The 72,089-nt window shown below is 46.7% G+C and overlaps 3 protein-coding genes across 3 annotated transcripts in view; 1 reads left to right on the forward strand and 2 right to left on the reverse strand.

The window, feature by feature from the left end:
- Positions 1-6,875: 6,875 nt before the first annotated feature.
- On the reverse strand, positions 6,876-9,146 carry LOC109744308 (ALA-interacting subunit 1). Its single transcript, XM_020303414.4, has 8 exons — positions 8,950-9,146; positions 8,754-8,802; positions 8,584-8,642; positions 8,381-8,455; positions 8,179-8,286; positions 7,708-8,088; positions 7,340-7,629; positions 6,876-7,253 (listed from the first exon to the last, which is right to left on the reverse strand). Exons 2-8 carry the CDS (start codon positions 8,800-8,802, stop codon positions 7,193-7,195), a joined length of 1,023 nt encoding a protein of 340 aa, XP_020159003.1. The 5' UTR covers positions 8,950-9,146; the 3' UTR covers positions 6,876-7,192.
- Positions 9,147-22,913: 13,767 nt separating this feature from the next.
- On the forward strand, positions 22,914-25,849 carry LOC109744309 (uncharacterized). The gene is made up of 2 exons (XM_020303415.4): positions 22,914-25,472; positions 25,580-25,849. Exons 1-2 carry the CDS (start codon positions 24,599-24,601, stop codon positions 25,624-25,626), a joined length of 921 nt encoding a protein of 306 aa, XP_020159004.3. The 5' UTR covers positions 22,914-24,598; the 3' UTR covers positions 25,627-25,849.
- Positions 25,850-67,646: 41,797 nt separating this feature from the next.
- The window catches only part of LOC109744306 (uncharacterized), a 5,911-nt gene continuing 1,468 nt past the window's right edge, over positions 67,647-72,089 (reverse strand). Inside the window, exons 2-7 of the mRNA XM_020303412.4 lie at positions 71,129-71,371; positions 70,213-70,302; positions 69,442-69,591; positions 69,086-69,210; positions 68,345-68,474; positions 67,647-68,238 (exon numbers count right to left, since the gene is read on the reverse strand). Coding sequence (XP_020159001.1) covers positions 68,113-68,238; positions 68,345-68,474; positions 69,086-69,210; positions 69,442-69,591; positions 70,213-70,302; positions 71,129-71,371 — 864 coding nt within the window. The 3' untranslated portion in view covers positions 67,647-68,112. The remainder of the gene's footprint in view (positions 68,239-68,344; positions 68,475-69,085; positions 69,211-69,441; positions 69,592-70,212; positions 70,303-71,128; positions 71,372-72,089) is intronic.

Consider the following 72,089-nt stretch of genomic DNA (forward strand, 5'->3'; position numbering starts at 1 on the left):
AGATATCGCCTATTCTTCTCTATACTTCTTGCATTAGAGTAGTGTAGCATGTTACTGCTTTCCGTTAATCCTATCCTGATGCATAGCCTATCCTTGCTACTACTGTTGTTACCTTTACCTGCAATCCTACATGCTTAGTATAGGATGCTAGTTTTCCATCAGTGGCCCTACATTCTTGTCCGTCTGCTGTGCTATACTATCGGGCCGTGATCACTTGGGCGGTGATCACGGGTATATACTTATATACTCTATACATGACACCTGTGGTGACTAAAGTCGGGTCGGCTCGTAGGAGTACCCGCGAGTGGATCTTTGTGGCGGAGCGACAGGGCAGGTTGAGACCGCCTAGGTGAGAGGTGGGCCTGGCCCTAGACGGCGTCCGCGGTTACTTCAAAATAACACGCTTAACGAGTTCTTGGTATTTGATCTGAGTTTGGCCATTTGGTCTATATGCACTAACCAACTACGCGGGAACAGTTATGGGCACTCGACGTCGTGGTATCAGCCGAAGCCTTCGTGACGTCAGCGACTGAGTGGCGTGCGCCGGATTGGACTGGAACGCCTACTAGGCTAGGTCTGCTTTCGGCCGCGTTCGCAACGTGCAGGTGTGCAATGGGCGATGGGCCCAGACCCCTGCGCCATAGGATTTAGACCGGCGTGCTGACCTCTCTGTTGTGCCTAGGTGGGGCTGCGACGTGTTGGTCTTCCGAGGCCGGGCATGACCCAGAAAAGTGTGTCCGGCCAAATGGGATCGAGCGTGTTGGGTTATGTGGTGCACCCCTGCAGGCAAGTTTATCTATTCGAATAGCCATGTCCCTCGGTAAAAGGATGACCCGGAGTTGTACCTTGACCTTATGACAACTAGAACCAGATACTTAATAAAACACACCCTTCCAAGTGCCAGATACAACCCGGTGATCGCTCTCTAACAGGGTGACAAGGAGGGGATCGCCGGGTAGGATTATGCTATGAGATGCTATTTGGAGGACTTCAATCTACTCTCTTCTACATGCTGCAAGATGGAGGCTGCCAGAAGCGTAGTCTTCGACGGGACTAGCTATCCCCCCTTACTCTGGCATTCTGCAGTTCAGTCCACTGATATGGCCCTTTACACATATAACCATGCATATGTAGTGTAGCTCCTTGCTTGCGAGTACTTTGGATGAGTACTCACGGTTGCTTTCCTTCCTCTTTTCCCCCTTTCCTTTCTACCTGGTTGTCGCAACCAGATGCTGGAGCCCAGGAGCCAGACGCCACCATCGACGACGACTCCTACTACACCGGAGGAGCCTACTACTACGTGCAGCCCGCTGACAACGACCAGGAGTAGTTAGGAGGATCCCAGGCAGGAGGCCTCCGCCTCTTTCGATCTGTATCCCTGTTTGTGCTAGCCTTCTTAAGGCAAACTTGTTTAACTTATGTCTGTACTCAGATATTGTTGGTTCCGCTGACTCGTCTATGATCGAGCACTTGTATTCGAGCCCTCGAGGCCCCTGGCTTGTATTATGATGCTTGTATGACTTATTTATGTTTTAGAGTTGTGTTGTGATATCTTCCCGTGAGTCCCTGATCTTGATCGTACACGTTTGCGTGCATGATTAGTGTACGATTGAATCGGGGGCGTCACAAGTACCCAGACAATCTGAGCACATGCTCACTGCTTGAGCTATTCTCCTCCATCTTTTAGCTATAGAACTTGTTGGAGACTTCATATCTCTCAACTCGGGTATTTGCTTGAAATACTAACTTCAACTCCTGGAACATCTCATATGGTCCATGACGTTCAAAACAACTTTGAAGTCCCGATTCTAAGCCATTAAGTATGGTGCACTAAGCTATCAAGTAGTCATCATATTGAGCTAGCCAAACGTTCATAACGTCTGCATCTGCTCCTACAATAGGTCTGTCACCTAGCGGTGCATCAAGGACATAATTCTTTTGTGCAACAATGAGGATAAACCTCAAATCACGGACCAAGTGCGCATCATTGCTACTAACATCTTTCAACATAGTTTTTCTCTAGGAACATATCAAAATAAACGGGGAGCAATATCGCGAGCTATTGTTCTACAACATAGATATGCTACTACTACCAGGACTAAGTTCATGATAAATTAAAGTTCAATTAATCATATTACTTAAGAACTCCCACTTAGATAGACATCCCTCTAATCATCTAAGTGACCACGTGATCCATATCAACTAAACCATGTCCGATCATCACGTGAGATGGAGTAGTTTTCAATGGTGAACATCACTATGTTGATCATATCTTCTATATGATTCACGCTCGACCTTTCGGTCTCAGTGTTCCGAGGCCATATCTGCATATGCTAGGCTCGTCAAGTTTAACCTGAGTATTCCGCGTGTGCAAAACTGTCTTGCACCCGTTGTATTTGAACGTAGAGCTTATCACACCCGATCATCACGTGGTGTCTCAGCACGAAGAACTTTCGCAACGGTGCATACTCAGGGAGAACACTTATACCTTGAATTTAGTGAGAGATCATCTTATAATGCTACCGTCGATCTAAGCAAAATAAGATGCATAAAAGATAAACATCACATGAAATCAATATAAGTGATATGATATGGCCATCATCATCTTGTGCTTGTAATCTCCATCTCCGAAGCACCGTCATGATCACCATCGTCACCGGCGCGACACCTTGATCTCCATCGTAGCAACGTTATCGTCTCGCCAACTATTGCTTCTACGACTATCGCTACCGCTTAGTGATAAAGTAAAGCAATTACAGGGTGATTGCATTGCATACAATAAAGCGACAACCATATGGCTCCTGCCAGTTGCCGATAACTCGGTTACAAAACATGATCATCTCATACAATAAATATAGCATCATACCTTGACCATATCACATCACAACATGCCCTGCAAAAACAAGTTAGACGTCCTCTACTTTGTTGTTGCAAGTTTTACGTGGCTGCTACGGCCTGAGCAAGAACCGTTCTTACCTACGCATCAAAACCACAACTATAGTTCGTCAAGTTAGTGCTGTTTTAACCTTCTCAAGGACCGGGCGTAGCCACACTCGGTTCAACTAAAGTTGGAGAAACTGACACCAGCCAGCCACCTGTGTGCAAAGCACGTCGGTAGAACCAGTCTCGCGTATGTGTACGCGTAATGTCGGTCCGGGCCGCTTCATCCAACAATACCGCCGAACCAAAGTGTGACATGCTGGTAAGCAGTATGACTTGTATCGCCCACAACTCACTTGTGTTCTACTCGTGCATATAACATCTACGCATAAAACCAGGCTCGGATTCCACTATTGGGGAACGTAGTAATTTCAAAATTTTCCTACGCACACACAGGATCATGGTGATGCATAGCAACGAGAGGGGAGAGTGTGTCCACGTACCCTCGTAGACCGAAAGCGGAAGCGTTAGCACAACGCGGTTGATGTAGTCGTACGTCTTCACGATCCGACCGATCCAAGTACCGAACGTACGGCACCTCCGAGTTCAGCACATGTTCAGCTCGATGACGTCCCGCGAACTCCGATCCAGCAGAGCTTCAGGGAGATTTCCGTCAGCACGACGGCGTGATGACGGTGATGATGTTGCTACCGACGCAAAGCTTCGGCTAAGCACCGCTACGATATGATCGAGGTGGAATATGGTGGAGGGGGGCACCGCACACGGCTAAGAGATCAAGAGATCAATTATTCTGTCTAGAGGTGCCCCCTGCCCCCGTATATAAAGGACCAGGGGAAGGAGGCGGCCAGCGAGGAGGAGGGCGCGCCAGGGAGGAGTCCTACTCCCACCGGGAGTAGGACTCCCTCTTTTCCTAGTTGGAGTAGGAGGGGGAAAGGAAGGGAAGGAGAGAGGAGGAAGGAAAGGGGGGCTCCGGTATATGTCCGAAACTCCCCGGGGGGTTCCGGTAACCCCCCCCCCCCGGTACTCCGGTATATGTCCGAAACTCCCCGAAACTATTCCGGTGTCCGAACATAGTCGTCCAATATATCGATCTTTACGTCTCGACCATTTCGAGACTCCTCGTCATGTCTGTGATCACATCTGGGACTCCCAACTACCTTCGGTACATCAAAAAACTCATAATACAATCGTCACCGAACTTTAAGCGTGCGGACCCTACGGGTTTGAGAACTATGTAGACATGACCGAGACATGTCTCCGATCAATAACCAATAGCGGAACCTGGATGCTCATATTGGCTCCTACATATTCTACGAAGATCTTTATCGGTCAAACCGCATAACAACATACGTTGTTCCCTTTGTCATCGGTATGTTACTTGCCCGAGATTCGATCGTCGGTATCTCAATACCTAGTTCAATCTCGTTACCGGCAAGTCTCTTTACTCGTTCCATAATACATCATCCTGCAACTAACTCATTAGTTACAATGCTTGCAAGGCTTATAGTGATGTGCATTACTGAGTGGGCCCAGAGATACCTCTCCGACAATCAGAGTGATAAATCCTAATCTCGAAATATGCCAACTCAACAAGTACCTTCGGAGACACCTGTAGAGCACCTTTATAATCACCCATTTACGTTGTGACGTTTGGTAGCACACAAAGTGTTCCTCCGGTAAACGGGAGTTGCATAATCTCATAGTCATAGGAACATGTATAAGTCATAAAGAAAGCAATAGCAACATACTAAACGATCAAGTGCTAAACTAACGGAATGGGTCATGTCAATCACATCATTCTCCTAATGATGTGATCCCGTTAATCAAATGACAACCCATGTCCATGGCTAGGAAACTCAACCATCTTTGATTAATGAGCTAGTCAAGTAGAGGCATACTAGTGACACTATGTTTGTCTATGTATTCACACATGTATTATGTTTCCGGTTAATACAATTCTAGCATGAATAATAAACATTTATCATGAAATAAGGAAATAATAATAACTTTATTATTGCCTCTAGGGCATATTTCCTTCAGTTGCCTCCTTCCCTCAATCATACCTTGGCTTACCTTTATCAACTCAGAAGCTTAATCTTTCAAACTTCTTTTTCATCATTGACACGATTGGCCACCATCTGGCAGGTTGGCGAGGGGTACTTTTGTCTCTTGCAGGTCGGGCTATTCTGGACTTCTGGTTCGTTCAGTTCTTGGACTCTTGCCTATCTATGCCATGACTTCTCTATTGCTGCCTATGAGCGTTGTCCTCGAGATCGATAAGCATTGTAGGGCCTTTTTTTAGGCGGGTCAGGACCTAAATTCTTGCCTGTTGCTCTCACACCTAACCAAATTACATTCGAATTTCTCCTCTCAAGGCGGCTCTCAACTATCAAATATGGATGGTCCAACAATCGGGACCTTTATGTATACCCTAGTCTCAAAGCAGACTGGAATCACTTATCGAAGAAACAAGTTGCCCCCACGTCGCCCCCGTCTCAGGCGACTCGGGCGGCTCTTCAAACCCTAGCCGCCAAGGTCACCACCACCTCCCTCCCTTCCCTCCGCTGCCGCTGGGCTAAGCCCGGGGGCCGACGGCGGTGGCGGAGGCTCTCGTCCCTGGATCGCGTCAGAGGGGGTGGGGCTGGACCTCCACGCGCATGACGGCGCAGCGGCGATCTGATCCATGGTGGCGCGACGGCGTGCTCCGGGCGGAGGCCTTGGGCGGCGGCGCGGTTGCCTGGTGGCGAGCCAGCGGCGGCGGCGTGAAGAGGGCATCGTGGAGGACCGGGTTGGCCAGATCAGGATCCTGGGGCGGCGGCCCTGGACGGCGGCGGCGGGTGAAGCTCGGGCTTCCCGCGGCGGCATGGTGTGGTGCAGTCCATATCCAAGGCGGATTTGCGTCGGCGATCTCGTGGTTTTGCCACGGTTTGGTTCCGATCAGAGACGGTGATGAGCGTGCGGGATCCATCTCGGCGGCTCTCGCGGTTTGGCGAGGTGGGGTGGGAGTCCTCCTCCCAGGCTCCAGTGTAGAGCATTCAGGCAGTGGCCGGTGTGCCAGGGCTCCTACGGTGGCACTGCTGTTGTGGTTGGTCGCCGGATCTAGGCGGCTAGATCTGGGGCTTTGAAGGCGGTCGAGACAGTGCACAGGTTGTCGGGTGGATTTCTTGGGACGGATCCGAGTGAAAACTTGGTCTTCGGTCGTTGGCCGGAGCCGGTGACGACGATGCCCTTATCATCGTTTCCTTCATGAAGGCATCATCGAGGTACAAATCCCAAACCCACCCAATACCTCCGGGGGAAACCCTAGATCAGTTGATCGGATGACGGCGGCATTCATGTGTCGTTACCCCCTAGGGGGTGGCATTCTTGGAGATGCACTCGGGCTCGAGGGACCAGCGGATGGCTTCTTCAGTGGAGCGGTGTTTCTTTCTACATATTCATGGCGGCGGCTCTTGGCGGCATGGAGCAGCGGAGGCTTCACGTCAGATGTGTGGAGATGGACACACGCAGGAGGTCGACGTTGTCTGGCATCGTGGTCGCGTCGGCAGCAGCTAGACCGGGCAAGGTAGATGCAGCAGTACAACTCTGAAGATGGATTGGTGGCAGGTGGCTGCGGCGGCCTCATACCCGGCAGGCGTCCTGGTTAAGGAGCATGCCGGACTGGTGGGTGCCCATACCCGGCAGGCGTCCTGGTTGGGACCTCAGGTCTTAGATGTGAGGTTTGGCTGCGAGGTCTGTTTGGTATTAGGCCTAGACTATTAGCGCCCCTTCATCAACTGGATAGGAGTAGCGACCGATGTTGCTTAGATGGTGGCTTTGGTCTTACTTTGTATGACTTTGTAAGGTCTTGTGTTAATAATTAATAAAATGGTTGTATGCATATGCAGAGGCGGGGGTATTCCTCCTTTTCTAAAAAAAATGTATTTCGCTTTCTTTCCCTACCCCCAATCTACTCTACTGTAAATGTACTCCGGTTTATTAATGCAAAGTTTCAGGCCGGCGTAAGGTCGCCGTAGCACCGTTAAAAAAACAAAAAGAGCTCTCTCTCCGATTTCATTTATCAGAAACCACAATGTGTTTCACAGCTACTGAACAGGAAACAAAAGAGCCGCACCTAGATATATCCTAGATCATCTCGCGTAGGCTGATCACGATCCGGAAGAGCCACAAACCGGAGCCTCAGACCATGCATCATCATCATCAGATGCTCAGGAAGGCATAGAAAGCAACGTTTGAGACCAGCCCTGCCGCATCCACCTACAAAACGGGCCTTGTGATTTCAGCGTCGCATTCAGTGCGAGTACTCGGCGGCCTCCTTGTTCCACGACAGGTACGCGGGGTCTCCGAGGGCCCTGAACAAAATCCATCCACACATTCATTTGCTGCTTTACAATGAATGAATGATCTGCACATAACCATGTCAGATGCTGGTATTTACCTTGGCTTGACGACGTAGAGGACGACGAAGCCCATGGCGAGGAGCAGGCAGATGCCGCCGACGGCCACGTAGGCGACGCCGATGAAGTTGTTCTTCCCCCCGATCCACGACGCCGTCGACAGCACCACCGCCTTGGTGCCCCCGAAGCTGTACGTGTTGTAGTTGTTCTGGATCACCACCGTGATCTCGTCGCTCGCCATGATGTCCGTCTCGATCCGCCCGTACAGCTTCCTGAACGTCGGCAGCGCCGCCGTCCGCATCCACACGATCAGGTCCTCCTGCTCGCTCAGCTGCTCAAGTTCAGAAGGAAATGCTGCATCAGAGATCCTTCAGAAGTTAATTCTTTGTGCACTTAATTAGTCACAGACAGGTAGCTTGTCGTTGAGGTTGCCGCCGCCGATGAGGCCGCCCTTCTGGAAGTTGACGGGGAAGACGTTGCTGCCGAACTTGCTGTTCTTGTCGCTGGCCCAGGCGATGTCCTTCTTGTTCACCGTCACCGACTTCTTGTTGACGGAGAAGGCGTAGGTGTCGTTGAAGAGGCTCCAGGCGATGAGGCCGCAGGGCACGATGAGGGAGCCGTCGCCGGTGGTGGCCTCCGGGTCGCAGGCCTTGGCCACCGCCTTGGGGTCCTTGTAGTCCTTGTCGCGCAGCTGCTGGTCGCTCCGGCTCTGCACGTACCGCCGGTGGTTCTGGTAGAAGTTCTCCAGCTGGTAGTAGACGTGTATGGGGCCCTTCATCGGCTTCGGCACCTGAACACAAAGATGCCATGTTCTTCAGGACTGCATACCAGCAGAGTAGAGACGCATTTCTGAATGGGAAGATGTGTCTCTGAATCTCACCGTGATCTTTCTGGTGCACGCCTTGTTGGCCTTGGAGTCCTGGATGAACCCGATCTTGTCGCTGGCGGTAACACACTCCTCGTCGTATCGATCTATCAATTCAACAATCTGCATTTTGCAGTAGCGGCAAATTAGGGAACAGCAAAGATGAAATGCATTTTGTTCATGTAGCACTGCAACTGCACTTGTCTGAATTTTTCACCTCCTGTGACGCCGACAGCGACGCGAGCCCTATCGGGACGAAGATGATGCCGATGAGCGAGAAGGCGCCGATGACCTATCAATCAACCGAAGGATTCATGTTAGTACATTCAGGTTGACAAAGATGTAGCCCTGGGTCGATGTTTACATTTGCAACGATCATCACAAGAGAAGAAACAAAACGGAGTAATAATTAAATCGTACGATTCCGGGAGTTAACAGCGGCTTGCATGCCGGGAGCTCCTGCTGCGTGAATTTAGAATCTGCCAAAACGGAACGGGAATTCAATCAGTCACAAGAACATGCCGCCTGCATTTTTTTCTCTCAGCAAAATAGGGAAATCAAATCAAAGAAGGCGGCACAATCAGACGTACACTTGGGCTTGTTGGCCGAGGCCGCGCTCTCCGACCCTGACACACTCATCTGCCACGCACGCACGGAAGAAAATCAACCAGATCCATCGGTCGGCGGCCACGATGAGTAAGTAGTATCCAATGGAATCACACGTTCATGCCGTCCCTGATCGGGGGCCGGACAAGAAGGGGATCATATACCAAACCAATTAATTACCTGATCGACGGCGGGCGGAGCGACGCGCGCGCGGGCGAGGGGGCTGCGATCGTGTTCGGGGTCGTGATCGTGATCGCTTCCCGGGCGCCGGCCGGAGGAGGAGGGGGTTCCGGGTTCCGATCGATCGCCGTCGTCGTCTCCGCGTGGTTTGGCTGGTTGCGCGCGAGGGGTGGGTGGGTGGTTACCTCGTACGCATCCGTCCGTCCCAGTCGTGCGAGCTGGCTGGAATGGCGGAACGGAACTTGGCCACCCGCTGCCACGTCGCGCGGGCCTCCGCCGTCTGCGTCTACGTACAGGGCCGCGAGTGGCTGCCGCTGGCTGCGCGGTTGCTATTTTTGCCTCGTGCTGCTGGCGACGGACGGGGAAAGAGACGAAGCTGTGTGGCGCTTTCGAGTTTAGGTCTGCATGATGCATGACAGCACCGCGACGGCGACGCTCTGAATAACAACTGACGTTCCAACACGCGCACGGCGGCGCGGGCGCGCTGCGAGCAGGCGTGACGGCGACGGACCGGACGGGGATCGATGGCCTGGCCGTGTCTGTGTCGTATATCGACGCCCCACTGCCGTTCGACTCCGGCGTCTCAGGAGAGCCGTTCGCCGCAAACCGACAGTGGTGCAGATGGTGCATACGACAAGGTTCAGAATCAAACAAACAAAGATTTTTCACGCCCTGATTTGCAACATGTTTTTTTGAGGAGCGTGCTAAGGTTGGCCCGTCGGCCGTCGCGAACCGCTCGACCGTATGATGTTCGTGTTCCTCTTCCCTATTTCTCTCACTGCAACAAGACTCTTGTTGCTTTTGCAAGATCCTTGTTGCCAAAGCATCTTCGACTCGCGGTTCTGTCCGCCGCCATTGCAACAAGATCCTTGCAATAGGACCCTCGTTGCAAAAGCATCTCCGGAGTCTCCGCAACTATGCCGCTCGGTCGGCTTGATCTCGCCTCTTGCGACCACAACATGTGCCATGTTGCAATTCCCAAAGGCATGAAGAAAGCGCTGGAGGTCGAAGGAGAGATGTCACTTGTGGATCCAGCAGAGCAGCAAAGTTGCCTAGAGGAGATCGAGGTCGAGGAGGACAGGGGAGGCAGCATCACCATCGAATACTTCCGCAGCGGAGTGCCACTGCTTGTTGAGAGAGAGCACCGTGAAGAATAATAGGAGCGGAGTGGTGGGCTAAGAGCATCTCCAGCCGTTCGCCCCCCACGGGCTAGAAAAAGCACCGCTTGGGGACGAAACGGCGATATTTTCGCCGTGGGGGCGATCGGGTTCCCAGTCGCCACCCCCAGGTCACCCCAGACGCCCTTTTTATAAACATTTAAAAAAACATTCAGCCAAAATTCGGCAAACACGACATAGATTCAGCATAGATTCGGCAAACACGACATAGATTAGGCGTTCCATAGTTCTTTTACATATAGAAAACATAAAATCTACTAAAAACAAAGGGCCGCGCCTACAGGCCCAAGAAATGGTTGAACGCGGCGTAGTCGCTGTCGTCCTCCTCCTTCTCCTTCTTCACATGGCCATCCCTGCTGGACCCCTGCCCGGGGTCGCCCTGGCAGACAAGTTTGGCCGGCGGCGGCGCGTCGTCCTCGTCGCTGTCCTCGAGCACAATCACGCCTCCCTCCTCGCGTCCACGGCGGCGTGCGGCGATCTCCTCCAGGGCGCGGCGTTGGCGCTCCCCATCTCCAGCCGGGCCCAATCCTCCCGCGCCCACTTCATGGCGGCCTCGTCGTCGAGCGTGTCATCGGGCTCGCTCTTCATGGCGGCGAGCCCCGGCTTCGTCTTCGGCTTGACGAGGCGGGCGGGGGGAGCCGAGAAGGAGGCACGGCCGCCCTCATTGATGACGATGCCGGCGCTGCGGGTGCGCCGGCCGAGCGGCGTTTCCACGACTCGGCCTTGATGCTGACGAGCACTGGCGACCCGGAGGAGTGGGAGGAGGATCGGGAGGAGGAGGAGGACCCGCCCAACATTCTCCTCGGCAGCCACGCGCCGCCACTCCGGCAGGGGGCCGGGGCAGTCGAGTACTCGAGCGGCGGATCGTTGCCGCCCTCGAGGTACTCGAGGACGGCGTGGAGCGTGCTGCCGGGGGCGCCCCACCACAGGCGGTGGCCGTCACTGTTGTTGCGCCCCCTGAACCACCGGCACATTGTTGATGGAGGCGAGCCGCTCCGCCTGCCGGCATTCGAAGTACGCGGCCCACGCCTCGTGGTTGCCGGCATCGTACTCCGGGAGGGCCCGGTCCTCCTCCGACAGGGAGGCCCGCACACGCTCGATCTCGGCGTAAAAGTAGGCGGGGTGTTCGACGTCGGGTAGAGGGGGACGGGGACGCCTCCGGCGCTGAGCCTCCACCGCCCCGACGCGCGCATGTCGAGGGGCGTCGGGTAGTTCGCCTCGTGGAGGAGGTGGGCTTCCCACTCGTGCAGCGAGCGGTGGCCGAAGCCGTTGGCCGCCGCCGCGTCGCCGGGGAACCGTTCACCCATCTGTTGTGTGTGCACGCGGTGGCTAGACGGGGAGGGAGGGAAAGAGAGGGCGTCGGCGGCGAGAGAGGGGGGGCTGCGGGCGGGTGCTTCCACTGGCGAGGGAGGGGCGGCTTTTATTGCGGTCAGGGGGCGGCAACATGTGTACGCGTTGCGGGAGGGGGCCACATGATAACCCACAAGTATAGGGGATCAATTGTAGCCTCTTTCGATAAGAGTGTCGAACCCAACGAGGAGCTAAAGGTAGAATAAATATTCCCTCAATTTCTATCGACCACCGATACAACTCTACGCACGCTTGACGTTCGCTTTACCTAGAACAAGTATAAAACTAGAAGTACTTTGTAGGTGTTTTTGGATAGGCTTACAAGAAAGTAAAGAGCACGTAAATAAAGCTAGGGGCTGCTTAGATAAAGACACAACTAAATTAGTTTTAGTAAAGAGCTTTTTGTTACGAGAAAGTTATTTGTCCCTAGGCAATCGATAACTAGACCGGTAATCATTATTGCAATTTTATTTGAGGGAGAGGCATAAGCTAACATACTTTCTCTACTTGGATCATATGCACTTATGATTGGAACTCTAGCAAGCATCCGCAACTACTAAAGATCATTAAGGTAAAACCCAACCATAGCATTAAAGTATCAAGTCCTCTTTATCCCATACGCAAACAACCTACTTACTCGGGTCTGTGCTTCTGTTCACTCACGCTACCCACCATACGCAAATCATGGGCATATTCCAAACCCTACAGCGGGGATCCCTCACGCTTGCGCGACACGGAGAGCACCATAGGACAACACCAATAATAAAACATGCAACTCAAACCAATCTTGATCATGAAATAACCCATAGGACAAAACGGATCTACTCAAACATCATAGGATAGCCATACATCATTGGGAAATAATATATAAAGTTGAGCACCATGTTTAAGTAGAGATTACATCGGTAAGAGAGAGGTTACACCGCTGCATAGAGGGGGGAAGAGTTGGTGATGATGGCGGTGAAGTTGTTGGTGAAGATTGCGGTGATGATGATGGCCACGGCAGCGTTCCGGCGCCACCGGAAGAGAAGGGGAGAGGGGGGCCCCTTCGTCTTCTTCTTCCTTGACCTCCTGCCTAGATGGGAGAAGGGTTTCCCCTCTGGTCCTTGGCCTCCATGGCGTGGGAGGGGCGAGCCCCTCCGAGATTGGATCTGTCTCTCTGTCTCTCTCTATTTCTGCGTTCTCGTCTGCTGCCCATTCACCGTTTCTTTTATATCCGGAGATCCGTAACTCGGATTGGGTTGAAACCTTCGCCCAGATCTTTTTCCAAAAATTAGCTTTCTTGCGGCCAAAGTAGAGCATCAACCGCCTTACGAGGGGCCCACGAGGGTGGGGGGCGCGCCTGCCTGTAGTGGCCGTGGGCCCCACCCTCGTGGCCACCTCGGGCACCGTCTCGCGTTGATTTTCTTCCCAAAAATCACAAATATTCCAAAATAATTCTCCGTCCGTTTTTATCCCGTTTGGATTCCGTTTGATATGGATATTCTGCGAAACCAAAAACATGCAACAGACAGGAACTGGCACCGGGCACTGGATCAATATGTTAGTCCCAAAAATAGTATAAAAAGTTGCCAAAAAGTATATGGAAGTTGTAGAATATTGGCATGGAACAATCAAAATTTATAGATATGACGGAGACGTATCAGCATCCCCAAGCTTAATTCCTGCTCGTCCTCGAGTAGGTAAATGATAAAAAAGATAATTTTTGATGTGGAATGCTACCTAGCATAATCTTGATCATGTATCTAATCATGGCATGAATATTAAGACACGAGTGATTCAAAGCAATAGTCTATCATTTGACATAAAAACAATAATACTTCAAGCCTACTAATAAAGAAATCATGTCTTTTCAAAATAACAAGGCCAAAGAAAGTTATCCCTACAAAATCATACGGTCTGGCTATGCTCCATCTTCACCACACAAAATATTCATATCATGCACAACCCCGATGACAAGCCAAGCAATTGTTTCATACTTTTGATGTTCTGAAACCTTTTCAACTTTCACGCAATACATGAGCGTGAGCCATGGACATAACACTATAGGTGGAATAGAATATGATGGTGGAGGTTATGTGGAGAAGACAAAAAAAAGTCTCACATCGACGTGGCTAATCAACAGGTTATGAAGATGTCCATCAATTGATGTCAATGTGAGGAGTAGGGATTGCCATGCAACGGATGCACTAGAGCTATAAGTATATGAAAGCTCAAACTGAAACTAAGTGAGTGTGCATCCAACTTGCTTGCTCATGAAGACCTAGGGCATTTGAGGAAGCCCATCGTTGGAATATACAAGCCAAGTTCTATAATGAAAATTCCCACTAGTATATGAAAGTGAAAGCATAGGATACTCTCTCTATGAAGAACATGGTGCTACTCTGAAGCACAAGTGTGGTAAAAGGATAGTAACATTGCCCCTTCTCTCTTTTTCTCTCATTTTTTTCTTTTTTTTTCTTTTTTGGGCCTTCTCTTTTTTTGGCCTTTCTCTTTTCTTTTCGTCCGGAGTCTCATCCCGACTTGTGGGGTAATCATAGTCTCCATCATCCTTTCCTCACCGGGGCAATGCTCTAATAATGATGATCATCACACTTTTATTTACTTACAACTCAATATTACAACTCGATATCTAGAACAAAGATATGACTCTATATGAATGCCTCCGGCGGTGTACCGGGATGTGCAATGATCTAGCGTAGCAATGACATCAAAAAACGGACAAGCCATGAAAACATCATGCTAGCTATCTTACGATCATGCAAAGCAATATGACAATGATGCTCAAGTCATGTATATGATGATGATGGAAGTTGCATGGCAATATATCTCGGAATGGCTATGGAAATGCCATGATAGGTAGGTATGGTGGCTGTTTTGAGGAAGATATAATGAGGCTTATGTGTGACAGAGCGTATCATATCACGGGGTTTGGATGCACCGACGAAGTTTGCACCAACTCTCGAGGTGAGAAAGGGCAATGCACGGTACCGAAGAGGCTAGCAATGATGGAAAGGTGAGAGTGCGTATAATTCATGGACTCAACATTAGTCATAAAGAACTCACATACTTATTGCAAAAATCTATTAGTCATCGAAACAAAGTACTACGCGCATGCTCCTAGGGGGATAGATTGGTAGGAAAAGACCATCGCTCGTCCCTTGCCGCCACTCATAAGGAAGACAATCAATAAATACCTCATGCTCCAACTTCGTTACATAACGGTTCACCATACGTGCATGCTATGGGAATCACAAACCTCAACACAAGTATTTCTACGATCCACAACTACCCACTAGCATGACTCTAATATCACCATCTTTATATCGCAAAACTATTGCAAGGAATCAAACATATCATATTCAGTGATCTACAAGTTTTATGTAGGATTTTATGACTAACCATGTGAATGACCAGTTCCTGTCATCTCTCTAAATAGATATAAGTGAAGCACGAGAGTTTAATTCTTTCTACAAAAGATATGCCCACGCTCTAACAAATATAAGTGAAGCAAAAAAGCATTCTACAAATGACGTTGTCTATGTAAAGAGAAACAGGCAATCCAAGCTTCAAATGATATAAGTGAAGCACATGAAGCATTCTATAAAGCCATACTCAAAAGATATAAGTGAAGTGCAATGAGCATTCTATAAATCAACCAAGGACTATCTCATACCAGCATGGTGCATAAAAGAAAAGTGAAAACTAAATGCAAAAGACGCTCCAAGATTTGCACATATCACATGAATGAAACGAATCCGAAAACATACCGATATTTGTTGAAGAAAGAGGGGATGCCTTCCGGGGCATCCCCAAGCTTAGAAGCTTGAGTCTCCTTGAATATTTATTTGGGGTGCCTCGGGCATCCCCAAGCTTGAGCTCTTGCCTCTCTTCCTTCTTCTCACATCGAAACCTTCTCGATCATTGAACACTTCATCCACACAAAACTTCAACACAAAACTCGGTAAGATCCGTTAGTATAATAAAGCAAATCATACTCTAAGTACTGTAGCAAACCAATTCATATTTTGTTTTTGCATTGTGTCTACTGTAATATAGCTTTTTCATGGCTTAATCCACTCATACAAATTGATAGATTCATCAAAACAAGCAAACTATGCATCAAAAACAGAATCTGTCTAAAACAGAACAGTCTGTAATAATCTGAACATTCACCATACTTCTGATACTTTACAATTCTGCCAAAATTAGGAAAAATAAATAATTTGTATAGAAGGACAGTGCAAAAAGAATCAGAACCATTTGACTTTCCAGTAAAAAACTAAAAATCGCGCACTACAGCCAAAGTTTCTGTCCTGCACCGTACAAACCAACAAGTATTGTAAACATCCTAAAGGCAAACCTTGGCACATTATTTTTATAATACAATGGAATTGTACAAGGGGATAATTATTTTGTTGAAAAGTTTTTGTAATCAAGATTCACAAAGTTGCCGTGAGCATGAACAAAGTTCAAGGAGCTCTCCCACTTCAACAATGCTTGTCTTTCTCACTTTCACTTTCCTTTTTGAAAAGTTTTGGGTTCCCCTCTTTATTTTTATTGTTTTTAAACTATATGAAAGCACTCAACAGAAATAAATGACTCCCTAAAACTTCCGGGTTGTCTCCCTGGCAGCGATTTCTTTAAAGCCATTAAGCTAGGCATATAGTGTTCAAGTAGTGAATCCACCCGGATCCCAAGGTATATCAAAGCCAATTTTAATTAGCAATGATTTGTAATTTAGTAGTGAGCACAAAGTAACATATATCATGTAATGACGAAGTCTAACTCTCTTCCTATGCATCGGCATGTCATAAAAGAACAATTCATGCACACATAGTAAAGGCCAATGCATAGTATAACAGTTTCTTGCAATTTTGTCATGTGGAAAACATAGAGAGGTGGAGATATAGTTCCTCTCTCATAATAATTGCAAGTATGAGCAGCAAGCACATGCATATTATATCTATCAAAATCATCATGTGCAATGGTAAAAGGCAACCCATCAATCTAATCCTTAATAAGTGCAAACTTCTCCGATGTAGTGTAGTTTGGAGAATTCAAAAAGATAATAGCACTATCATGTGTGGGTGCAATAGCAACAATTTCATGTTTAACATAAGGAAATATAGCAAGTTCATCTCCATAAGCATAATTCATATTGGCATCTTGGCCACAAGCATAGCAAGCATCGTCAAAAAGGGATATTTCAAGAGAATCAACGGGATCATAATAGTCATCATAGCAATCATCCTTCGGTAAGCACGAAGGGAAATTAAACAATGTATGAGTTGAAGAGTTACTATCATTAGAAGGTGGGCACGGGTAGCTAATCCGCTCTTTCTCCTTTTGTTCTTCGCTCTCCTCCTCATCTTTTTCATCCAATGGGCTCACAGTTTCATCAATTTCTTCTTCCATAGACTCCTGCAAAATATTAGTCTCTTCTTGGACAGCGGGGTAATCCTCAATATATGGTTCAACATAGGCATTAGAAGCATAATTACCATAGCAATATTTAAGTATGGCAAAATTTTCAGATTTGTAAAGAGTAGCATCATACGTTTCAATCAAAGAAGCAATTTCATAAGCACCCTTAAAAGCAACAAATTCTTCAATTTGTTGAACATCATAGTAACTATAAACACCCTTAGCATACGAAGATACGATTCCATTATCACTAAACTCACATTGATAGGGAAGGTGTTTCTTAGGGTTTTCAGAACAACAAGTAATATCATATATTTCGCATAAATTCCAAGCATAGCATTGCAAAGATGAATTTGACCCAGTAAAAATTTCCCTTTTTCAGATATTCGGTGTCGCACATAACAAGCATGCTCATCTAAAGATTTGCCCTCAACTAGACTAGTTGGGGTTTCAGCACGAGCACATAGGGATCGAAGATGATCCAAGTAATAAGCTTCAGCAGTGTGATAGATTTTGAGTGGTTCTTCAACCATTAGTTCATTAGGTACAACTAATTTTTTGGTATTTTGCGTTTCCTACCCATAACTAAAGATAGAAAACAACTAAGAACAGCAAATAAAAATTACTTAGTGATAAAGCAAACAAGCACACACGAGAATATTCACCCCACGCTATTGCTCCCCGGCAACGGCGCCAGAAAAAGGTCTTGATAACCCACAAGTATAGCGGATCAATTGTAGCCTCTTTCGATAAGTAAGAGTGTCGAACCCAACAAGGAGCTAAAGATAGAACAAAGATTCCCTCAAGTTCTATCGACCACCGATATAACTCTACGCACGCTTGACGTTCGCTTTACCTAGAACAAGTATAAAACTAGAAGTACCTTGTAGGTGTTTTTGGATAGGCTTGCAAGAAAGTAAAGAGCACGTAAATAAAGCTAGGGGCTGCTTAGATAAAGACACAACTAAATTAGTTTTAGTAAAGAGCTTTTTATTACGAGAAAGTTATTTGTCCCTAGACAATAGATAACTAGACCGGTAATCATTATTGCAATTTTATTTGAGGGAGAGGCATAAGCTAACATACTTTCTCTACTTGGATCATATGCACTTATGATGGAACTCTAGCAAGCATCCGCAACTACTAAAGATCATTAAGGTAAAACCCAACCATAGCATTAAAGTATCAAGTCCTCTTTATCCCATACGCAAACAACCTACTTACTCGGGTCTGTGCTTCTGTTCACTCACGCCACCCACCATAAGCAAATCATGAGCATATTGCAAACCCTACAGCGGGGATCCCTCACGCTTGCGCGACACGGAGAGCACCATAGGACAACACCAATAATAAAACATGCAACTCAAACCAATCTTGATCATGAAATAACCCATAGGACAAAACGGATCTACTCAAACATCATAGGATAGCCATACATCATTGGGAAATAATATATAGTGTTGAGCACCATGTTTAAGTAGAGATTACAGCAGGTAAGAGAGAGGTTACACCGCTGCATGGAGGGGGGAAGAATTGGTGATGATGGCGGTGAAGTTGTTGGTGAAGATTGCGGTGATGATGATGGCCATGGCAGCGTTCCGGCGCCACCGGAAGAGAAGGGGAGAGGGGGCCCCTTCGTCTTATTCTTCCTTGACCTCCTCCCTAGATGGGAGAAGGTTTTCCCCTCTGGTCCTTGGCCTCCATGGCGTGGGAGGGGCAAGAGCCCCTCCGAGATTGGATCTATCTCTCTGTCTCTCTCTGTTTCTGCGTTCTCGTCTGCTGCCCTTTCACCATTTCTTTTATTTTCGGAGATCCGTAACTGCGATTGGGTTGAAACCTTCGCCCAGATCTTTTTCCAAAAATTAGCTTTCTTGCGGCCAAAGTAGAGCATCAACCGCCTTACGAGGGGCCCACGAGGGTGGGGGCGCGCCTGCCAGTAGTGGTCGTGGGCCCCACCCTCATGGCCACCTCGGGCACCGTCTCGCGTTGATTTTCTTCCCAAAAATCACAAATATTCCAAAATAATTCTCCGTCCATTTTTATCCCATTTGGATTCCGTTTGATATGGATATTCTGCGAAACCAAAAACATGCAACAGACAGGAACTGGCACTGGGCACTGGATCAATATGTTAGTCCCAAAAATAGTATAAAAAGTTGCCAAAAAGTATATGGAAGTTGTAGAATATTGGCATGGAACAATCAAAAATTATAGATACGACGGAGACGTATCACCGCACTGCGCCGCCCGTGAGGAATCAATGGAAGGCTGACCGGCAGCAGCCATGGCATTGATTCTCCGCGGGAAACTGAGGCGATGAAGGACGACGAGGCGCGGGGGTCGCTGACTCGGCGGGCCCGCCGTTCTTTCGCGCCAAAACTATTGCCCCGGCGCACCCAGTGCGCTGGGTTCGGCCTGAGTACGCCGGCTCCAGTTTCGGGCCTAACAGGCGAAAAATGGGCTCCTGGGGGCACGACTGGGCCGTTTTTTCAGCGCTGGCGCTAAAAAATGGGCCGGGGGGAGGGGGGCTGTTGGGGGCGCGGCTAGAGATGCTCTAAGTCGTGGGAAGCAGGATTAGGGAAGGTGGCCGTGGATAAGAACGACTGGTTCATGTGAAGGTTTCTACAAAAAATGGTGGTAACTCAACCACCGTACGATCACGTTTGATCATCATACGTTCCCTCTTATATTCTTTCCCCATTGCAATAAGACCCATTATTGCAATTGCAACATGACCCTTGTTGCGGAGCATCTCTAGCTCGCAGGTTGCCACGAGACTCTTGTTGCATAAAGTATCTTCGGCTCGCGACCGTGTCCGTCGTCATTGCAACAAGACCTTCCCTAACCTCCGCACCTTCCTTGTTGATCCTGAGGGCTGCCAATTCGATGGACTGCTTCCCGGAGACCCCAATGTCAGGCTCGTCTTCTCCAGCAATGACACCACCCTCCGCCGCATTGGCTACATTGACAGCAGATGGTCGGCCTAGAAGCGACGAGAGGTATCGTGCTCGTAGCAACTGTGGTGGGTTGCAGCACTGTACCCCATCGTGTGCTCTAGGGCGACGCTATGCTACTGTGGTGCTGGCCTTGTTCATCGGTGTGACAGGCCGACAACTCTTGTAGCTTCAAGTAGAGTTAGACGGCCGAGAGGGAGAAAGGATTTTGGAGAGAAGGAAATGTCTAAGAAGGAAGACGATGGGCAGCGTTGCTTGGGGAAATTTGTGTGGAGAGTAGAGAGGTGATGTGTCTGCAACATACCCTTGTTGCGCTCCTAAGGATTGGAACAAGACCCAATTGCAAAAGTTAAACTATGGGTCGGGTTACTGCAGGCAGTTCGATCAAAAGAAGATCCAACGGGCGAGGAATCGGCCGAGGCGTGCAGTGTGATCTCACGGGTGGCCACTACTGTTTTGGGGTTTTCCCTTCATCAAGTCTGGATTGCTTACTCGATTTGCAACATGTAACAACACAGAAAAGATGCTTAACGGAACCTAGCCGTCCAAGGTTATATCTTACACATATCCTTGATTTGAACCCTTTGGTCCACTTGTGCCATTCTACCTCCATGGGCCCATGCGTCAGTGACGCATCAGCAATGGCTTCCCGTGCTCTGCTTTGGCATATTCTGCGCGAGGCTGATTGGGTCGTCCTAGTAGTAAGTAAAAACTTTGGACCTAATCGACAAGTTTAAAAATGCACGGCTATGAACTTTTGCCCTGAATAGGCCCCTCCCTTTTGCAAATCCATCATGGCCGGCCGCCATGATAACCTAGCTAGAAATGTCCGTCAAGGGATGAGTGTATGATAACCTAGAAATCTAAGCTTGAGGGTTTAGTACAAAACACTAGCTTAATTCCCTACGGAATTAACAACCCCATTCATTCAGAGGCAACGAATATGGCATCGTCCCTTTTTCACGTGGATCGAGAAGCCGACCTCGATCGATCGGTGATCGGCCGCGTTCGCGAGGACGCGAGCACATGGCTCCGCTTTCGCTCTTCGCCGCCCGTCCGAAAAGGGTGTCTGCGTGTGTCTCCATCGATTCCCTGGGCTTTCGTTTCCGATGCGCGCGATATTTCTATTTTCTCGTAGTATACTAGCTAGGTCAAGAACACGCTACCACCTGCGACCTCATACTGATAATCAGTGCTATTAAAGCCTATAGCTATATATAACCAACTCAGGCGAAAGGATGCAGGTCGTAGCATATTCTTAACCGATGATTCGTGCGTGCAGTTGATTAATTGATTAGTGTAAAACGAGCTACTACTAGTAGTATATTTTTCTTAACATAGTACAGACGAAAGCACTCATACATACGTGTACACACTCACTCCTATGAACACGCATACGCACATCCTATCCTTATGAGCACCTTTAACTCACATCCTCCCACTGAAAGCGCATCGGCGAAAATCCTGAAATAGATTCAGGAATAATGCGAGCATCAGGATTTGAACCCTGATGCGCTGGGATACCACTATCCCTCTAACCATCCAACCACAAGTTGATTCGCCTACTAGTAGTAACCAGTTACTCGGTACTAATACCCAGGTTGATTTGGACTTACATGATACACGAGTCAGCTGGTTGACAAGTTGGCGATCATAAGTTAGAACTAGTTAAGTGATTAATGCATGTATGTCATCGCCGGCGCACGGTAACAAAATGCCATTTGGGCGGCAGGACAGCCTTTTCTCCACATGACATGGAGCAAAGTCATACCACCTTCCTCATTTGTTGGTCTTTTTATATTTTGTGCTAAACTTTGATCACAGTTTTAACTAAGAAACTGTTAACGCATGTCACAAAAAACATATAGTTGGATTTGTGTTTGCACATAGTTTTCAATAATATCATTTTTGATGATATGCTAACATTTTGTTAGTTAAATCTAATGTCAAAATTTGGCAAAAAATACAAAATGAACAGATAAATTAGGAGGAGGGTAATACTATATTTGCAAGGAACCCATTGACCATCGCTTTAACAAAACTAGGCTAGTTGCGCCGTTTGAGAAATAAACAAAGGCGCCCTCTACGGCCGGCCGCCGGCAGTTGGTCCCGGAGAATTCTCTACACGGGGGCTTTAGCTGGAATCATCCGCAGCGGCAGGGCTATATATATCGAGCGAGAGCGCGCCTCTCTGCACCATCAGCTCCAGAGCAGGTCACCAACACGAGCTCCGCTTCTTCCTCCAGCTCGTGCTTTTCCAGTGCAGAAGCAGAGCAGCGTCGGCCTACGGTATCGGCATGGGTTCGCCTACCCGCACACGCCCAAGCAGCAGCAGCGACAAGAGGGGCGGCGCGCCGACGATGCGGCTCGTGTGGGCGTTCCTCGCCGTGCTGCTGCTGGTCCTGCTCCGCTGCTCGCCGTGCCAAGGCCGCAAGCTGCCGGTGGCGGACCAGGAGCAGGGTGGCAAGGTGATGCACTTCGAAGGCGGCCTGGTGCTCAGAGTGTCACCGAGCCACGACGGCGAGGCGGCATCGGCGGCGGCGGCACCGAGAGGGTTCTCGAGGGCCGCGCGGTCCATGCGGTCCGTGCCGAGCCCCGGCGTCGGGCACTAACTGGGATTGGTTGGTCCTTCGCCGGTTCAAGTTCTGCATCTGCGTCGTCGTCGTCGTCGCTTTGTTTGTTCCTCGGCTTGAACTTTTTCGCTTTCGGATTGACATGGCATAGGGCGCGAATGAATGGATGGTCCTCCGAACGGGGAGGGAAGGGTCTCGCGTGTGTTTGTGCATGTACTGTAAGCAGCTGCGTGATGCATCCTGAGTTTTAACGAGGTCGGTTGATTCAAGGAAATGTCAGTGTCAGCTGCATGAGCCAAATGTTCCGCGGCATTCTGTTGCATTGTCGTCTTCTCAATGATGCTTCCGACACATGTGTCCAATCTTGGCGTAATCTTTGCAAGATGAATAGTACTCCATCCGTTCCTTCTTTTAGATATTCCAATACAGAGTGAACCAACGCTTTAAAATACGTCTATATACTGTTAGATCGATCTCTTTCCGTGTGGGCCCAACGGCCCACCGGGCCCCTGATCCGCGCCCTGATCGGAGGCGCCCAACCGCAATATGGTTGACGGGCCCCTGTCACGCAGCGCTACATAAAGAGGTGGGGGCCGGCGGCACGCAGTACGAGGTTCACCGCGTTGCCAGTCTCCCCATCGAAAACCCCGACCCGATCTAGGTCTAGCGCTGACAGTGACGGGAAGCTCCGCCGCCGCCACTGCCTACACATCGCCGCCACCTCCACCTTGCCCACTCTCCGCCGTCGCCGTGCGCCCCAGCACCACGATGGCCTCCAGCTCGAGTTCATCCTCTGCTGCACAAGGTAGGTTTACCGGATCTAATCTAGCCTAGTGATCCAGAGGGTCTATCAATGGTATCAGAGCCATCTTGGCTAGATGATTTTCGGTAAAAAGAGAAAGGAAAAGTACTCCCTACCCCCCAAAAGAACCCTAAACAGGGCAAAGAAATCGCGCCGCCGCACTGGCCGCGCCGTTCCTCTCGATCCCGAATCGCATCGGCATGCCGAGGATTCAGGAAGAAGAACCACCCCGAGAGGGGCAAAGTTCACCGGACGGCCACGCGGTCGCCGGCAAAGGGCGCTACCTCGCCGAAAAAAAAAGGGGGGGTAGGCACCGCAGCCAAACCGCTCGACGGCGGCGCGCTCACCGCAAGGCGAACGCGCAGCCGATGAAGGGGATGGCCACGGCGCCGTCGTCTCGCGGTACTGCCGCATCAACTACCGCTGCGGGGGCACGACGAGCGCCTCTCTCTCTCTGCAACAGAGGAAAAAAGGGGAGGGAGAAGAGCTCGCGGGAGCGGTGGCTATCAGCCCCGTCTCCGGCGGCCGGCCTGGTACCGCGGCGCGGCGGCCCGGCGTGCGGGACAGCAACGCCCGGCGAAAGAGACGAGCGGCGCGCGGGGGGAGGGAATGGATAGGGTTTCCCCTCGCCCCTGCCATTCGGCCGGTTTTGATCGCCCGCAACGAACGCGTGGCCGTCAGATCCAATCCGACGGCCGTGACGCTAACCCTAGCGATGACGAGCCCTTTTGGGCCGAAAGTGGCAGAGGCCGGCGTCGGCAGTGCGGGCGCAGGAGATGGGCCGCATCGCCCTCTCCCGCAGTAGGCCCAGTGCCTCGGGCGGCAGAGCGCGCGGGGTGCAGGCCGTGGGCCGCTGCGGGCCTCCCGCGCCAGGCTGGAGCTGGCTATTTTTTCTTTTAAATAGTCTTTCTATTCAAATTAATCCAAAGAAATATTTTGTCCAGAAAAGGAAATGTTCATGAATTTTACACAGAAAATAATAAAGTTCATGATTTTTTATTTGATCAAAGAAAAGTTTCTGTAAAGAGTAAAAGTTCGTGAATTTTTATTCATGATTTTCCGCTGCGTAAATAATTAATAATGCTTTTGTACAAAGAAAATAAAAGTTTCCATAGTATTAAGTTTTTTAAGAGCATGTTAAAGTGATTATTAAAATGAATATGATTATGTTATTTTTATGACCAACGTTGTTAATAACATGATCATGTTTTATTTAAAGGTGCATTTATTTCTAATTTTTGCCCAACGGTAATATAGATTTAATTGCATAGACAGTTATATGTTTAATTTGACCAACGTTAGATTAATACATATGATTGTTATATTGATGTCATTTAAATTGTAATTTCAGGAGGCTTTCATTTGATGAGTTGCCTAAAAGAAGTTCCAACACTCAGAGGTGACAACCACACTGAGTGGAGGAAGAAAGTTGAACTGGCGTTTCTTTGTGCTGATCTTGACTGGGTTGTGGAGAAACCACAGCCGGTCAGACCCACAGAGCCAGTAAGAGAGGCTACTGACGATGATGCTGCATGGGCTAAAAAGAGAGGGGACTATGCTCCTTTGGAGCAGTCCTACCTCATAGATAATCAAAAGTGGGTCAATGCAAATAAAAAATGCATGGCCTTTATAAAGAACACCATTGAGAGCGCCATTGTGGGCTCCATTGCAGAGTGCACTTCCGCAGGGGAGTTGCTCTCAAAGATAAAGAGCCAGTTCACTGGCTCTTCAAAGATATATGCCACCCAGGTGTTAGAGCAACTGGTGACAGAAAAATACAGAGGTGGCAGTCATGGCATAAGAGAGCACATCCTCAGGATGAGCAATATGGCTGCAAAGCTCAAACCAATGGATGCGGATCTGGAGATCAAACCAGCGCTCCTGGTCCACCTTGTCATGGCTTCATTGCCAAAGGAGTTTGAAGCTTTTGTAGTGAACTATAATATGTCACCTGGAACATGGGACGTAGAAAAGACAATAGCAATGTGTGTTCAAGAAGAGGAGAGACTAAAAGCCTCACATGGTGGTACACTCAACTATGTGCATGGTCACAAAAGAAAGAATTACAATCTAAACAACAAAAGTTCTCCTTCAAAGCCACAAGGAAAAGTTTCCTATCAGCATCAGCGTCAGCAACAGCCTTTCTCAGTGGACAAAGACACTTGTCTCCACTGTAAGAAGACCGGGCATTACAAGAAAGACTGTCCCGTTTGGCTAAAGTCGATCATGGCAAAAAGAGGTAACAGTATAGCTTCATTTGTAAATGAATCCCTGTATTCACAGTTTTCAAAATCCACTTGGTGGATTGACTCTGGAGCAACTGTTCATGTTGCAAATTCTTTACAGGGATTCCATTCGACGCGGACTACGCTAAGAAGCGAAAGACGCATTGAAGTGGCGAACGGAGTTGAAGCAGAAGTTGAAGCTGTCGGTGATATCTCCTTGGAGTTAGCTGATGGATTCAATCTTCTACTTAGAGATGTTTTATTCGTTCCATCATGTAATAGAAACTTAATAAGTGTTTCTTGCTTGGACAAAGATAATTATGAGTGTTATTTTGGACATGGCAAGTGTGCCATTTGGTTAAATAATGCTTATGTGGGTGATGCTTTACTACATGATGAGCTTTATTTGTTATCACTTCGTGAAAAAGTCTATTCCGTTTGCAATGTGAAAGAACATGTTTCTGCGTCGAATAAAGTACAAAAGAAAAGAAAAAGAACATTTGACTCATCGAAACTATGGCACTGTCGCTTGGGCCATATTTCGAAGGGGAGAATAGAAAGATTAGTCAAAAGTGAAATTCTTCCTCCGTTAGAATTTTCAGACTTAAAACAATGCATAGATTGCATTAAAGGAAAGTACGTAAAACAAATCAAAAAAGGTGCAATCCATAGCACAGGCACACTAGAAATCATTCACACTGATATTTGTGGACCATTTCCGGTGAAAAGTGTGGATGGATATGACTCGTTCATAACATTCACAGATGATTACTCTCGCTATGGTTATATTTATCCAATCAAAGAAAGATCGGAAGCGTTGGATAAATTTAAAATATTCAAAGCTGAAGTTGAAAATCAGCACGATAAAAGAATAAAGATTGTAAGGTCCGACCGTGGGGGAGAGTACTACGGTCGACACACTCCATATGGCCAAGTCCCTGGACCTTTTGCGAAGTTCTTGCAGGAGACTGGCATAGTAGCCCAGTATTCAATGCCGGGCGAGCCTCAGCAAAATGGAGTAGCTGAAAGGCACAACCGTACCCTTATGGATATGGTGCGCAGCATGATGAGTTATTCCAACTTGCCATTGGGATTATGGATGGAGGCGCTTAAAACCGCCATTCACATTCTCAATAGAGTACCAAGCAAGTCGGTGCCCAAAACACCGTACGAGCTATGGACAGGAAGGATGCCCTCCCTACAACACTTCAGGGTGTGGGGGTGCCCTGCTGAGGCCAAAATGTTTAATCCAAACATTGCAAAGTTAGATCCCAAAACAGTAAGTTGCCACTTCATTGGCTATCCAGACAGATCAAAAGGTTTTCGTTTCTACTGCCCTGACAGATATACAAAGTTTGTAGAAACGAGACATGCAGTCTTCTTAGAGGACGAAATGATGAGGGGGAGCTTGGTAGCTCGGAAAATTGATTTTGAGGAGAAGAGGGTGCATGCACCTAATCCGATGATTCAGGAGCCATTTTTCTCACTACCAGTTGCAACTCCACCCATGACAGCTGTGGGGAAAGACCCGGAACCTGTCCGTCAGGAGCCGACTGAACCCGTTGTTGAGCATGAAAGGGGGGTGCAACAACAAAATTTAGAAGAAGTGCCAGAAGTTGAGGCACAAAATGTGCCAGAAACTGAGGCCCTTAGAAGGTCTACAAGACCAAGAAAGTCAGCTATTTCTACTGACTTTAAAGTTTATAACACAGAAATGGTTCATATGGAAAAAGATCCCACCTCATATGAAGAAGCCATGAGAAGCCCTCATTCATCGAAGTGGATGAAGGCAATGGAAGACGAGATGAAATCGATGAGTTCCAAAGATGTTTGGGACTTAGAGGAAATTCCCAAAGGAGCCAAAACAGTAGGTTGTAAATGGGTCTACAAAATTAAGTATGACTCTAAAGGGAATATAGAAAAGTATAAAGCACGACTCGTGGCAAAAGGATTTACACAAAGAGAAGGGATAGATTACAATGAGACATTTTCTCCAGTCTCATGTAAGGATTCCTTCAGAATCATAATGGCATTAGTTGCCCATTTTGATTTAGAGTTACATCAAATGGATGTTAAGACGGCATTTCTGAATGGTGATTTAAAAGAAAAGGTCTACATGAAACAACCCAAGGGTTTTATCATGGAAGGCAAGGAAAATATGGGATGCCGCCTGAAGAAATCCATTTATGGATTAAGACAAGCCTCTCGGCAGTGGTATCTGAAGTTTAATCAAACGATTAAAAGTTTTGGATTTAAAGAAAATATTGAGGATAATTGCATTTATGCAATGTTTAAAAATGGGAAATATATTTTCCTAATCTTGTATGTGGATGATATCCTGCTTGCTAGTAGTGATGTTAGTCTACTACAAGAAACAAAGAAATACTTATCCTCAAATTTTGACATAACAGATCTTGGTGAAGCATCATATGTTTTGGGCATAGAAATTCACCGAGATAGGAACGATGGAGTCTTAGGACTATCTCAGCAAGCATATTTAGAAAAGGTTCTTAAAAAGTATAATATGCATGCGAGTAAAGCCACACCTGCTCCAATAGTTAAGGGCGATAGTTTTGGGAAATTTCAATGTCCCAAGAACCAGTATGAGATCGATCAAATGAAAGCAGTACCATATGCTTCGGCAGTTGGCAGCTTACAGTATGCACAAGTGTGCACTCGCCCTGACTTAGCTTTTATCACCGGGGTACTCGGTAGATATCAAGAGAATCCAGGCCTAGAGCACTGGAAGATGGTAAAGAAAGCATTGCGTTATGCGCAAGGCACGAAGGACTACATGCTAATATACAGGAGAAGTGATTCCCTAGATATAAAAGGGTATTCAGACGCAGATTTTGCGGGGGACAGAGATGATAGAAAATCCACGTCAGGATACATATTCACCCTCGCTGGGGGAGCTATTTCGTGGAAAAGCTCCAAACAGTCGATAGTTGCATCATCCACGATGTATGCAGAATTCATAGCATGCTTCGAAGCCACGGGGCAGGCGATATGGCTAAAGAAATTTGTACCCGACTTGAAAGTGGTAGATTGTATTCACAAACCACTAAAGATGTACTGCGACAACCAACCCGCAGTATTTTACGCTCACAACAACAAGTCGAGTAATGCTGCCAAAACAATAGAGATAAGGTATTATGTTGTGAAAGATAAAATCCAGGATCAAACTATAAGTCTTGAGCATATAAGGACAAAGGATATGCTTGCGGATCCGCTAACGAAAGGCTTACCACCCAATGTGTTCAAGGAACACTTAGCCGGCATGGGTTTAAGGGAAAGCCTTATGATTCCTGGATAGGCCCAAAAGGAACAGAATTTGTTTCTGAACATAACGTATGTTGTAGTTGTATGATTCTAACGGCAATTAAGCCGTGACGATGAAACATGCTCTATGTACCAATATGCGATGAAACAAATAAACTAGAAAGTATAAGGTTAAAAGTAAAAGTTGAGATCAAGGGGGAGAATGTTAGGTTGATCTCTTTTCGTGTGGGCCCAACGGCCCACCGGGCCCCTGATCGGGGGCGCCCAACCGCAATATGGTTGACGGGCCCTTGTCACGCAGCGCTACATAAAGAGGTGGGGGCCGGCGGCACGCAGTACGAGGTTCACTGCGTTGCCAGTCTCCCCACCGAAAACCCCGACCCGATCTAGGTCTAGCGCTGACAGTGACGGGAAGCTCCGCCGCCGCCACTGCCTACACATCGCCGCCACCTCCACCTTGCCCACTCTCCGCCGTCGCCGTGCGCCCCAGCACCACGATGGCCTCCAGCTCGAGTTCATCCTCTGCTGCACAAGGTAGGTTTACCGGATCTAATCTAGCCTAGTGATCCAGAGGGTCTATCATATACATCCGTATGTAGTCTATATTAAAACTCAAGTTTTATATTTTAAAACAAAGGGAGCAGTACAATATTATATAACTAAGGAAAAAGGAAAGAAAATGGACCGTTGCATTTTCGTCGTTGCCTGGCCCCGAGAGAGTGCCCACTTTGCTTACGTTTGGTAGGACACTTTGAAAGGAACTTCGCACGTGTGGCGTGTAGTTTCTCACTAACATGTGCAACTAAAAGGAAAGAATTTCAACAAAATTTCAATTAATTTATGATATTTCACATGTTTCGGTGGGGTTCGAAATACTTGGAACCCTCAAATTTCAAGCCTGATTCAATCTAAAATTCAAATCAGGTTACCATTCATTAAATTTATTGAATTTTTAAAACTCAAAATCTGAAAGAATTTCTGAAATTTCACATACTTCGGTGGCGTCCAAAAGTTTTTCATTTCCGCAATTTAAAACCTTGACATGACAAATAATATGTCCGGGCTACTCCATCACATGCAGTTCATCAAAACAGACACTATAAAATGTCCACAAGCACGTCTGGACTTGTCCGCAAACAGAACTACAGGCGACCTTCATTCAATTGGAATCACCAAATTCTGGTCAAATTCGACCGAATATTTAACAAAAATGGATGAAATTCATGCAAACCGGATGATATTTGTTACATATCATATACAACCAAAAGTAACAATTTTTAAAAATCACTCAAACTGAGTGAAGTAAGAAAAAACTAGTCTAAACTAGGAGAGGTACCGGATGATGACCTCGTAGGCATGGCCTCCGAGGCCGCTCGCACCTCCATCATCGTCTTTACAGCGATGGAATACCCGCCAAGTGTCACGGCAACCCTAGTCGGCCGCTGCTGCGCGCTTGCGGCGCAGCCGCTCGGCCTCCTCGAGTCGGATTCTGGCTTCCCTTTGGCTCTTGGCCGTCCGTCCAGAAAGGTGTCTGCATGTCGGTCGATTCCTTGGGTTTTTGCTCGCTGTCTATTGGCTAGCATGCCCTCATTCCGATGTGAAATAATTTGCAATAGCTAGGTCAAGAACGCTACTCTACCAGGGAGTTCATATACTTAGAGGGTGTTTGGATACGTTTTAGTCTCATGACTAAAAGTAGTGGAACTAAAACTTGCTAGCCTCACCCATGGGCAAAAAACACATATTTGACCCGAGGACGAAAAGAATTCACAATCTGAACTGCTTTCGAAAAAAGTTCACTGAGCTAACCGTTTCGAGTGGCGCCCGACAGATAGGCGCCACACTATACTGTGCAGCGCCTGACTCTTAGGCGCCACACGCCGGTCCAGCGTGGCAGCCCAGGCCCCACTCCTGGTTGTGCAGCGCCTAACTGAAAGGAGTTGCACAGTGTAGTGCAGCGCCTAACAGAAAGGAGCTGCATTAGGTACTTTAGTGTTTCAAAACATAGCGATGCAAATATTTAGTGGGTATGAAAATGACATGGACTTAAGGTAGACATAAAATTTTCCAACTTTCATAGTTAGATCATATTCATATGATGTCAAGATTAATTACTATGGATCTTACAAAATGTAATTTTCTGTAACAGAAGTTCACTTATATCATGTTAGTCACTTAGATGCAAGAAATGAACATGTTAAAGATGATTAACATGGCAAGCATAGGCATGGCGTGAAAGTACACATTATGCAGTGCAAAACTCATGTAGGTTGCAAACGCGTAAGAGCTATAGGTCAATGGCTATCATCATGTCAAGTTTGTAAATTTTAACAGATTCTGTCAGTTATATTATGACACACTTTTGCAACAGGGTTTTCATCAAGCAAATTGATCCTAACATAGATGAAAATGCCACCATTGCGTAGAACACGGAAAAATGTGCAACATTCATATAAGGCACGTTTTCGTCGGATTCACGGATTAAAAGTTACAGCAGTTTTAATATAAGATAGTGCAACTCCTTTCAGTTAGGCGCTGCACTACACTGTGCAGCTCCTTTCAGTTAGGCGCTGCACTACACTGTGCAGCTCCTTTCTGTTAGGCGCTGCACTACACTGTGCAACTCCTTTCAGTTAGGCGCTGCACAACCAGGAGTGGGGCCCGAGCTGCCATGCTGGACCGGCGTGTGGCGCCTAAGAGCCACGCGCTGCACAGTATAGTGTGGCGCCTATCTGTCGGGCGCCACTCGAAACGGTCAGCTCAGTGAAATTTTTTCGAAAGCAGTTCAGATTGTGAATTCTTTTCGTCCTCAGGTCAAATATGTGTTTTTTGCCTCACCCATGCTTGGATCCAAATACTAAAGAGATTAAAATCAAGTTAATGAGCATTTATTATCCTCCAAACCCTCCAATCCAGAACTCGCCTGTGTTAAAGAAGAGGAGTTAAATGAGGAGAGAGAGAACTAATCCACATTTTAGTAGGGGTACCCCTGACTAAAAAATTTTAGTCTCAAGACTAGTTTTAGACCCTCTTTAGTCAGGGGTGCTTGGAACTTTAGCCTCTTAAAGGGACTATTTTTAGTCAGGCGAAAATAAATCCCTTGTATCCAAACACCCTCTTAATCAGTGCTACTAATAAAGCCTATAACTCAGGTGTAGCACATAGTATACTTAAACCGATGGTTCATGCGGGTTGTTAGTTAAGCAGAGAAGACGCTTTATGGTGCCAAATGTAGTCTTTGGAAACTCGCCGTTGTAAATTACTCCTACATACTTATCCCGGGTTAATTTGGACATAGAAAATACACGAGTCATCAGCTGGTTGGCAAGTTCTTGATCATAAGGTCAGGACTAGTTAACTCACAGAAGCACTAATAAAATGGCATTTCGGCAGCAGGCAGGACGATTTCTCCATATGACGTGGAGCAAAGTTATGAACTATGTTTGCAAGGAACTCATTGACTATCGCTTTAACAAAACATGGAATAAAACTAGACTGCTACTTGCGCCGTTGCAGAGAAAACAAAGGTGTTTTCTCAGGCCGGCCGCCGGCAGTTGGTCACGAAGAATTCTCCACACGGGAGCTTAACTCCAACTGGAAACATTCGCGGGTGCCCTTCACTATATATATCGAGCGAGAGCGCGCCTCTCTGCCCCATCAGATCAGCTCCAGAGCAAGTCATCTTCTGCCAAGGCAGCCAGCGTAGCTACTAGCTAGCCAAGCGCCATTTCTCCAACGCGAGAGCTCCGTTTCTTCCTTCACCTCTGCCCCGGCCCCTGCACGTACAGAAGCAGAGCACCGTCGTATTACGGTTTCGGCATGGGTTCCCCTACTCGTACCAGCAGTAGCAAGATGGTCGCGTGGCCGTTCCTCGCCGTGCTGCTGCTGCTGCTGGTGGTCCTGCTCCGCTGCTCGCCGTGCCAAGGCCGCAAGCTGCTGGCGACGGAGGAGCAGGGCGGCAAGGTGATGCACTTCGAAGGCGGCCTGTTGCTCATAGTGTCGCCGAGCCCCGGCGGCGACAACGATGGCGGCAAGGTGGCATCGGCAGCGGCGGCGGCCCCGAGGGGGTTCTCGAGGGCCGCGCGGTCGATGCGCTCCGTGCCCAGCCCCGGCGTCGGGCATTAACCAGGCTCCGTTCTTTCTTCCCCGGTCTCCTTCCAGAGAAGAGAAGTTTGGCATGTTTACAGGGACCGGAGCTCTGCTTCTGCGTCGTCGTCGTCGTCGCTTTGTTTGTTCCTCGGCTTCAACTTTTTGGCTTTCGGATACTGTACTAGTATAGAGCGAGATCGAATGAATGGTCCTTCGAACGGGGAAGGGTCTCGCGTGTGTTTGTTCATGTATTGTAAGCAGCTGCGTGATGCGCCCTGAATTTTAACGAGGTCGACTGATTCAAGGAAATTTCAGTGTCAACGTCACTCATGTGTCAGCTGCATGAGCCAAGTGCTCCGTGGCATTCCGTTGCATACTCTACTGCTTTGTCGTCCTCTCAATGATGTCTTCCGCACATGTGTCCAACCTTTCCGTAATCTTTGCAAAATAACTTGTACGTACTATATTAACATTTCAAACAAACTTCAACTAATTAGTAAACGGAGTTTCACATAGTTTCACAAATAGCAAATACATAGATCCACAAATAGCAAACACATAGTTCCAAGTAGTTTCACAACCACTAGACAAGTTCAACCAAAAGAAGTTCAACCAAATAGCAAACACATAGACAACCCAACTACAGGAGCTAAGTATCCAAGAGCAGAATCAGTTGCTCCTTCCCCTATTGGAGGTACGGTCCTCGTTACTCTTTAAACGAGTCTCTGCAATCTTCTTCTTGGGCCGTCGAGTAACCGGTCTCTGGAAAGGGTCCTGTGACGCCCGGATAGTTAAGCTACAATTAACCTATGATAATGATGCCACGTCACCTCCATAACCGTTGCTAATCTCTCGTTAGGTCAAAACCGGTTCACAAATCAAATTCAAAATATGGCAAACAACAAAAGTTTTCAAACATTAAAACAAAAATGTTCGGTTAGTGACAAATATTACATAGGTAATTATTGTGAAGAAAATACTTTTTTAGTAAATGTCTAAATATTTTAAGGTGAATTAAAACGGAAAGGAAAATAAATAAAAGAAAAAGAACAAAGGACCAGCCCCCCCCCCCTTACTGGGCCGTGAGGCCCAGCTGGCCAGCAAGCCGGCCCACCCCGCCCCTGGCCTATATGGCCTACCTCTCCATCCCTCGAACCCTAGATCCCCAACCCCGTTCCTCTCCCCCCTCGCTCCACACGCGCCGCCACCCACGCGCGCTAGCGCAGGGCAGCGTCCCGCCTCGCCCTGTGCGCCTCCTACCTCCCGCCGGCGTCGCCTCACCTCCCAACCGACGCGGTCGCCGGATCGTCGTCGCCCCATCCTCATCCCCCTCCCCGATCCAGAACTGGTTCGGGGCACGACCTCGACGCTGCACCGAACCGCGACGCCCGCCGCTCGACCCCGTCGCCCCCGAACCGCTCCCTCGCCGGACCTCCTCCTCTACGTCGCCGTCGTCCCCGTCCTCCTCCCCAAAGGCTCCATCGAGCCTCGCCGACCCTCGTCTCTGCAACGCCGGTGAGGCCACGGCCTCCCTCTCCTCTTCTCCCCCTCTTTGTTGCACGTCGTCGTGCCGCTCCCGAGCTCACATTCCGCCGCGGCCTCTACCTTCGACCGTAGCCGCCCGCGTACGCGCCGCTGCCCGCCTTTCCTTCTGCCTCCACCACTGACCGCGCACGCGACCATCCTCGCGCTCACTGAGCCGCCCCTGGCCTCGCCCGCGCGCGTCGGCCGCGCCCCAGACTCCAAGCCTTGCTCGCTGGCCGTGCGCCCCGCACCACTGGCTCCTGCCCGCCGCACCCGCTCTGCACCGCGCCTCGAGCACCCCCTGCTGCAGCCCTGCCGCGGGCCCATGCGCGCCCGCCCCCACGGGGCCGTGCGCGCCGCCGCTCGCTCACCGGCCGGCCCGTGCTGGCCTCGCCCACGCCGGCCTGGCGACCTGGCAGGTCCGCCGCCCTCCCCCGCGCCCCTGGGCATGCGCCTGCTCGGGCTGCGCCCAGCGCCCGCACCCGAGTCACCTGTTCGGGCAGCCCCCGCGGCACCTGAACCCACTATGGCCCTTATGGCCTATGACATATGGGCCCCGCCCACAGAACAAAAGAAAAGGATTTAAAAATAATAATAATAATAAATTTAATTAATTAATTAACTTAATTAATCATGTTTAGTTAACCTAATGAACTATTGTTAATTAATTAAACGGTAATTAGATTAGTTAAATCCTAATTAGAATAAACAGAGTATGACATGCGGGACCCACACGTCAGATTGGCCCAGTCAACGCCCTGTTGACTGCTGACGTCACTATTCTGGATAATGTTGAATTAAAATAATTAAATAAATTCTGAAAATGATTAAAACTTTAGAAAAACATAGAAAATAAACCGTAGCTCACATGAAAATGTTTTCTACATGAAAGTTGCTCAGAACGACGAGGCGAATCCGGATACGCAGCCCGTTCGTCTGCCACACATCCCTAGCATAGCGAACACGCAACTTTCCCCCTCCGGTTCATTGGTCCGAAAACGCAAAACACCGGGGATACTTTCCCGGATGTTCCCCCCTTCGCCGGTATCACTTCCTACCGCGTTAGGTCATACCTAGCACCGCTCATTGTCATGTCATGCATGTGTTTGCATTATATTTATTGTTTCTTCCCCCACTTCTCTCGCTAGAAACCGAGACTGACGCCGCTACTGGTACCCCGATCGACTACGTTGTTGACGACCCCTCCTTGCTAGAGCAACCAGGTAAGCCCCCCCCCCCCTTGATCACCAGATATCGCCTATTCCTTCTCTCTACTTCTTGCATTAGAGTAGTGTAGCATGTTACTGCTTTCGGTTAATCCTATTCTGCTGCATAGCCTGTCATTGTTGCTACCCTTACCTGCAATCCTAAATGCTTAGTATAGGATGCTAGTATCCATCAGTGGCCCTACATTCTTGTCCGTCTGCCATGCTATACTATCGGGCCGTGATCACTCGGGAGGTGATCACGGGTATATACATACATACTATACAGGTGGTGACTAAAGTCGGGTTGGCTCGTTGAGTACCCGCACGTGATTCCGATGTGGGGGCTGAAAGGACAGGTGGTTCCATCCAGGTAGTGGTGGGCCTAAGTTCCCGACGGCCCCCGACTGTTACTTTGTGGCGGAGCGACAGGGCAGGTTGAGACCACCTATGTGAGAGGTGGGCCTGGCCCTGGTCGGCGTCCGCGGTTACTTCATAATAACACGCTTAACGAGATCTTAGTATTTGATCTGAGTTGGGTCGTTGACCTTATACGCACTAACCGCCACGTGGGACAAGATATGGGCAACCGGCGTCGTGGTATCAGCCGAAGCTCTTTTTGACGTCAGCGACTGAGCGGCGCGCGCCGCATTGGACCATAAGCCCGCGCTTGTATTAAGGGTGCTAGGTCTGCTTCCGGCCGCCTTCGCAACATGCAGGTGTGCAATGGGCGATGGGCCCAGACCCCTGCGCGCATAGGATTTAGACCGGCGTGCTGACCTTTCTATTGAGCCTAGGTAGGGCTGCGACGTGTTGATCTCCCGAGGCCGGACATGACCCAGGAAAGTGTGCCCGGCCAAAGGGATCGAGCGTGTCGGGTAATGTGGTGCACCCCTGCAGAGAAGTTGATCTATTCGAATAGCCGTGTCCACGGTCACAGGCGACCCGGAGTTGTACCTTGACCTTATGACAACTAGAACCGGATACTAAATAAAAACACACCCTTCCGAGTGCCAGATATAACCCGGTGATCGCTCTCTAGCAAGGCGACGAGGAGAGGATCGCCGGGTAGGATTATGCTATGCGATGCTACTTGGTGAACTTACCATCTACTCTCTTCTACATGCTGCAAGATGGAGGCTGCCAGAAGCGTAGTCTTTGACAGGACTAGCTATCCCCCTCTTATTCTGGCTTTCTGCAGTTCAGTCCACCGATATTGCCCCTTTACACAGATACCCATGCATAAGTAGTGTAGATCCTTGCTTGCGAGTACTTTGGATGAGTACTCACGGTTGCTTTTCTCCCTCTTTCCCCTTTCCTTTTTACCTGGTTGTCGCAACCAGAGGTTGGTGCCCAGGAACCAGACGCCACCGTCGACGACGACCCCTACTACACCAAGGGTGCCTACTACTACGTTCAGGCCGCCGATGACTAGGAGTAGTTAGGAGGATCCCACGCAGGAGGCCTGCGCCTCTTTCGATCTGTATCCCAGTTTGTGCTAGCCATCTTATGGCAACTTGTTTAACTTATGTCTGTACTCAGATATTGCTGCTTCCGCTGACTCTTCTATGATCGAGCACTTGTATTCGAGCCCTCGAGGCCCCTGGCTTGTATTATGATGCTTGTATGACTTATTTATGTTTTTAGAGTTGTGTTGTGATATCTTCCCGTGAGTCCCTGATCTTGATCGTACACGTTTGCGTGCATGATTAGTGTACGATTGAATCGGGGGCGTCACAAGTTGGTATCAGAGCCGACTGCCTGTAGGAATCCCCCTTCCACACTCCTTGGCCGAAGTTGAGTCTAGTCGGTGAAAATTGTTTTACTAACTTGGCTGTGCGGCCCATGGGCCCACGTCGCCATTGGGTGGTATTAGGATCTTTTATTCCCCGTTTATACTCTGGGACTCTGATCTCTTTTCTATTCGGGTTAAATGAATTTTACAAAATAACATTAGGATCTCGTGATCACTTTCACCCGGAGAGCACCTTATTACTGATGATCGTCTGCTGCACCAGAAGATTTCGAAGATACTCTATGATGTTCTCTCGAGACTTTGTGCCATCGCTTTTGCAATTCTCATCCATCGATAAACCTCTATGGATAACCACGTACACTTGTCATTCGTACAATCATTCCACGTTGATCTTGTAATTATAAGATACCTCGAAATCCTCTCTATTGTTTCGAGAATCCTTTGTGCCTACTGCCTTGTGGTTCTTTACCGCATGAACACCCCTAAGGATAATCCCTCGCATTTATCAAGTATCTGTTCAACTCCAGTTGTTCATGTGTTTCACTAAGGCCTTCGAAATAATATTCGATCTTCCGAATTCCTTAGCAGCTTATTGCTCTTGAAATTCTTGCTTGCTTGCATTATGGTTAATCCCATAAGTATAGTAATCTTATTGGCAACCTTTGTCACTATCATTTGGGGTCCACTGATTCAATATGTTACGAATGCTCGCAATCCTCAATCATATCCTAGAATTCATCCTTTTGGCTCAGACGTCATTTTTAAACATGAGTTGAATCTCGACCAATCAAATTGTTGTCGATTTTACCCCTAAGCTTACTCAACTTATCCATCCTTAATCAGAGCGTTTGCTTCTGATCCTTTGATTTGGAAATCATAATTCCTTTACATGTGAGCTTTGAATTAGCCAGTTGCTTCTATAATCCAATACCTTTGCATTGTTTCTTCCTCTGGTTGTGTGCCGATACTCACATCAGCTTCGCTATGGACCGTCCGGTCCTTTGTTGAAATATCATCCGACAGTGTCCTTCGTCTACAAAAACCTCGAGAAATTCTTTCCCTGATACATAATGCCTTCGGTAAATTGTATCCTCTCGTTTTGTCACCCATCCTCTACTATCGAGCTGGTGATATTTATTCTTGAAGCTTGTGGCATATGTTCCTAAGATGCCCCGATGGGTTGAACCAACACCTTTACTATTCTGTGTGAACCCGAAAGATTTCACGGTTCATACTTATCTGGTATTGCACCAGGTAAAACTTTCAACAACTAATGTCAATTTTCGAAAAAGACGAGAAGTGAATGAAAGGTTATGCATTGAAGAAGTGGGAGTCGACCTTGAACTTTGTGTTCATGCCCATGGACACGATGTAGATCTTATCATTAAAGCCTCTCTTAAATCTTTTTTTCCTTGGTATAAGTTTATCTTATATCTGGGATCTGGCCTTTTGCAATCGTGGTTCCGACCATGTTCTCCTTTAAATACCATTTCTCATGCAAGTATAATCACTTGTCTTCTGCAGAGCAATACCCCAGTCCAACCTCTACTTTGGTCTGTCATCGAGTATTACTCCATGGTATCTCGAGATTATCACGGAATTGCATAACTTCTTATGAGTTCTCCATCAAGTACTACATTCTCACTAATTCCAAAATTTTCACGGGCTCTGTGTTATTAACACTCAAGGACACCGATAACTAAATCAAGTCCACACCGCGATTAAACAACTCTTAGTAAACCTCTTTACTTATGAGTTTGTACTCAATCACGTTATTCCTAGCCTGATCGGTTGTATCATTCGCATGCTGATTTTAACTGTGCTACCTGGTCCTTAATTCCCGGAGCACCACTTTCGGCAATGAGCTAAGCTTACATCGATCTTCCTCGGCATATCATTTCGCCTTGGACAGCAAGCTTGATTTCAAGTTTGTACTGTACTAGTGGTTTCAATAACCTTTCGCTCCATCATTCATTTGACTTGATGTCATCGCCGATCGATTACATCTTCATGAAATCTCGCGACAAATGTGTCGTGAACATCATCAACATTCTGAGCTCTTCCAAGATATCTATCGAATTCTTGATGAGAAATACCACCCTTTGCTCTCGATGATTTGTGTTATCATCGACCACTTTATTGCCTTTCATTCAACACAAACTTGTTCGTGTTTTGTGTTATACCTTGAGATCCTTGCTATCCATCAATTATTCTTCTTTACCTTGGAGCATTACCACCTTCTATGCCAGGAATGTCGTGAGAAATTCAGCATCCTTAAGAATTCTTGATACAAGTGATACTTATTACCATCACCATTCTTTTCTTGGTCCCCGTGTTGTTTCTAACCGAAATACCAACAAATGGTCTGTGATGTGTAAACTCTAAAATTCTAGCAATCCTATTGCTTTGAAGTTATTGGTCTATAGTTTCATTCTTAGTCTATTGTTTATTGAATCATCATTCGAACATCGATCGTGCTACCTAGTCCAGATTCCTGGGTGCACCTTTCTATCATTGTTCAGTTGTGTATGTTTCCCTCGAGCCTACATCATTATATCATTTGATCTGACTAATGTTATCTCCTTGTTCACATAATTGTGGAGATCCATCTTTTGGAAATCTCGATGAATGGTCGCTGAGTCCATCAGCCACCTCCTCATCCTCTCCTTGGTTTAATGATGAACTCTTGTTTTGGAACTCGCTTCCATAGCTCTTTTCCCGAGAATCTTACATTGTCATCTCATCAATTTGTGTCGCACCTTCTCTTCTCAGACATCCTAAGTCTGAGGTACCCTGACACCAATCAGATCTGAATCTCGGTCAGATATGATGGTTGGAACATATTTTCAAGAGTTATAACATTGATCCTCATATGACCTGGTAAGGTGATGTCATGCCCAGCACACCTGGCCGGAGGACCTACTGTTATAGTTTCCTTATTAGCAAGGTTATCCTTTCTTCCATGAGGAAATTGTAAGACTTATTCTACAAGTTGTTCCTGATGGATCCTTCCTGTATCCAAAGTCTGACCTTTGCTTGAAGACCATGTCAATGCTATCTCGAAGCATGTCTGTGGTAATTCGATTTTCAATAAGAGCAATTGTAGCACAATGCTAGATTTTATTTATCAATTATCCTAACACCGTTGTATGGGTAATGTCATGAAATTCCTCTCCCCTTACCTAAATGGTTTTCTACCTTCTATCCTGCCGTGGATGTCATGCTCTGCTTATCCTTGGGAAGGATATACCCCTGAATTATGTGTTTAAACACATTTTTCCTTTCTGTTGTTCCGTTTTTCTGATAAGTACATTTTCCTTTCCATTGTTTTGTTTAACCTTCTCGAGGTTTATATGATCTAAGCAGTAATAAGTCACTCCTTTTGTAAGCACCTTGGCGTACAACTCTGTCAGTAAGAACCTGTTACTATTGGTGATGACATTCCGGTAACCACCGATGGACGAGAACTTTACCTATTCGTCCGCCTCGTTCAACGAGCGGGAAGATGGTTCTCTTCGTCCCTCGCCCTTGGTACCGACGTTGTTGCCGACATAACTGACAGGCTATCCTCTGACATGCCTTCTATCATGATCGTGCAAAATGACAGCGCCCTCCCTTCTTTTAACCCACATGGTTGGCCCATAACCCACAGTTCCACAGGATCAAAACCTGACTCTCCTGTACATCCCTGTTTCGAAGTTATCCCTTGTGCTTCGTTTCGTATGTAATTCTCGAGCCACCATCCTAGTGATCAATTCTGGTATCGAACACAATACTTATTCCAGTTGCTCCGAACCCCTTTCACAATCTGTTTCAGGCAACGAATGATTGCCTATCCGATTGAAACTCTTATTCCACCTTCTTACCTTGCTCTCGATATTTTCTTAAGTTTCAATTCGAGACTTACTTTCCGCCACCTTCCCCGATGTTATCGACTAGATAGTCAACCTGGCAGAGATCCGTTCTTCCGGAATACCCCCCTTATTCTGTCGTAAGTGCGATGGAGTTCCCGAAGAAAGGACGACAACTTCATCATGATGCATTGATGCATAGGAATGAAGAAATCAACGCTATGGATCGACCTCTTCGAGAAAAGCAACAAAGACCGAGAAGACTCGATAGAATTTCGTAACCACACCTTTCCCCTTACTCTACCTCTTAAATCTCGGGACGAGATTTCTTGTAGTGGAGCAGAATTGTGACGCCCGGCTAATTAAGCTACAGTGAACCTATGATAATGATGCCACGTCACCTCCGTAACCGTTGCTAATCTCTCGTTAGTTCAAAACTGGTTCACAAATCAAATTCAAAATATGGCAAACCACAAAACTTTTCAAACATGAAAACAAAAATGTTCGGTTAGTGACAAATATTACATAGGTAATTATTGCGAAGAAAATACTTTTTAGTAAATGTCTAAATATTTTAAGGTGAATTAAAACGGAAAGGAAAATAAATAAAAGAAAACGAACAAAGGACCAGCCCCCCTGCTGGGCCGTAAGGCCCAGCTGGCCAGCAAGCCGGCCGACCCCGCCCCTGGCCTATATGGCCTACCTCTCCATCCCCCGAACCCTAGACCCCCAACCCCGTTCCTCTCCCCCTCGCTCCACACGCGCTGCCACACACGTGCGCTAGCGCAGGGCAGCGTCCCGCCTCACCCTGTGCGCCTCCTACCTCCCGCCGGCGTCGCCTCACCTCCCAGCCAACGCGGTCGCCGGATCATCGTCGCCCCGTCCTCATCCCCCTCCCCGATCCAGAACAGGTTCGGGGCACGACCTCAACGCTGCATCGAACCGCGACGCCCGCCGCTCGACCCTGTCGCCCCCGGACCGCTCCCTCGCCGGACCTCCTCCTCTATGTCGCCGTCGTCCCCGTCCTCCTCCCCAAAGGCTCCATCGAGCCTCGCCGACCCTCGTCCCTGCAACGCCGGTGAGGCAACGGCCTCCCTCTCCTCTTCTCCCCCTCTCTGTTGCACGTCGCCGTGCCGCTTCCGAGCTCACACTCCGCCGCGGCCTCTACCTTCGACCGTAGCCGCCCGCGTACGCGCCGCTGCCCGCCTTTCCTTCTGCCTCCACCACTGATCGCGCCAGCGGCCCTCCTCCTCGCGCTCACTGAGCCGCCCCTAGCCTCGCCCGCGCGCGTCGGCCGCCCCCTAGACTCCAAGCCTTGCGTGCTGGCCGTGCGCCCCGTACCACTGGCTGCTGCCCGCCGCACCCGCTCTGCACCGCGCCTCGAGCACCCCCTGCTGCAGCCCTGCCGCGCGCCCATGCGCGCCCGCCCCCATGGGGCCGTGCGCACCGCCGCTCGCTCACCGGCCGGCCCGTGCTGGCCTCGCCCACACTGGCCTGGCGACCTGCCAGGTCCGCCGCCCTCCCCCGCGCCCCTGGGCATGCGCCCGCTCAGGCTGCGCCCAGCGCCCTGCTACCTCTTGAGCACTGCGTTGGTTTTCCCTTGAAGAGGAAAGGGTGATGCAGCAAAGTAGCGTAAGTATTTCCCTCTGTTTTTGAGAACCAAGGTATCAATCCAGTAGGAGGCCACGCACGAGTCCCTCACACCTACACAAACAAATAAATCCTCGCAACCAACGCGATAAGGGGTTGTCAATCCCTACACGGTCACTTACGAGAGTGAGATCTGATAGATATGATAAGATAATATTTTTGGTATTTTTATGATAAAGATGCAAAGTAAAGAAAGTAAAATAAAAACGGCAAAAGCAATAGCTAAGTGTTGGAAGATTAATATGATGGAAAATAGACCCGGGGGCCATAGGTTTCACTAGTGGCTTCTCTCGAGAGCATAAGTATTTACGGTGGGTGAACAAATTACTGTTGAACAATTGACAGAATTGAGCATAGCTATGAGAATATCTAGGTATGATCATGTATATAGGCATCACGTCCGAGACAAGTAGACCGACTCCTGCCTGCATCTACTACTATTACTCCACACATCGACCGCTATCCAGCATGCATCTAGAGTATTAAGTTCATAAGAACAGAGTAACGCCTTAAGCAGGATGACATGATGTAGAGCGATAAAATCATGCAATATGATAAAAACAGCATCGTGTTAGCCTCGATGGCAACAATACTATACGTGCCTTGCTGCCCCTACTGTCACTGGGAAAGGACACCGCAAGATTGAACCCAAAGCTAAGCACTTCTCCCATTGCAAGAAAGATCAATCTAGTAGGCCAAACCAAACTGATAATTCGAAGAGACTTGCAAAGATAACCAATCATACATAAAAGAATTCAGAAGATTCAAATATTGTTCATAGATAAAGTTGATCATAAACCCACAATTCATCGGTCTCAACAAACACACCGCAAAAGAAGATTACATCAAATAGATCTCCACAAGAGAGGGGGAGAACATTGTATTGAGATCCAAAAAGAGAGAGGAAGCCATCTAGCTAATAACTATGGACCCGAAGATCTGAGGTAAACTACTCACACATCATCGGAGAGGCTATGGTGTTGATGTAGAAGCCCTCCGTGATTGATGCCCCCTCCGGCGGAGCTCCGGAACAGGCCCCAAGATGGGATCTCACGGGTACAGAAGGTTGAGGCGGTGGAATTAGGTTTTTGGCTCCGTATCTGGTAGTTTGGGGGTACGTAGGTATATATAGGAGGAAGGAGTACGTCGGTGGAGCAACGTGGGGCCCACAAGGGTGGAGGGCGCGCCCAGGGGGGATAGGCGTGCCCCCTACCTCGTGGCTTCCTGGTAGCTTTCTTGACGTAGGGTCCAAGTCCTCTGGATCACGTTCGTTCCGAAAATCACGTTCCCGAAGGTTTCATTCTGTTTGGACTCCGTTTGATATTCTTTTTCTGCGAAACTCTGAAATAGGCAAAGAAAACAACAATTCTGGGCTGGGCCTCCGGTTAATAGGTTAGTCCCAAAAATAATATAAAAGTGTATAAAGCCCAATAATGTCCAAAACAGAAGATAATATAGCATGGAGCAATCAAAAATTATAGATACGTTGGAGACGTATCAAGCATCCCCAAGCTTAATTCCTGCTCGTCCTCGAGTAGGTAAATGATAAAAACAGAATTTTTGATGTGCAATGCTACTGGCATAATTTCAATGTAATTCTTCTTAATTGTGGTATGAATATTCAGATCCGAAAGATTCAAGATAAAAGTTCAATATTGACATAAAAATAATAATACTTCAAGCATACTAACTAAGCAATTATGTCCTCTCAAAATAACATGGCCAAAGAAAGTTCATCCCTACAAAATCATATAGTTTAGTCATGCTCCATTTTCGTCACACAAGAATGCTCTCATCATGCACAACCCCGATGACAAGCCAAGCAATTGTTTCATACTTTAGTAATCTCAAACTTTTTCAACCTTGACGCAATACATGAGCGTGAGCCATGGATATAGCACTATGGGTGGAATAGAATATGATGTTATGTGGAGAAGACAAAAAAGGAGAAAGTCTCACATCAACGAGGCTAATCAATGAGCTATGGAGATGCCCACCGATTGATGTTAATGCAAGGAGTAGGGATTGCCATGCAACGGATGCACTAGAGCTATAAATATATGAAAGCTCAACAAAAGAAACTAAGTGGGTGTGCATCCAACTTGCTTGCTCACGAAGACCTAGGGCACTTGAGGAGGCCCATTGTTGGAATATACAATCCAAGTTCTATAATGAAAAATTCCCACTAGTATATGAAAGTGACAAAACAAGAGACTCTCTATCATGAAGATTATGGTGCTACTTGGAAGCACAAGTGTGGTAAAAGGATAGTAACATTGTCCCTTCGCTCTTTTTCTCTCATTTTTTTGGGCCTTCTTTTTTTTTATGGCCTTTCTCTTTTTTTTATTCCTCACTTGGGACAATGCTCTAGAAAATGATGATCATCACACTTCTATTTATTTACAACTCGATACTAGAACAAAGTATGACTCTATATGAATGCCTCCGGCGGTGTACCGGGATATGCAATGAACCAAGAGTGACATGTATGAAAGAATTATGAACAGTGGCTTTGCCACAAATACTATGTCAACTACATGATCATGCAAAGCAATATGACAATGATGAACGTGTCATGATAAACGGAATGGTGGAAAGTTGCATGGCAATATATCTCGGAATGGCTATGGAAATGCCATAATAGGTAGGTATGGTGGCTGTTTTGAGGAAGATATAAGGATGTTTATGTGTGAAAGAGCGTATCATATCATGGGGTTTGGATGCACCGGCGAAGTTTGCACCAACTCTCAATGTGGGAAAGGGCAATGCACGGTACCGAAGAGGATAGCAATGGTGGAAAGGTGAGAGTGCGTATAATCCATGGACTCAACATTAGTGATACAGAACTCACATACTTATTGCAAAAATCTATAAGTCATCAAAAACCAAGCACTACGCGCATGCTCCTAGGGGGATAGATTGGTAGGAAAAGACCATCGCTCGTCCCCGACCGCCACTCATAAGGAGGACAATCAAAGAACACCTCATGTTTCAAATTTGTTACATAACGTTTACCATACGTGCATGCTACGGGACTTGCAAACTTCAACTCAAGTATTTCTCAAATTCACAACTACTCAACTAGCACAACTTTAATATCGCTACCTCCATGTCTCAAAACAATCATCAAGCACCAAACTTCTCTTAGTATTCAACACACTCATAAGAAAGTTTTTACTAATCTTGAATACCTAGCATATTAGGATTATTTAAGCAAATTACCATGCTATTTAAGACTCTCAAAATAATCTAAGTGAAGCATGAGAGATCAATAGTTTCTATAAAACAAATCCACCACCGTGCTCTAAAAGATATAAGTGAAGTACTAGAGCAAAAACTATATAACTCAAAACATATAAGTGAAGCACATAGAGTATTCTAATAATTTCCGAATCATGTGTGTCTCTCTCAAAAGGTGTGTACATCAAAGATGAATGTGGTAAACTAAAAAAATAAAGACTCAAATAATACAAGAGGCTCCAAGCAAAACACATATCATGTGGTGAATAAAAATATAGCTCCAAGTAAAGTTACCGATGGAAGTAGACGAAAGAGGGGATGCCTTCCGGGGCATCCCCAAGCTTTGGCTTTTAGGTGTCCTTAGATTATCTTGGGGGTGCCATGGGCATCCCCAAGCTTAGGCTCTTGCCACTCCTTGTTCCATAATCCATCAAATCTTTCACCCAAAACTTGAAAACTTCACAACACAAAACTCAGCAGAAAACCTCGTGAGCTCCGTTAGCGAAAGAAAACAAAAGACCACTTCAAGGTACTGTAATGAACTCATTCTTTATTTATATTGGTGTTAAACCTACTGTATTCCAACTTCTCTATGGTTTATAAACTATTTTACTAGCCATAGATTCATCAAAATAAGCAAACAACACACGAAAAACAGAATATGTCAAAAACAGAACAGTCTGTAGTAATCTGTAACTAACGCAAACTTCTGGAACTCCAAAAAATCAGAAAAAATAGGAAGACCTATACAATTTGTTTATTGATAAGCAGCAATTGGAATCAATATTTTATCACGTTCTGGTGATTTTTAACAATTATTTTCGTGAACAGAAAATTTCTGGAATTTTTTGCAAGATCAAATAACTATCATCCAAGAAGATCCTATAGGTTTAACTTGGCACAAACACTAATTAAACATAAAAACACATCTAACTAGAGGCTAGAACAAATATTTATTCCTAAACAGAAGCAAAAAGCAAAAAACTAAAAATAAAATTGGGTTGCCTCCCAACAAGCGCTATCGTTTAACACCCCTAGCTAGGCATTGGTAATTCTAACGACGCTCACATCAAAGACAAGAATTGAAGCGCAAAGAGAGCATCATGAAACACGTGACAAACACATCTAAGTCTAACATACTTCCTATGCACAGGCATCTTATAGGCAAACAAATGATCATAGCAAGCAAAAACTAGCATATGCAAGGAAGAAGAAAGAGACGATAGCAATCTCAACATGACGAGAGGTAATTTAGTAACACGAAAATTTCTACAACCATATTTTCCTCTCTCATAATAATTACATGTAGGATCATAAGCAAATTCAATAATATAGCTATCATATAAAATATTTTCAACACGATCCTCATGCATGCAAAGTTGACACTCTTCCGAAATAGTGGGATTAACATTAACTAAAGTCATGACCTCTCCAAACCCACTTTTATCAAAAATTTCATAAGATTGAATATTCTCCAAATATGTGGGATCTAAAGTTGACACTCTTCCAAACCCACTTTCAATAATATTGCAAACACTATTATCAATTTCATATTCATCATGGGGCTTAAATAAATTTTCAAGATCAAAAGAAGAAACACCCCAATCATGATCATTGCAACAAGTAGTAGACATAGCAAAACTAGCATCCCCAAGCTTAGGGTTTTGCATATTATTAGCACAATTGACATTATGAAAATTTATAGTAAAATTTTTGCAATCATGCTTTTCATCGAAGGAACTACCAAGTATGGGTGCATTAGCAACGACCTCATGTTTAACGTAAGGAACTATAGCAAATTCATCTTCATAAATATTGGCATCATGGCCACAAGGATAGCAAGCATCATGTTCATCAAGGGATATTTCAATCAAATCATCGGAATCATAATTATCTATAGATTCGTGCATATCATTATTTTCTTTAGAAGAAACGGTCATTCTTTCAATAAATTCTTTGACATAGACATTATGAGCATAGTTTTCATAGCAATATTCAAGTATGTCAAGATTTTCATATTCGTAAAGAGTAGTATCATACTTTTCAAGCAAAGAAGCAACTTCAAAAGAACCCTTAAAAGCAACAAATTCTTAAATTTGTTCAATATCATAGTAGCTATAAACACCCTTTGCATAAGAAGATAAGATTTCATTTTCATTAAACTCACATAGGTAGGGGAGGTGTTTTTTAGGGTTCTTAGAGCAACAAGTAATATCACAAATTTCACAAAGATTCCAAGCATAACACAGCAATTTGTTTATTTGTTTCCATAAGATTCTCCCTTTTTCAGACAAACGGTGACGCACAAAATGAGCATGCTCAGCTAAAGATTTGCCATCAACTAGGCTAGTTGGGGTTTCAGCACAAGCGCATAAGGATCGAAGATGATCCAAGTAGAACACTTTAAGTGGATCCATATCAATAGATTTTTAGCAAGCAAAGATGCAAGAAAATAGAAGGCACATGGCAACACAAGCAAGCGAAAAAGACGCGAACGGAAAAGAGAGGGCGAATAAAATGGCAAGGGTGAAGTGGGGGAGAGGAAAACGAGAGGCAAATGGCAAATAATGTAATGCGGGAGATAAGGGTTTGTGATGGGTACTTGGTATGTTGACTTTTGCGTAGACCTCCCCGGCAACGGCGCCAGAAATCCTTCTTACTACCTCTTGAGCACTGCGTTAGTTTTCCCTTGAAGAGGAAAGGGTGATGCAGCAAAGTAGCGTAAGTATTTCCCTCAGTTTTTGAGAACCAAGGTATCAATCCAGTAGGAGGCCACGCACGAGTCCCTCACACCTACACAAACAAATAAATCCTCGCAACCAACGCGATAAGGGGTTGTCAATCCCTACACGGTCACTTACGAGAGTGAGATCTGATAGATATGATAACATAATATTTTTGGTATTTTTATGATAAAGATGCAAAGTAAAGAAAGTAAAATAAAACGGCAAAAGAAATAGCCAAGTGTTGGAAGATTAATATGATGGAAAATAGACCCGGAGGCCATAGGTTTCACTAGTGGCTTCTCTCGAGAGCATAAGTATTTACGGTGGGTGAACAAATTACTGTTGAACAATTGACAGAATTGAGCATAGCTATGAGAATATCTAGGTATGATCATGCATATAGGCATCACGTCCGAGACAAGTAGACCGACTCCTGCCTGCATCTACTACTATTACTCCACACATCGACCGCTATCCAGCATGCATCTAGAGTACTAAGTTCATAAGAACAGAGTAACGCCTTAAGCAAGATGACATGATGTAGAGGGATAAAATCATGCAATATGATAAAAACACCATCTTGTTATCCTCGATGGCAACAATACTATACGTGCCTTGCTGCCCCTACTGTCACTGGGAAAGGACACCGCAAGATTGAACCCAAAGCTAAGCACTTCTCCCATTGCAAGAAAGATCAATCTAGTAGGCCAAACCAAACTGATAATTCGAAGAGACTTGCAAAGATAACCAATCATACATAAAAGAATTCAGAAGATTCAAATATTGTTCATAGATAAAGTTGATCATAAACCCACAATTCATCGGTCTCAACAAACACACCGCAAAAGAAGATTACATCAAATAGATCTCCACAAGAGAGGGGGAGAACATTGTATTGAGATCCAAAAAGAGAGAGGAAGCCATCTAGCTAATAACTATGGACCCGAAGATCTGAGGTAAACTACTCACACATCATCGGAGAGGCTATGGTGTTGATGTAGAAGCCCTCCGTGATTGATGCCCCCTCCGGCAGAGCTCCGGAACAGGCCCCAAGATGGGATCTCACGGGTACAGAAGGTTGAGGCGGTGGAATTAGGTTTTTGGCTCCGTATCTGGTAGTTTGGGGGTACGTAGGTATATATAGGAGGAAGGAGTACGTCGGTGGAGCAACGTGGGGCCCACGAGGGTGGAGGGCGCACCCAGGGGGGATAGGCGCGCCCCCTACCTCGTGGCTTCCTGGTAGCTTTCTTGACATAGGGTCCAAGTCCTCTGGATCACGTTCCCGAAGGTTTCATTCCGTTTGGACTCCGTTTGATATTCTTTTTCTGCGAAACTCTGAAATAGGCAAAAAAAAAGCAATTCTGGGCTGGGCCTCCGGTTAATAGGTTAGTCCCAAAAATAATATAAAAGTGTATAATAAAGCCCAATAATGTCCAAAACAGAAGATAATATAGCATGGAGCAATCAAAAATTATAGATATGTTGGAGACGTATCACGCCCGCACCCGCGTCGCCTGTTCGGGCAGCCCCCGTGGCACCCAAACCCACTATGGCCCTTAGGGCCTATGACATATGGGCCCCGCCCACAGAACAAAAAACAAAGGATTTAAAAAAAATTAATTAAGTAAATAAGTAAATTAATTAACTTAATTAATCCTGTTTATTTAACCTAATTAACTATTGTTAATTAATTAAACAGTAATTAGATTAGTTAAATCCTAATTAGAATAAACAGAGTATGACATGCGGGACCCACACGTCAGATTGACCCAGTCAACGCACTGTTGACTGCTGTCATCATGATGACGTCAGCATACACTATGGATAATGTTGAATTAAAATAATTAAATAAATTCTGAAAATGATTAAAACTTTAGAAAAACATAGAAAATAAACCGTAGCTCAGATAAAAATGTTTTCTACATGAAAGTTGCTCAAAACGACGAGGCGAATCCGGATACGCAGCCCGTTCGTCTGCCACACATCCATAGCATAGCGAACACGCAACTTTCCCCCTCCGGTTCATCTGTCCGAAAACGCAAAACACCGGGGATACTTTCCCGGATGTTCCCCCCTTCGCCGATATCAGTTCCTACCGCGTTAGGGCACACCTAGCACCGCTCATTGTCATGACATGCATCGTCATGCATGTGTTTGCATTATATTTATTGTTTCTTCCCCCTCTTCTATCGCTAGACACCGAGACTGATGCCGCTGCTGGTACCCCGATCGACTACGTTGTTGACGACCCCTCCTTGCCAGAGCAACCAGGCAAGCCCCCCTTGATCACCAGATATCGCATATTCCTTCTCTCTACTGCTTGCATTAGAGTAGTGTAGCATGTTACTGCTTTCGGTTAATCCTATTCTGCTGCATAGCCTACCATTGTTGCTACAGTTGTTACCCTTACCTGCAATCCTAAATGCTTAGTATAGGATGCTAGTATCCATCAGTGGCCCTACATTCTTGTCCGTCTGCCATGCTATACTATCGGGTCGTGATCACTCGGGAGGTGATCACGGGTATATACATATATACATACATACTATGCAGGTGATGACTAAAGTCGGGTCGGCTCGTTGAGTATCCGCACGTGATTTCGATGTGGGGGCTGAAAGGACAGGTGGCTCCATCAAGGTAGTGGTGGGCCTGAGTTCCCGACGGCCCCCGACTGTTACTTTGTGGCGGAGCGACAGGGCAGGTTGAGACCACCTAGGTGAGAGGTGGGCCTGGCCCTGGTCGGCGTCCGTGGTTACTTCATAATAACACGCTTAACGAGATCTTGGTATTTGATCTGAGTTGGGTTGTTGACCTTATACGCACTAACCGCCACGTGGGACAAGATATGGGCAACCGGCGTCGTGGTATCAGCCGAAGCTCTTTTTGACGTCAGCGACTGAGCGGCGCGCGCCGCATTGGACCTGTAGCGACCAGACCTCAAATGGCCTGTGCTGCTGTGCACCAGTGTCATCCCTGGATCAGTAATGCTGACACGCACAGTACAAATGGAGGATTTATAACAGAGTAGCAATCACACACTTATTACATCGAATATCTCCAAAGAGATTAAGTATGATAAACATGGCTTAAGGCCATCTAATAACGATAACAGCGGAAGACTTGGAAGATAAGTGAGTCCATCAACTCCAGCGGCATCACTGAGTATAAGACCACGACCTAAGGCACCTTACTCGTCGTCTGAAAAGTCTGCAACATGAAACGTTGCAGCCCGAAAACGGGTCAGCACATAGAATATGCTGGCAAAGCAACACATAGAGAGCAATGAACAATGATAAGGCTATACTATATGCATATATGGCTGTGGAAAGGCTCTATGGTTACAGTTTTGCGAAAAGCCAATTTTATCCTACTACAAAGGAATAAATTTTATTTAACTATCATGGTGGTTGAAACATTGAGAAGGTACCTCCAACTCAATCCCAATTAAGTAACATCATTAACCCAACAAAATTAATTATAAGTATCATGGTGATGAGATTCAAATGATAATCCAGGTACTAGATACTCAAGTTGTCCATAACCGGGGACACGGCTAATCATGATCAGTTTGTACACTCTGCAGAGGTTTGTGCACTTTTCCCCACAAGACTCGATCGCCTCCGCTTGATTCTCGCACTACATGATGTTTGAGAAACGGATGACCGAGACACAGTCTTTCAGAAACAGTCACTCTCTACTCTGGATGGACCGGTACACCTACTTCCCCTACATCTGCTAGTCCACCTCTTCAAGAGATCCTGTAACCTACTCAGCTATGCTAGAGCCCATAATAGCTTGCGGCTGCACACGGAAGTTTCTAGCATGAATAATCTTATGATCCCTTTGAGCCTGGGTGGCGGACCTTATACATACAGACAACACTGGGTTCTCCAGGTGCCTCAATCCACCCAGATGTGAGTTTTAGTTGCCACCTTAAGTTGAACCATTATTAAACACTCACATCTGTCATGAATATCTCTCAAACCCAATCCACGTCTACGAGCATAGCATGGCAATAATAAAAGCAACGTAGAAGTAACTCCCAAGGGTTTGATAAAGAACAGGTAATAGGTACTACCTCAACTACTTCCCAATACCCATAGTTTAATTAGATCCTAATCATGCAATGTGTTTGAGGAAATAGATCTAATGCAAATAAAACTGGGTATGAACGGGGTATGATCAAAGTGTTACTTGCCTTGCTGATGATCCGCAAAACCTAGCGAGTCGAAGTAACAAGCGGCACACTCCGGGTACTCTATCGCAACAAACAAGCACACAATCAGTACTCATCTAATGCACAGGTAAAACTCGAAAGAAAGATCCAACCAGAAAGTTCAACTTAAGAACTCCGGTTTGCAAAAAGAATCAACTCGAAAGAAGCAACGAAAGTCAAACGGCGAAAGAAAGAAACTTCGTTTGCTAATCTGGATCTAGGTCAAATTTTACTGTAGCAAAAACTTGTTTGAGTAGGTTAAACGGAAAGAGAATTTCGATACGAAACTCTAGGCGCTTGAATCACCTGATTCCGATAAACGAGCGAGAAGTTAAACAGATTCGAAGTTTCGATCAGAAATCGAATCTGAGAAAATAACGAGAAAATCCGACGAAAAAGAAAAACGGACGAACGGTTAAATAACGGACGTTCGTTAACAGAGAAAAATCGACGAACGCGTTCGTTGAAACGAACGGTTCGGTGAACGCTCGTGAAATAAGAAAACCGAAAAAAAAACCGATCTAGGGTTTTTTTTAATATGTTCCACGGAAAATATTGCGTAGAAAAATAAATAAAAATCAGAAAAATACGTAATAAATTTTCCCCGTCTAGTTAGAAAATCTAGAATAGGGTGAACATTTTTAAAATCAAAAATAAATATTTTGAAAACATGCATATTTTTAAATGCAATAAAAATTGCAAATAAAATCCAATAAATTCCAAATAATGATTTTAACATTTTTCCTCCAGTATTTCAATATGTTTGGAGAAGTCATATTTTCTCCTCTCGTTTATTTTTAAAAGAAATATTTTACCGGAGAGAAAAAATAATTAAAATCCCAATCCTCGTTTGAAAGTCAAATAAGAAAATTTGAGAAAATCCCCAACTCTCTCCGAGGGTCCTTGAGTTGCTTAGGATTTATCGAGGATTTGTCAAAATGCAATAAAACATGATATGCAAATGATGTCCTATGTATAACATTCCAAATTGAAAATTTGGGATGTTACAGGACCGTAAGCCCACGCTTGTATTAACGGGGCTAGGTCTGCTTCCGGCCGCGTTCGCAACGTGCAGGTGTGCAATGGGCGATGGGCCCAAACCCCTGCGCGCATAGGATTTAGACCGGCGTGCTGACCTCTCTATTGAGCCTAGGTAGGGCTGCGACATGTTGATCTCCCGAGGCCGGACATGACCCAGGAAAGTGTGCCCGGCCAAAGGGATCGAGCGTGTCGGGTAATGTGGTGCACCCCTGCAGGGAAGTTGATCTATTCGAATAGCCGTGTCCACGGTAACAGGCGACCCGGAGTTGTACCTTGACCTTATGACAACTAGAACCGGATACTAAATAAAACACACCCTTCCAAGTGCCATATATAACCCGGTGATCGCTCTCTAGCAGGGCGACGAGGAGAGGATCACCGGGTAGGATTATGCTATGCGATGCTACTTGGTGAACTTACCATCTACTCTCTTCTACATGCTGCAAGATGGAGCCTGCCAGAAGCGTAGTCTTCGACAGGACTAGCTATCCCCCTCTTATTCTGGCTTTCTGCAGTTCAGTCCACCGATATTGCCCCTTTACACAGATACCCATGCATAAGTAGTGTAGATCCTTGCTTGCGAGTACTTTGGATGAGTACTCACGGTTGCTTTTCTCCCTCTTTCCCCCTTTCCTTTTTACCTGGTTGTCACAACCAGAGGTTGGAGCCCAGGAGCCAGACGCCACCGTCGACGACGACCCCCTACTACACCGAGGGTGCCTACTACTACGTTCAGGCCGACGACGACTAGGAGTAGTTAGGAGGATCCCAGGCAGGAGGCCTGCGCCTCTTTCGATCTGTATCCCAGTTTGTGCTAGCCATCTTATGGCAACTTGTTTAACTTATGTATGTACTCAGATATTGCTGCTTCCGCTGACTCGTCTATGATCGAGCACTTGTATTCGAGCCCTCGAGGCCCCTGGCTTGTATTATGATGCTTGTATGACTTTTTATGTTTTTAGAGTTGTGTTGCGATATCTTCCCGTGAGTCCCTGATCTTGATCGTACACGTTTGCGTGCATGATTAGTGTACGATTGAATCGGGGGCGTCACAGGTCCGGACTCAGCAAATTCTTCTTCTTTGGATTCCTCTTCGGCAGCTGAGGTGGTTGAGATGATTGAGTTGGTGGAGGTCCATAATCTTCATCGTACTCAACCTCCTCCGCCTCCCCTTCTTCATGTGTGGCCTCCTCCTCCTCCTCCTCCTCCTCCTCAACCAACCTAGACGACGAGGGAACATGGCTCGATGAGCCAATGTGACCCTGTGTGGCTACAGGCTGATAAGCTTCAACCGACCCAGCTCCAGCACACCCAAGCAGCCCTACTAGCTTGCGACAACGCTTCACAAACTTCTGCACTCACAATGAAACAAGGGCATAATAAGTATCAGGTTTATGATTGCAAGTGAACAAGACACATCTGTTCCGAGGAGGCTGAAATTGTACCTTCATTGTCCCCTCATTTTGTTCTCAGATTGTACGCCCCCGGGGGCATCACCTAGTGCATCTGAGGCTTCAAAGATGCATCTGTTCAGCTCACACGACTGCAACGGCATAAGTCAGTCATGATGACGAATAAAATAATTTAAATACAACCGTCGATTCAAACTTACCACTCTGTTGATGAGGGGTGCAAACTCCCTAAATCCACTATGCATGTCTCTGATGCCGGTCTGGTAGGCCTCTTCCTCGGGGTCATCCCTCTCCAGCTCCGCGATGTCTTCCGCCGTCCACCGAGGCCTGAGACGAAGACGGTGCTTCTGGCCATCATCGTACCACCTCATGTGTCGGTCCAGGTAAGCATCCCAGTCAGTCACTTTCCTCTCCACGTCTTTCCGGTACCTCCGTCGGTTCCACTCTGTCACATGAGTTTTATGCTCCTCTCCCCAGTCTGTGATCGACTGATTCTTCTGCCGGCTCATCCTGCAAGGCATAGGCCACAAGAAACATCATAATAAAGTCGCCACGCAATGAAATCATGGGCACGAAGAACAAAGTGCTCACAGGTGGAGCGCGTGGCCGCCGGTATCGGTGGGCGGGCCCGGTGGGGTATGCTGATACATCCCAAACTGCATGGCCACGCGGTGTGGCAAGTGCCACTCGACGGCGTACACACAGATCATGGGCACGATGCACCGCCAGACACCACGGTCCTCATCGCACATCACGTTCAGATCGAAGTCCCACTCTCGGTCATGATACGGCCATCAGTTTACCTATTACATATACGTTGGTAAGTTCCCACTCTCGGTCAAAAGTGGAATCAAAGAGAAAGGTGTTGAGCGAGTTTATATACATGTGTATGCGCCAAAGCGTCCAACTCGTTGATGTAGGTCTTGTACGAAGTCTTGTTTAGGCCCGTGTAGAGTTTGACAACGTCCCACTCGTAAGCTACGGTGGGGTGTCGAGTCTCGTCGCCGTCTTCGCTATAGGCACCCCATGGGCGTCTTGGCATCTTTTCGGACGCCCCACCGGCAGCCACTCCCACATCCAAATGGAGAAGGCCCAGACAAAGCCACCCATATTGGACTAGTCTCCTGTCCTCTGTGTTGCGTCGTCAAGCTGCAAAACATCAAATGAGGATCAGATATAACAAAATGTCATGGACATACTTTCGTAGGTAGGCAATTAGATACTCTCTTATCGAGCGGTATAGGTAGGTGAGAGATGCGGTCCCCCAACTGTACCCTGCATCCCAGTCCGCTAGGAAGAACAGATACGACCAGTTGGCAGAGTTCCGGGAGCTGTCTGGAAACACGACCTCCGTGAGAAGATACCACAGATAGGCCCTTGCATACTACTCCATAGTCGTCTCATCGGCGTCTTCGGGGCATGTCTTCCGGTGCTCTGAGAGCCAGGGCAACGACACACCGGATGTACGGTTACCCTTAGCACCGGGGCAGTCGCCGGTGAGGGTGGTAACCCTCTGCTGCCAGTTGGTCCTCTCCACTCGCCCGGTGAGTGCATGACCCTCGATCGGCATGGCAGTAATCATCGACCAATCCTCGAGGGTCACCGTCATCTCCCCGCATGGCAGATGGAAAGAATGGGTCTCCGGTCGCCACCGGTCAATCAAAGCTGTCAGAGCTGCGTGGACAAGCGTCGGCGGCTGACGCTTGAACTGCAACACAAAACCCAACAGTCGGGCTCTCTTGAAGAACGGCGCGTAGCGCTCGTCGTAGTCCATATGCCCATGAACCCCGTGACCCCTCATGCGCAGTGGCTGGAGCATCTGTCAAAAAGTGAACGCCAAAAGTTAGGAAATTATTTTCATCAATCCGAAAACTTTGATCAATATTTCCTTCATATTACTTACCTCTCCGTTCTCTATGAAACGGGCACGATGACCCTTGTCGAATGCGTAGTCAAGCATGGAGTACCGTGGGCCGATGTTGTCCGCAAGAGGTGCCCGCCTTAATAAAATTTCATAAACAAAAGCATCATAAGCATAAGCATACATAAACAAAAAATGAAATCAAATCATATCAACATGCATCATATCAAAATAAAATCTTAAGCATATTCCTCCAACAACATCTACTAAACATGATGGATCAAATCATATCAACATGCATCATATCAAAAAAAAATCCTCCAACATGCATCATATCATCATATTTTTAAACAATTTTTTTTAAAATAGAGTTCATCTTGAATGTAATTTCTCCAAACAACATCTTCATATCATCATATCAACATGCATCATAAAACTACAATCAAGTCCTCCCACATGCATTACATCATAATTTTTTTAACAAAAAAATTTTATGAACTAGGGTTCATCTTCACACTAACATATGAACTATTGATTAGAGTTCATATTCAATACCACTAGTTACTAAAGAACTAAGAACTAGAACTACAATCAAGCTAAAACAATCTTAGGTGAAAAAAAATTCCAATATAAGTTCAAAAATATGAGGGGTTTCAAGCAAATAATGCATCGAAACGGAAGCAAGTTTGCAAAAACTAATTGGAGGGATCGGAGAAGCTTACGTTTCTCTTTTCGGGGCCATCTCGGTCCAAAAACGGTGAAGATCCGAGGGGGAGAGTGGAGGAGATGAGAGAGGGAGAGAGGGGCGACTTGGGGGAGAAAAGATGAAACTGCCGACGGGGGAAGGGGGAAGGGTGGGGAGATGGGCAGGGGCACGCGGGGTCTCGGGCGAAATAACTGCTCGGACCCTACCGCCAGGGTCTCTGGCGGTAGGGTTAGACAGCCTACCGCCAGGAACCCTGGCGGTAGGGTGCGACGGAGGGGGACGGCGGTCGTGTCCGCGTGCTGACGTGGATTAGTACCCTACACCCTGGCGGTAGGCTGTCTAACCCTACCGCCAGAGACCCTGACGGTAAAAAAAGGGTCAAATCCCGAATTTTCCCCCAACCGGGGTCAGATCCTGAATTTGTATCGCAGAAGAATCAAAACACGAAATTTGGCCCACACACGCATGGACCGTTGCACTTTCGTCGTTGTCTGGCCACAGGAGGAGTGCCCACTTCCACTTTGCTTACGTTTGGCAGGACATTCTGAAAAGGACATATGTGCAACCAAAAGGAGGAGTATGTATGTACTATCACTGATAAATAATGTGTTAGGGCAACTCCAATTGAAGTCACCAATTATCTGATCAAATTTAAACGAATATTTCACACACAAAAATGGACGAAATTCTTATAAACGGGGCTATATTTATTGAGTTTGGTATATATTACAACAAACAGTACAAAATTTCACAAAGTTTCACTTAAACCAAACAATATTTTTAGAAAAAAATAGTCTAACCTACACAAGTTAACTGTCGGTAACCTAGTAAGCATGGCCTTCGTAGCCGCTGGCACCTCCAGCGGTGAAAAGGCCAATCAGGCGTCACGGCAGGCCTGATCGGCCGCCGCTGTGCGCTCGTGGCGCAGCCGCTCGGCTTCCTCCTCCTGGCGCAGAGCCTTGGCCTCCTCCAGTCAGATTTTGGCTTCGCTTTCGCTCTTCGCCGTCCGTCAAGAAAGGTGTCTACATCTCGGTCGGTTCCTTGGGTTTTTGCTCGCTAACCATTGGCTGACATGCCCACATTCCGATGCGAAATAGCCTTGGTATTTCCATTAGTTTTCAAGCTAGCTAGGTCAAGAACGCTACTCTACCTCGGAGTTCCTATACTTAGTCAGTGCTACTAAAGCCTATGGCTCTGGTGTAGCATATAATCAAATTGATGATTCGTGCAGTTGGTTAGTTAAGCAGAGAAGACGCTTTTTATGCTGCCAAATGTAGTCTCTCGGAATTCTCCGCGTAGTAAAATAACCCAGTAATCTGTTACTCCTACGCACTAATCCCCGGGTTAATTTGGACACAGAAAATACAACAAGTCAGCTGGTTGACAAGTTCTTGATCATAATAAGGTCAGAACCAGTTAAGTAAGTAACTAATCCATGCATCTCATCGCCGGCGCATAGTAACAAAATGCCATTTCGGCGGCCGGACAGCCTTTTCTCCACATGACATGCATGGAGCAAAGCCATACTCTATTTTTACGAGGAACTCATTGACTATCGCTTTAACAAAACATGGAATAAAACTAGACTACTACGTGCGCCGTTCCAGAGAAAACAAAGGTGCTTTCTCCGGCCGGCCGCCGGCAGTTGGTCACGAAGAATTCTCCACACGGGGAGCTTAACTGGAATCACGAAGAATTCTGCACTATATATATCGAGCGAGAGCGCGCCTCTGTCCCCCATCAGTTTCAAGAGCAAGTCTCTCTTGCCAAGGCAAGCAGCCTGGTCGCTACTAGCTAGCCAGAGCCATTACTGATTTCTCCAACACGAGCTCCATTTCTTCCTTGGGCTCTGCCCCGAGCAGAGCACTTGCAGAAGCAGGGCAGCGTCGTCCTAAGTTTCATCATGGTTTCTCCTTCTCCTACTCGTACCAGCCGTAACAAGAGGGGCGCGTGGCCGTTCCTCGCCGTGCTGCTGCTGCTGGTCCTGCTCCGCTGCTCGCCGTGCCAAGGCCGCAAGCTGCTGCTGGAGGAGCAGGGCGGCAAGGTGATGCACTTCGAAGGCGGCCTGGTGCTCAGGGTGTCGCCGAGCCACGACGGCGAGGCGGCACCGGCGGCGCCGAGGGGGTTCTCGAGGGCCGCGCGGTCCATGCGGTCCGTGCCCAGCCCCGGCATCGGGCATTAGGCTTGGTCGTTGCATAAAAGTTTTGCATCTTTGCAAGGGAGCTCTGCTTCTGCGTCGTCGTAGTCGCTTTGTTTGTTCCTCGGCTTCAACTTTTTCGCTTCGGATGTGGAGGGGCTGGGTGTGTTTGTGTTTGAGTGTGATGCATCCTTAATTTTAGCGAGGTTGGTTGGTTCAAGGAAATTTCAGTGTCGACGATGTCGCCGTTCGTCTGTCACTCATGTGTCAGCTGCATGGGCCAAGTGTTCCGTGGCATTCCGTTGCATGCTCTACCGCTTTGTCGTCTTCTCAATGATGTCTTCTACACATGTGTTACGTGGCATTCCGTTGCATACGCTATATTAATCAAGGAGACGTCTTCCTAGCCCCGAAGACAACGGCTGCACACACGCATGGACCGTTGCACTTTCGCCGTTGCCTGGCCACAAGAGAGAGCCCACTTTGTTTACGCTTGGTAGTAGTCGCACGTGGGGCGCATAGTTTCTCGCTGACATTTGCAACCAAAAGGAAAGGTATGTATGTACTCTCTTTTCTATCAAAATATAAGACGTTTTCTGATATAAATCTAAAAAAAAATATGTCTCGTGATACCGAAGGAGTATCACATAACAAGTGCTAATACATAGGGCAACTTCATCCCAATTCATCAAAATAGACCCCATAAAATGTTCACAAGCACGTCCGCACGTGTCTGCAGACAGAAATAGGGGCGGCCTTCGTTAAATCGGAGTCACCACATGTCCGGTTAAGTTCAAACAAATATTTAACAAACGTGCATGCGAACAGAATGATATTTATTAAATTTCATATACAATCAAAAGTACATTTTTTTAAATCACTTGAACAGAACAAAATTTTAAAAAAAAACTAGTCTGAACTATGCGAGGTACAAAGGGGTGGCCTTGTAGGCATGGCCTCCGAGGCTGCTGGCACCTCCATCATTGTCGCCGTTGCCGTTCGAGCCATCGTCCTCATCCTTCTAGCGAACGAAAGGCCCGCCAGAAATCACGGCAGCTTGATCGGCGGGGAGCGTGCAGTAGCCCTCCGCTGCCTACGCATAGCATTGGCCTTCTCCAATCAGATTCTGGCTTCCCTTTCGCTCTTCGCCGTCCTTCCAGAAAGGTTTCCCCTCATCCCACGAGGCAGTTGGCGGGAGGGAAGTTTCAGCCCAACCGTCATCGAACCGGTGTCGAACTTGCTGGAATCCGGCCAAATGCCCGCTACTTTACGGCAGGCCACCTCGATTCCGACCAGCGAGCCACCGCTTTCCAGTCCCTACGATGTCGCTCGTAGCGGCTGCACACGGGATGCCCGCTCCGACCGCACAGACGCCAGGAACTCGCCGCGGCCCCCTTCTCTCGGTCCCGAGGGTCCGCGGCTTGGGACAAGCACAGCGGGGAAGGCGACGCCGTCGACGGTCGGCTGCTCCGGGAGTTGCGCTTTCTGGAAGAAGTTGCTGCCGCCACGGGCGCCATCTGCAGTGCAGGGTTTAGTTTGCACTCTCTAGTGAGCCGCTCTCCGTCGCGCTTCCAGGCGCCGGCTGCCCCCCATGAACGCGCTCTGTAGCGCATTGTTTATTTTGCACTCTCCAGTGAGCCGCTCTCTGTCGTGCTATCCGGTATATGTGTGAGAGTGCTTTGTGCTATTTTTTTAGGGCCTTATTGTAAATTCAATTGGTTTATACAGGATCTATTCTGCCGACATACAAATCGTACCACAAATCCGTTTTAGAGAAAACCGTATACTATTTTTACAGGATGTGTTTTTTGCAGGATCTGCTAGAGTTGCTCTGATGCTGCCAAATGTAGTCCCTCGAAACTCTCGGTTTAAAAAAACAGCAATCAGTTACCCCTACATGCTAATCCCCAGGTTAATTTGGACATAGAAAATACATTAGTCAGCTAGTTGACAAGTTCTTGATCATAAGGTCAGAACTAGTTAACTCACACATGCATGTCATCGCCGGCATATAACACATGTCGATTCTCGTTAATCTCGACGAACGTACGTGGAGCGCTAATAAAGTGGGATTTCAGCAGCAGGCAGGACAGTTCCTCCACATGACATGGAGCAAACTTGTACTGTACTACGTAGTATATTTGCAAGGAAGGAACTCATTGACTGTCGCTTTAACAAAACCTGGAATAAAACTGGACTACTACCTGCGCCGTTCCAGAGAAAACAAAGGTGCTTTCTCCGGCCGGCCGCCGGCGGTTGGTCACGAAGAATTCTCCACGCACACGGGGAGCTTAACTGGAATCATTCGCGGGTTTCACTGTATATATACCGAGCGAGAGCGCGCCTCTCTGCCTTATCAGCTCCAGAGCAAGTCATCATTTGCCATTTGCAAGGCAGGCCGCGTAGATATTAGCCAGCCATTTCTCCAACACGAGCTCCACTTCTTCCTTGGGATCTGCTTCCCCGAGCAGAGCACTTGCAGAAGCAAAGCAGCGTCGTCCTACAGTTCCATCATTCATGGTTTCTCCTTCTTCTAATCGTACCAGCCGTAACAAGAGGGGCGCGTGGGCGTTCCTCGCCGTGCTGCTGCTGCTGCTGGTCCTGCTCCGCTGCTCGCCGTGCCAAGCGCGCAAGCTGCCGGTGGCAGATCAGGGCCAGGGCGGCAAGGTGATGCACTTCGAGGGCGGCCTGGTGCTCAAACTGTCGCCGAGCCCCCATGGCGGCAACGACGATGGCGGCGAGGTGGCGGCGGCGGCGCCGAGGGGGTTCTCGAGGGCCGCGCGGTCCATGCGGTCCGTGCCCAGCCCCGGCGTCGGGCATTAGGCAGGTCGGTGGTTCCATGGTTTTTTTCCGCCGGAGAAGTTTTGCATCTTTAATGCAGGGATCGGAGGAGCTCTGCTTGTGCGTCGTCGTCGCTTTGTTCCTCGGCTTGAGTATATTGCGTGAGTGAATGAACGGTCCTTGATTTGGGAGGGCCGGGTGTGCTTGTGTGTGAGTGTGAACCGCCTGAATATGGTGTGAGAAGTTGCATGCGTGATGCATCCTGAATTTTAATTTTAACGAGGTTGATTGATTGAAGAAAATTTCAGTGTCGATGATGTCGCGGTTCCCCTGTCACTCACGTCGGCTGCATGAGCCAAGTGTCCCGTGGCATTCCGTTGCACACTCTACTTTTTTTTTAAAGCGTATATTAATATCACAGCGATACCAATTACGCTGAGCCTCTGCACCAACAAAATGTCACAAACGACATTCAGGATGCACACATCCTGAAAGAAAAAAGGAAGAAGAAAAGGAAAAAAAAGGCCCCGCACGGTAATCAACTCCTCGCAGCAGCAACCCGACAAAACTACCGCCAAAGACGACACCCGGATTACAAAAAGGTTCTCCAAAGGCCACGCCTCCAAGGAGGGAAACAGTGCACAAGCGCCATCGTCGCCCGAATGAAGATTTTAGGTTTTCACTCTGAAGAAAGTATGAGCCCTTAAAACAATTCCTTCAACAAGGCCATTGCCAGACACAACCAATGAAGGTCAGGCCTTAGGTTTTCACCCTGAAAGTCAACACTCGGCACTTGAGGAGCGCCACCAAACTTGAATTCCTTCAATGTTGTCGCCCCCACTTGCCAAGGCTGCTACTGCAAATCATCAAACACCAGGCACACAGTTACCAAATCCAAATTGGATCACCGGCCCTCGTGAAGCAAAATCTTCAGCACCTCGGAGGTCTCTGCCAACACTGGTCCTCCAATCTCAGCTACCTTGACCTTCTCCACCGCAGTATAGACCATGGAAATCGAGATGCCGACATGTCCCATAGTTTCGACAACCAGCGGAGCTTCGCGCCGCACCGTCATGAAGCCATGCTGGCGGATATGTGTGCGCAGGACCGGATTCCATCCTGTCCAGATATCCAGGAGCTTCATAAGCCAAACCGAGAAGATCTCTGGCAGAAGATCCGGAACACATCTGACGGCCAGATCGAAGAGGAGCAAACACGTTGAACGTTGCCATGATGCGAGAAGAATGCTAGGACCACCACCATGAAGACTCGCAAGCCCCCACACCGCGAGTGACGACCCAGCATGAATGGCAGAAGAGGAGACGGCAGCCCAGCTAGCAACTGCATGTCCTCGCGGGCGTGGCCAAGACCACAACATGCTTACCCCGCAGCACAAGCCTTGACTGGATCCCCATGGCCAAGATCGGATCCATAGCCTAGATCGAGACCCGGCGATCCAGCTCGCACACCGAAGACAGCCGCACCTTCCCTTGACGCCACTCCGCCTGGATCCTCAGGCACCGGCCAAGACGGCCGCGCCGCGCCCATGCCCTGAAACAACACCCCACCCCCTCCCGTGTGACGCTGCCAAGGAAACACCTCCCCTGCCCACCGTCTTCGGTGGAATGGGCGCCGCCACCGCCGCCGGCGTCGGCAGCAGCGACGGCAGGGGACGCATATTGTAGGAGACCCTAGAGAGATCGGTGGGGATGGCCTCCGGAGCCGCCCGGGAGGGGAGCGACTCGACCTGTTTCTGAACAGTACGCCGTTGCACACTCTACTGCTTTGTCGTCTTCCCAATGATGTTTTTTTTCTTGTTGTTGTTTGCGAATTTCTCCATGACGTTTTCGACCAGTACACGTGCTCGATCAATCTCGCCATCTCGGCATGACTACAGTGAGCATCACTCACAATTTGCAAATTGACTCCATCGCGTTGTACGGGTGTTACTTTAGAAGAAAAAAAAGACTCTTCCTTTTTTTTCGCCGGAAGAGAAGAATTGTCTTGTTCGGAGACCGGAGTAGCCGTGAAGACAAAATGACGCACACATGCAAGGACCAATAATGATAGACCTACAAAAATGGTGCACACATTAGCTTCTTTGTAAAAAGGAAATTAAATTAAATAATCTTTTGTAGATGTAGGATTACTCTGCAAGGACTGCTGCAGGCCAGTCTCGCCTGAGGTTAATCACAAAAGGAGTGACAACTTTCCTCATGTTTGGCAGGACATTTTGAGGACAGGAAGTTTTGGTCTATAGGTGTATAATACACCCTATATGGAAAATTATATTTAGTAATTAAACATTCAACAAATTCTGAAAATATTTTTGAAATAAATTTGGTGTTCCATTGTACTGGTAGAAAAAATTCACAAAAAGTAAAAATCTGGTTAACCTCTTTCCAAAAAGACAAAAAATTCGGTTAAAATAGTGTGAATAGTGACCTATAGTACCAAAGAATTTTTTTTCCTGAAGTCAACGTTGGGTTTCTATCTTGAAATTTATATACTAGTGCAAAAGAAAGTCAAGTTTATTGTAAAAAATTCAAACTTTTTTGAATTTTTTAATTATCAATTTTCTTTCCATATGAGGTACACCTAAGAACCAAAGGGTATTTCCTGACATTTTGAGAAGTATACTACATACACACTCACACATGCATGCGACCAAAAGGAGGAGTATTTTCTTTCAAAAAGAAAGGAGGAGTATTAAGTAGTCCATCCGTTTCTAAGTATAAATCTTTTTGGAGATTTCAATATGAACTACATACGGAGGGAGTATCACATAATATGTGTTTGTTTCAAATAAATGACATTATATGCTTACTGATATATGCTACCATTCCATCACTAAAATATTTACTTAGAAACTAAGCAATGATGGTTGCAAAAAAAGAAATCAATGTCTGCTATTTTTTAGAAAAAAATTACTATTCATGGCAGGAGCATTTGAGCTCAGGATTAGAATGTCACATTTTGACTGACATCCTTGTCGATCCGCCAGACTGTCCAGTCTGGCCCAGCCGAACATGTCCGACTGCAATCATACTCCTCCCTACGCCATATCTGCCTCGCACTTTCATGCATTGCTTAGACGCCCTATGTATGGATGATCTTGCACGAACACACCGTCCTCAGAGCAGTAGATTACATATTCTCTTCATATGATAGAGTTGGCACTTGGCAGACCGACAGTGCTCCTGACTTTTGCTTGGATTTTTTTTCTAACCTGCTGCCAAATGTAGCTCTCTCGAAACGTTTGGCGCACATACTAATCAGTTAGAGGCTTGGAGCCGATTGAAAAAGCAATACAAACAGGTCAGTCAGGTCAGCTGGTTGACCCTTGATTTTGTATACGCATTATTACTCCTAATCCAATCCGTAAGCCGATCTGTTGTAAATTACTTTTCTAAATGAGAAGCGGCCGCTGACTTTCATTTCGTGAGGGAAAAAACAGGACTCCACTACAAATCAGATGTTAGATTTTTGACCATGGTAGATCGAACATTTTTCATGACAAATTATGTTTTCTAAGAATGGCAAGTTTAGTTGGCAAGCATGACAAATCTGTCTTATTTTATTATTTATGTCAGAAAATTATCATGCCTGCAAACTGAATTTGCCATGATCGCGCCAATACAAACTGCCATGAAAAACATCAGATTTGCCATGCTCTAAAATTCTAACGTCGGATTTTTAATGTTTCCGGAAAAAACAACATGCGGAACTAGAATTAACTTGGCCGGCAATCCGTCAGGAAGAATTCTCCATGGCTGCTCAAAAGAAAAGAAAAATAATTCTCTGCGGGCAAATGGGAATCGTCCACGTAAGCGGTGGCGCTGTATATATAGAGCGGGAGACGCCTACCTCTGCCCTACCACCAGCTCGAGCATTTGCCAAAGCAGGTTGCCAGCCAAGCACCAGCTCCAATTCTTCTTCCCTGAGTTCATCCCGTTCTCCCAGAGCACCCACAGCCACAGGAGCAGATAGTCGAGTAGCATGGCTTCGCCGACGCGCAGCAGCAGTAGCACCAGGAGGCTCGCGCGGGCGTTGTTCCTCTTCCTCGCCGTGCTGCTGCTGCTGGTGCTGCTCCGATGCTCGCCGTGCGAAGGGCGCAACCTGCCGACGGCGGGGGAGGAACGGGGCGGCAGGGCCGCCGTGATCCACCTCCAAGGCGGCGAGGCAGCGGCGGCGAGGGGGTTCTCGAGGGCCGCGAGGTCCATGGGGTCCGTGCCGAGCCCCGGCGCCGGGCACTAGCCAAGTAGCCATGGTTCTTCTACCCCGGAGAAGTTCCCATTTTGCAGCGCCGCGTTTTTGTCTGCTCCTCGACCTGATGGGCTTCTCGCTTTCATATGCGGCGTACGAAATGATGGTGACGGTTTGTCATTGTGTATCTCATTGTGTATCTGAGACTCTGAGTACGTACAGCCGGCTGAAAATAATGTAAACAGCTGGAACCTTAATCGATGCGCTTGGAAAAGAACTCCAGTGTCGTATTATCTCTCCTGTCACGTCAGTGTCAGCTGCATGCAGCTGCATTGCACACCGCTACTTGTCGTCTCATCACCAGGGCCTCTGGGGCGTGCGTGCATGGCTGTGGTGGTCTCAAGTCTCAGCAACAAACTCATCTGATGATTTCTGTTAAGAGCACGTTCATATTGGGTTTCCTAGTACGAAATTTTGGTTCAACAACAAACTGGTCTAGTAATAATTTCTTTTAAGATTACTTTCATACTGGGTTTCAAAAGAAATTATGTCCCAAACTGCAATGCGTCGGTACAATGCCAGACAAAGATTCTTTTGCCAGAATCTGGGGATTCTCCCAAAATCCGACCCCTACCCAGCTTCTCCCAGGATCTTTGAGCCCCATTTGTTTTACAATCCTATCTAGTTAGGGTCTGATTATATAGGATTGTAAAACAAATGAGACTCAAAGATTCTGGGAGAAGCTGGGTATGGGTCGGATTGTGGGAGAATCCTGGCAAAAGAGCTGGGCTTCAGAACACTTCCACCTATACATAGATGCTTCACATATCACAGGATGAGAAGCTACCTCCAGAATAAAGTGGGTACCCGCAAGTGTACACCTTTATACTACATGAACATCCTACAATATCTACGTACATCGTATACTACCGTACTTACTATCTATATGTACAGACGGGCAACGGGCGGCGTCAGAACTCGAGGCCTCCGTTGAGTTGAACAGATAAAGATGGAGATCCCACGTTGTCGAGGGGTTTCTCCATGGTGACTACTACCCCAGAACTGCCGACTTCACCGTTCAACTTGGACCGCCCAATCTGCCATACCACACCATAATTGCAAGGGCATCAGTTCGGGCTTTGCAGTAAACGCGCTTCGATAAGGAAGAAACGCTGGCGTAATGAGAACTAATTGAGGGCTTACAGAAAGAGATGTGAAAGCCGAAGGATGTCTCGAGCATGAGAAGCCGCATGACACACCGATTTCTTCCTTCAGTGAATGGACAATCTCCGCCCGTATGCCCGGATCACTTCCTCCGAGAGTGGGGCAAACACTGGTGCAGGTGGTTCCATGGATGAGAGTATTCATAGGTTGGGAGAAGATTGTGCAAACAAGAAAGAACTTGAAATGCAGGATATCAACATAAGTGCTGGTAGGGAAGAAGCTGAAGTACTGACCAGCTACCATTGTTTTCTTTTGTTGGCAGAAACAGAAAACGACAAGCAACATGGACTGCCATATGTCAACCCTCCGTTCCAAAATAGATGACCCAACTTTGTACAAAGTTAGTACAAAATTGGGTCATCTATTTTGGAACGGAGGGAGTAATATGCAAGTACGGAATACTTAGTGAAGCATGGAGCAGATCCGAATTGTCATATTTGAACAGTGTTTCATCAATGACGTTTGCTCATCTGGCATTAACTACGGTAAACATCCCACACAATGGCTGTTGCCATTTATAAATGACCAACCCAGATAATCTATTTACCAGCACTTTTGATATCATATCAGTAAGGACACCGACCCAACAAATACTACACAATGAATATTATGAATTGTGGCTAACAGCAGTCCAGCTTTTTACCGAGTTAAGACCAACCCTCCTTTTTACTGAGTTGAGAAACCAGTTACGGCTATGAGCAAGTGTGTACAGTAAACTACCTGACTTGGGTGCTGGGTCTCATCATAAGGCCAGACTTTTTCCATGCCACCGCGTGGGCAACTCCAAATGACAGAGAATTGTCAGGCCATTGATAAGTAGGGGTAAACCATGTGCCTTGTGTGCTCTTCAATGGAAGAAGAATAGCGAATAAAAGGACAAGTAAAAGAATTAGGAACACGCCGCAAGAAGATAGAGTAATGTAAAATTTGAAACAAATCATAAAATAGCATGTGGAATGCATGTTATTGCTGTTTCATAATAGCATAGTTCTTGACAATCTGCACAGCTGAAACTGTTTCTTTAAGAATTTACAAACATAAGCAAAATTTGTGCAGATACACTAGCATTGACTAACCTTGAAGGAGAAGCCCAGTTTGGTTTCTCCGGGAAATTTCCCATTGGCTTGAAGCAATCCACCAAATAATGGGAGAAATCCACTTGCTGTTATCCCCTCACCAGCAACGTATCTCAATTGCCCATTTGAAAATTCAACATCCATGAAGGCCTGCAACAAAAAACAACCAAGGGAAGATGATAAGATAGTACTGTAGCAGGTATTAGATACACAAACAGTCACGCCAGAAAAATTGATCCATTCCTTTTAGGTTTACATGTTTCCAACAAATTAGGAAGTTAGATGATTGCACTTAGCATGGACAAGTTCCGTTGTTTTTTGGTTTCTTTATAAAACTCACACCAAGTTAATGGCAAGGCCTGTTGCAACAACAAAAACAATACTCCCTACATCCCCATTGATGAAACTGTGTTCAAATATGGCAAAAACAAAAGTACCTGTAATCTGAGTTTGTGGCCTTGTATAAGGGAATGGAGGGAGTACTAACCTTCATAGGCACATGCATCACATGATGGCAAAATAAAAAGGGCAAGCAAGCTAAACTTTTTTGTGCCGCTAACCCAACTATCCGGACTGATGATTCGCAAACACTGGTCAATGAAACTGGAATACAACTGACACTGGGTAGATACTTAGAAACAACACATAAATATTAACCAAGAGCAGACGGCAAAAGAGCAAGGTAAGGGCAAAGAATATATATATATATATATATATATATATATATATATATATATATATATATATATATATATATATATATATACTTACACAGGCTACTGGGTTGAGGCACATCATGGACATCAGCAACCATTTTTTCTGCTTTGACCAGACAACTGGACATAAGGAATGCACTCCATTCTACAAGAAATGAATAAGTTTTTAGTACATGCATATAGTAAAATATAGGTCAATACATGCACACAAAGAGCTTGAATGGGCACAATTCCAGAAGATGGTGATAGCTATAGCAAGTACTTAATGCAGTAGAAAATTTAGCAGAAATAAGTATGCAAAATACATGCTTACAAATATGGAGAATATTTCTAATGCATAAATTAACAATGACTCTGCTAGAGTTGAACTCAGCATCTAAATCACTTTGGATACAGAAATATGGTCATGCACTTTAGAACCAACATTTTCACATCACAAGATAATACAACAGGACTTTAGAAAGCTAGGAGAGGGCATTACAATTGCAAGCTTCCACAGAACAGTCCTAAATCAGACTAGCTAACAGAACAAAATCACCTAGAATTGATACAGAGCAAGACGAGCATTCCCTAATCATATACTCCCTCCGTCCGGAAATACTTGTCAACGAAATGAACAAAAGAGGATGTATCTAGACGTATATTAGTTCTAGATACATCCCTTTTTATTCATTTTGATGACAAGTATTTTCGGACGGAGGGAGTACATTACTTGATGATTACATGAACAATCAACTAGAAGAAAAAACTGGTTTCAGTTTCAACTAGATGCTATGCTATGCATAATATTTGCACTCTTGTAGTATATTTCACATTTAACCAATATACACAGCAATGTATATAAAGCTTTAGAGATTATCATTCATAAGAAAAGGCAAACAATACACTGTTCTTGTCAATTATCTGAAGGATAAAATGAATAAAAACTAATGAACATGCGCAGATTCATATATCAAGAATAAGAGAAGTACCTTGTGATCATAAGCATACCAAATGAGGTGTTGCTTTGACAGATTAATAGGCAAAAGAAGTGTTGTAGAGTCTCTCACAAAAAGTAAGGGACCCAATTGAATAAGGAAACCAGGTGCATTATCGTTTCCATTAGTTGAACCACCCCGTGATGATTCTAACCTCCAAAAATCTCCACGTGCAAGAACAGAACTATCAACAGTGTGGTGCCTTGTATTGTACATTGCCGAGACATTTACAGTCCCCTGCATCATCATCATTACAGGTGTTATGATGTGTACTTGAGCATATTGAATGTGTTTCAGCATCGCAGACCCAGTATAATTACACTCTAAGCCTGTACAAAAACCCATCATAAATCTGCAGAAAAAAGGAAGGGTATAACCTTTGGTATACGAAAAGGATATCTCAATATCTGAAGTACATGTACTACTAAATGACAAACATATAGCCACAATCTGCCTATCACACAAACAGTATATAAAAAAAAAGGGCAGCCCAGTGCATGTAGCTCCCGCTTGCGCAGGGTCCGGGGAAGGGTCCGACCACTTTGGGTCTATAGTACGCAGCCTTTCCCTACATTTCTGTAAGAGGCTTTACCACTGCGCCAAGGTTCCCCTTCACACAAACAGTATATCATATTGAAATTTAAGATGAGTGTTAGCTTTTAGCCCCAGCAGTCAATCACACAAGCAAATAAAAGATACACGCAATTGGGATATTTCGCCAAGTCATCTCATGTACATCCGTTTTTTTTTTCTTTGTTTACTTCTCAGAATTCTTACACAAGATTATAACCTGCATGTGTATATGTACACAACACAGGCTCACCTTGTCCAAGTCGTACATGTCAACTAACATGTGGCTAGGTAGGACCAAAGCAGACACTACTAAGTCTTGACTATTCCAACAATCTCCCCCTAATTAATAGTTAGCGTGGCAGAATCAATCAAGCAAACAAAT

This window comes from Aegilops tauschii, chromosome 1, assembly GCF_002575655.3.
Source record: "Aegilops tauschii subsp. strangulata cultivar AL8/78 chromosome 1, Aet v6.0, whole genome shotgun sequence".
Classification (NCBI taxonomy): Eukaryota; Viridiplantae; Streptophyta; class Magnoliopsida; order Poales; family Poaceae; genus Aegilops; species Aegilops tauschii.

Coding starts and splice junctions, on each gene's coding strand:
- LOC109744308 (XM_020303414.4), bottom strand. CDS start 8,802: ATGAGTGTGTCAGGGTCGGAGAGCGCGGCCTCGGCCAACAAGCCCAAG. Junction 8,643..8,753: donor CTCGGCCAACAAGCCCAAGT/GTACGTCTGATT, acceptor CCGTTTTGGCAG/ATTCTAAATTCACGCAGCAG. Junction 7,630..7,707: donor ACCTCAACGACAAGCTACCT/GTCTGTGACTAA, acceptor GAACTTGAGCAG/CTGAGCGAGCAGGAGGACCT.
- LOC109744309 (XM_020303415.4), top strand. CDS start 24,599: ATGAGTTGCCTAAAAGAAGTTCCAACACTCAGAGGTGACAACCACACT. Junction 25,473..25,579: donor GTCGATCATGGCAAAAAGAG/GTAACAGTATAG, acceptor AATTCTTTACAG/GGATTCCATTCGACGCGGAC.